At 41.5% G+C, this 72089-nt stretch overlaps 1 protein-coding gene across 1 annotated transcript; it reads right to left on the minus strand.

The window, feature by feature from the left end:
• Positions 1-23980: 23980 nt before the first annotated feature.
• LOC131225589 (large ribosomal subunit protein uL29m-like) lies at positions 23981-40911 on the minus strand. The gene is made up of 3 exons (XM_058221140.1): positions 40760-40911; positions 26054-26236; positions 23981-24303 (listed from the first exon to the last, which is right to left on the minus strand). The coding sequence occupies exons 2-3, from the start codon at positions 26217-26219 to the stop codon at positions 23996-23998; spliced, it is 474 nt and encodes a 157-aa protein (XP_058077123.1). The 5' UTR covers positions 26220-26236; positions 40760-40911; the 3' UTR covers positions 23981-23995.
• Positions 40912-72089: the final 31178 nt, after the last annotated feature.

Genomic DNA, 72089 nt, shown 5'->3' on the forward strand with positions numbered 1-72089 from the left:
CTGCGTGATCCACTTGAGCCTTGGATCTATCTCATTTTTGGGCTCATAACTAAAAATGATCTGGCAAAATGGATAGATGGATAGACAATGTGGATGAAACTCATACATCACGATGGGCCCCATAGAGCCCCTACCTAGACCAGCAATCCCCTTCCAACAAAGAGTATTAAATGAAGAGAGAGAGAGAGAGAGAGAGAGATGATGATGATGATGATGATGATGATGATGCTTGCTTGAAAGGAGAGTTAAACAAAGAAAAGTTGTACACGTTTGATATATTTCTACAATACACCACGTGTGTAAGAAATTCAGTCCGTTAACCAGTAAGATACCTTGTAGGCATGTAAAGGATATAAAAATACGATTTTTCTCTAATTAATAGTAAAATATTTTTTTACATGAAAAGTGGGTTGTTAGAAACAAATTCTAACCGTCTAGATTCAACTTATATGTGTAGCTCCAGTGATGATGACCATTTTGACAGGGACATCATACACACGCCACCCACCCTACGCACATATTCAAGGAGGAGGAGGGTTCCACTTTCGATCTGGATCAACGACAACACCTTTGGAGGGCCTCATAGTTAGGGGTTATGCTATGGTGTCACGCCCTGAACTCAGAAACCGGGCTCACAAAATTCTCGATCGCCAAATCCGGCGCCGACAGCCTCCGTAGAACCCCATTCTCGGCTCCTAGCACCTATTTACCAGGTGCCGATCCTGGGATCGTATAAGGAGGATTTCTAATATCAATTTAATTCATAACGAGCATAACCACAAGCATAACCCACGAACAATAACCACAAGAATACCATCACAAAATTCACTATGATTAAAAACTTTTGAGTACAATGCGTGAAAGGAAAATACATAAATCGAAAATCGAGCTCCAAAAGGCCGCTGCACGCTCCAAGCTCAACACTGCTGCAACCTATCATCATCTGTACGCATCTATCGTACATAAGCTTATAGAAAGTTTAGAGGGTGGTGTAAGTGTGTGCACAAGGTAAGTGTCAGGTAATCAATACAATGCCATGGTCATACAATACAGAAAATACTGGTAATCTATAAATCGTACAATGTCGGAATAAGCAGAAATACTAACAAGATCAGGAATTATCAGAGTAAACAGAAATACTGACAAGATCACAAATCATAAGATAACAGAGTAAGCGAAAATACTGACAAGTCCATGAGTCATTCAACATTAGAATACGCAATACAAATCAACTATGTAAATGAGGAGTCCAAGAGAGCCAAATATCAAATGCAGATGATGCAATGGAATATACATTCCTGATGAGTAACACAAATAGCATCAGACGTACCTAGACCATATAAATGCAGAGACATAATAACCCAAGATGTCATATGCCACGAATGTCATGTGATATGTGGTGCGAATGGAATGACCATACTGGGGTGTGAAGTCGGGATGATAGTACGTAGTATTGCAGGCTATGGGATCCATCACAAGGGACTTCTATCCAAACCAGTCCCATACCTAAATTTGGATAGTCAGACTCAATGTGGTAAACTCCTGATCTCAGGTTAGTCGCGCGCCTCAACCGAAATCCTGGCCATTGTAAAGGCACACGTAATAACTAGTTGCGCACCACCAACCCGAGTGGATAGTGAATGAATGAATGTATAAATGGGTATGCAACTCCTGCTCACTAAATCCACATATCAGTACAGTTAATCTCTGGGATCATCATCGGGGTTTAGTACACTCCAAATGGCACTGCCACTCTCCTAGCCGCACAGTTCAAGTGAGCGTAAGAAACCTCACTATCCGCCTGACCAATAGTCTGTCAATACCTATCCGGCACATCGATAGCAGACCCATTCACGAGCTGGTCAAACTCAGCCTAGTATTGCCCCCTACCCTCGGGCGGGTAAGGCCACACCCCCTCCCAACCGACCACGACATAGTGGGAGATGCGGCCTCCTGGTACTCGGCACTAGGGCGCTCATGTATCCACTCGGTCTCGACGTTGGGGCGTTTGTTGGATATGGAGGTTTAGGAATTTTCACTCAGGGACATCTATAGCCCCCGTATGCTAGAACCAAACATTTTCGGTGTCCCATTGGCCATCCACGATATGCCTGTGGAGGCTACGGCCCTGATGTCGCTAGGGCGTACAGTAATCATAATGCGAGATGCATGAGTCATACAATCCAGTCATGCATCAATCCTGTGCATACCGCGCGCTTATATGAGATAACCTCCGCCTATCAAGGAGTCTCATAACAACACGCTCAATGACATATGTAATGATCAGCCACATCTCATAATAAACATGCAGATGATGCGTATGGGCATGTATCATGGTGCTATGCTGTCACATAATCCTTATTGGTATCGAATGATATACTCGTAATCAGTATCGATAACCGGCACCAATAATCGACCTTGACAATGTGGACATTTAACCAACATTGCCCCCAAGGAATGACCCACATAGATCCAAACATATAATAGGCCCACGGCCTCACACAAGGGCCTAATATTTAATACAGTGGACCTTACTCATAGGCCACATATACACAATAGGTGGGCCCTACTCATGGGCCTCAAATACATGACATGTGGGCCCCACACATGGGTTTTGAATACATTAAATGGGTCATGCATCATGGGCCTAATACATATCCCAATGGGCCTTGTCTATAGGCCACAAATACATCACAGTGGGCCTTACCCATGGGCCTTGAATACATCATGATAGGCCTTGCCCATGGGCCTCAAATACATCATAATGGGCCTCGACAAATTGGAATCGGCCTCGATACTCGGCCTCGACAATCGGAATCAGTAAGAATGGGCCTAACAAGGCCTAATGGAAGGTCACAATGTGGACATCCAACCATCATTGCCCATCAATGTGGACATTAAACCATCATTGCTCCCAAGGCATGACCCGCCATGATAATCATTACATACATTATGGAGTAATCACACATCGCAATGGACCTCATATATATATCACATTTGGCCCTATACAAAGGCCCCACATACGTCTCATTGGGCCTCAATCGTGGCCCTTATATACATCACATTAGGCCTCAACCCATGGGCCATCAAATACATCAAGTGGATCGCATCCACGGGCTGCACCAATGGGCCTCATATATATCGGGTCGGTCATAGCACATGGGCCGCACCAGTGGGCCTCATATACATCAAGTGGACCGCGTTCATGGGCCGCACCAATGGACTTCATATATATCGATTGGGCTGCATCGATGGGCCACACTAATGGGCCTAATACATATCACAATGGGCCCATAGGCCTCATATTCAAGCAAGTGGGCTCTACACATGGGCCTTATCATATCAAGTTGGTCCGTGTTAATGGGCCGCACCAATGGGCCTCATGTACAACAAGTGGGCCGCATCATTGGGTCGTACTAATGAGTCTCATAAATATATCAAGGTAGGTATCACAGATGGGTCACAAGTATATCAAGGTGGGCACTTTGAATGGACCACAAAATACATCAGAGTGGGCTTGACGGATGGGCCACAAAGTACATCAAAGTGGGCCCGACAAATGGGCCACAAAATACATCAAGGTGGGCACGACAAATGGGCCACAAAATACATCAAGGTGGGCACGACAAATGGGCCACAAAATACATCAAAGTGGGCCTATTCACATGGGCCATATGTACATCAAATGAGCTACAACAATGGGTTAAATCAACTGGGCCAAGTCGAATGGGCCGAATCAAATGGGTTAACTCGAATGGGCCGAATCAATTGGTCGATCGAATGGGCCGTGCTAATTATCCACCAATAGAGATCATTACAGAGCATTAAATAAATGAATAAATAAATAAATAAAATGAATCATATCCAAAGATCATCTGGACCATACCACAAATGACAGTGGAGGTAATGCTTTCCACTTGTTTAAACCACACAGAGCCATCACAAGATTTATTTTCCACCCAAATCTGTTCACAAGTCCCTGCTAAAACAAATATCATTTGATCCAGAACTTTTAGGATCCGTTAAAGGGATTTCAATGGTGAACGTTCATTCTCCCCTGATTTCTGTAGTGTGGTCCACCTGCATCTTTAGTCTTAAACCTTGAGGTGGGATGGCCAAAAGGATAGATGGCTGGTCAAATGGATGGACGGCTGGATGTAGCACATCTATCAGCGGTGGGTCCCACGTACATGGCCCACCATAATAATGTATATTAAATAATATTAATGTATTATATATATTATGCACTTAGATATAATATAATATATTTTATATACTCCAGATTCACTGTCCAGTTACATGTGGATGGGACAAAATACATTATTAAAGGTGGGTCACAAGTAAGAGTGGCCCACCATTAACATTTATTAATATAATATTTTGTGTGTGTGTATATATATATATATATATATATATATATATATATATATATATATATATATATAAGTGTGTGTGTGTGTGTGTGTGTGTGTGTGAATCATCAAAATCAATACCTACGTCCGGGCGGGGGTAGGACGCAATCCGCGTCGATTCCCACGTGGGGCCCACCATAATGTTCATATGCCATCCAACCCGTTGATAAGGTCATGCTGACCTGGATGAAAGAAAAAAAACAAATTACATAGGTGATCCAAAACTTTTAAATGCTCAAAGGGGCTTCAATAGCTGACGTTCAACCTTGCTGTTTCCTATGATGTGGGCCACCTGAGTTACTTATATGGATGATTTTCAAGGTGGCCCACTGCCCGAGGCCTACAAAATGGACGGTGTGGATATCTAACACACATCACAGTGGGGCCCACGAGTGGGACCCTGTCCCGCTCGTCCTCCAATAGCGCAAGACGCCTGCGCGTCCTCTCTGACAGCAGCAGCAGCAGGCGGTTGCTGCTTATAAGTTTTATTTAAAAAAAAAAAAAAACCGTTTTCTTACGGTTTTTCATATGTGCGGCCCGCATCAGGTAGATCCACACCACCCATTATATTTCATGGCCCAAGACGAAGCAAACAAGTCCAATATTCACTATATTTTTGGTGCATCAAAACAACAGGGTGGATTTCAATGGTAGACACACTGTTTGCTATGTAGGGCCCGTCTGAGAGTCAGATTAACCTCATTTTTCGGCTCAACACTTAAAATGATCTAAGAGATAGGATGGACGGCGTAGATTAAACTTATACATTGAGGCAGGGCTTGTATGAGTTTTCCTTCCAAAGTTTTTTTTTTAAACAGACATTTTTTTTGTCTTGATTGCTTGTCAGTACACAACACTCTCACTACACTCTTCACTTCTCACCCACGTCCAGCGTCCCTGGACGCTGGACGGTTTGCATACAACACATGTATAAGGTGGGTCCCACATGTGGGGACCATGGCAATGGCTGGTGGGTCACACATGGACGTGGCCCACTTAATTTGGACCAACTTGATATTTATGTTTTCCCATCTCCCTAAGGTAGGGCCCAAATGGTTTGAATGGTTGGATAAGACATACATCAAGTGGGGTACATCCGGGTGGGCCACACCGCCAAATCGTCACACACAACAAAAGTGAAAGAGAAAAACGGAAAGAGAGAGAAGAATAGAGACACCCACCTTTGATCTTCTCTTCCTTCTTCCGCCTATAATCTCTAGAGCCCCAAGGAAACGATTCCGACGATTGAGATGGATTTTGAATGATGGAGATGGGAGGTAGGAAGGTGGGCCACACTAGCTCTCTCATGGGGAGCTTGGACGTGAGTTGCTTAGGATGAAAAATGAGAGAGAGAATGAAAGAGAGAGAAATGATGGGAGAGAGAGATGGTGGAGTGACATGAGAGGTAAGGTACTTGTTGACTTTATGGTACTTGTGTAAGAGAGAGGTAAGCTAAGGTATGGGTTGCTTGTACTTGACTTTGATTGATGGATTGATGGGACATTTGATGTAATTGATGGGACTTTCTCTTGGGATTTGCAACGCACGACATTTTCCTCGAACTGAACGCGAGCCTACATCTCCTGGCTCGAGTATCGCCTCGGCGCGTAATACGTGGCGTTGGAACCGCGGCGACGGCACAGTCGCAATGGTACAAGTTTCGAGTCGAACCGACTCTGATATACAAGACACGATTCAGGATTGTGCGTAAATGCCGGTAACAGATCGCGGGTCGTCGGAATTCGACCGGGAGGGCCGCGGAAGCCTAAGGAACGGTACGATCTAAGATACGAGCCTTACATATGGAGTATTGGAGTGAACTCGATCATCATATAGATTCTATCATCGGATCTCATGATTGTTGCCCACTACCCTAGATGATCTAGGATTTTGAGTTTTGACTATTCTCGTTATTAGAAACATCATGAACGGCTTTGATTGCGTAGATTAGTTATTATTTTATTTACTTCAGCTTTAAGTATTAGTGTGCGCACATGGCGCAATGGTAAAGTTGTCTTTTGGGGTTTACGATTTTCTTGTAAATACGTAACCCCATGTAGGTATTTTTCAATGAGTTTATGAATAAAAATTCTGCGTTTTTCTTCTTCTCTATTTCTTTAGGTTGAAGAATCGAATTGGGTAAGAAACACTCCCTTCCTCGAAGGGCTAACTACCGTGGTGTGAAGCCACAACCATCCCAAATCATCCCCACTTCTTTACACATCACATCCATCATCTTCTACATTCCTCTCATATTCAGATTCACCCTTTCTCGTACCCAAGCTCTCTTCTACAACTGATTTTCAAATTCTGGCCTGTCAGAGGGGCTAAAACTTCGGCGGAGCACCACACACAAATCGTGCATCGGATCAACACGAAATTTGGCATGGAGGTAGTCCTACCTTGGTCGATCCTAGCCTAGGAGTTTCTTTTCGACTTTGTGGGACCCACACATGTACCGACGAGTAGACATGCACATGGCTCATCTCAGGTTCTATCTTTCCTCTATTTTCCTCCTCTTTAGCCTTAAATCTAGGTCTTTAACCTTAGAAAATCTCAAATCCCAATTATCCTCAAATTTGAGCTCTAGATTTTTTTCCCGAATTGAAACATGGTGAATCTCTTGAATTGGGGAACAATCATTTACAATAATGGATGAATCTTACACTCCTTTGGGCATGTTTGGTTTATAATTTTATTTGATCTAGCCCTAAACTTGTGTAGGCTTAGACCTCCATTGATTCCCCTTTTTGAGTATTTGATCGCATGTAGGATGTGGAATTTTGTGATTGTTTAAAATTGGTATAATATAAAGCTTGAACTCTTGCATGTCATATTTAATTTCATGTCCTGCATCAAATTTACTATTTTTTGGAAGATAACATCTAATTTATAGGCCTATTTGATACACGACCTTCTACATGAGTTGCTGTTATACCTATATGTACTTGACGTTCCAAAGTCTATAATGAGGACGTATTACATGTGCACATGGAGTCGAACTGTAACACCCCGTACTTTTCAGTACTCAGGTGTTCCCATGTGACTTAGTATAAATACCAACCTAACCTACTTAGACATTCACATCCATCTCGGTCTAAATCCGACCGTCAAAAGTAATCCCTATCCACATATCAACCTATCCATTTGATTGATTCTCAAAATGACCCATCACAACTTCAGAGTCACCTACTTTAAGACTTTAATCACTTGGATAGAGCAATCAAACCGTCCATTTTAATAGCAGAACTTGTGTCATCTGATCTATTGTCCATCATGCCCATAACATCCCGTAAAGTGATCCACCACTTGATCTCAGTAATCAGACAATCTAAGTGTTAAATCAAGCATCAAATCTCACTTAGATGGCTCTCAGGGCTACTAGGACCATTGACAAGCGGTTTTGAATCAACCCACCCATTGGATTATAAAACAAATATTGCAGTAGGCTACAAAGATGCGTGTTTGCTCAAAATAACCTAATTGAATAGTTGGATGGAGATATTTGTGGACTGAGCAACTTAAGAATCATGTAGGGTCATGCAGATTAACACCTGACGCCAATCTAACTGTTAAATTGTTAAGTAAACGTTAGTAAAACCCCTAAAAACAAGTTGTGGGGCCCACCTGAAATTTAGATCTACCTGATCTTTAATCAGAGGCTCTGGTTGGGACCTCCAAAGAGAATGGATGGGGTAGATTTTGTCCGGCATCAATGTGGACCCCACATTACACAGGGCGTGTACGACAGTGAATGTGCACTCACGGTGCACTAGATAGTGTAGCTCGGTCAAACCTGCTTGACCCAAAAAATCTCAAAATAGAGAGATTTCTCTCTTTCTCCCACTCAGTTTTGGTTCGAACGTACAATGTCCATATGCGACAATCGTGGCCCACCATCATGTCCCACCAAGATGATTTGAACCGTCCATCTGGTGCGGACGTGAGTTCTAACCAAACCCCTGCAACTTCCGTTCGTATCTGCCCATTCTCTTGTGCACGAACTCGAGTGAAAGGGGAGTTGTGTGCGGTCGAGAATTTCTGAAAATGGAAATCTTGTTCTGCTTGCTGCTAGCTGTTGCGATCCATGTGCTCGCCCCCTTTTCCATCTTAGCCATCCACCCTGGTGCTATCACAGTCCTCCTTCTGATGCAAGCAGTTTAGGTTTTTCTTCCGTAGCAAAACAAAACTAGCGGCCGGTTTCGCTCTAACGACTGCATACAGAAGTTGTTACGAGCAATCCTGGTCCTACGTTCTTCATCTAACAGATCAAGTGGGAGCTAGGGTTCATTATAAGCTCGTGAGAATGGAGCAATAGGGCTCATTCTCCATTTTCGGCAGCCACCTTCCTTCTCAAAATCCACCACTCAAACCTCCGTGGAACTTTAAACTTCCCATTTCAGAAGCTCCTCTAAGACCATCCAAATCATTTGACACCTTCAGATCGCAGGGAGAAGCAACCGAAGAGATTCCGCCATTAATGGCCACCTCCTTGGGTTCAAGTTCAAGTCAAGTCGGGTTGAACCGAGCCGTCCAGATTCTGTCATTAATGGCCACATCCCCAAATAATCTAACCAAAATAAAACAGCTTACGATTGTGATCAAAGATGAGGACAGGATGGTAACCAATCGGCCGGATATGAAGGAAACCTCTCCATCTCTCCCTGCACTTCAAAAAAAAAAAAAACAACATGCCTAAGCAAGAAGGGCGAGTTGAAAACCCAAAAGGGCGGCTCGACTAAAAACAGCGGGCATGTAATGGACTTGGTAAAAACCTGAAAAGGCGTTAAGGATTTAAAAAAAAAAAAAAAAAGCACAGCTGCCCAGGGGCAGGCAGGAACAAAAACCCGAGACGTAGTGAAAATTCGAAAGGACGCTACAGGCAAAAATGACTGGAAAGCCAGTCGTAGTGAAAACTTGAAAAGGCGCTATGAGCAAAAAGGGCAAGAAATAAAACAAAAAAAATAAATAAAAGTGTAGGTACAACAGAAACTGAGGCAATGAGCGAAACAAAGAAATACAAGGAAAGGAACAACTCCGGATCAACATTCTGTCAGACTTTGCCCAAGTCCAAGGGGCACAATCCCGAGTGCGCACTCTCAGAGAATTAAGATCTCTAGTACACAGCTCAGATTACTAAACACAACATAGGCTGAGCCTAATATTCTAATCTCAATCATCTAAAGCACAAATCCAAACATGAGCAAACACTGACAAGCTTGGCACAAACAAAAACATTTCATTCCTTTCAAAACATTTTTTTACATGTATAATGTTCTTCTTTCTTTACAAAAAGAAACAAAAAATACACGCACAGGATAAGCAGCTAGCAAGTCAGGGATCACCAGGTAAGCCTCCATCCTATCCCTCATACACCGACAGCCTTTGCCTAAGTCTCTCCACCTCTATGCGTAGGTAGAAAACCTCATCCCTCTCCAGACAATGCGATGTAATCATACTCTCATCATATCGCCGCCCCATCGCCAGACGATGGGCCATATCCTCATAAGCATGATTAAGGATGACAAGCTTGAAGATAAGATGGCCATTAGTAGCAAGCAAGAACGACGGGTCAATAAAGGGTCTCTCCTCGAATGGCTCAAAGGAGTCATCAACAACTGAAGAAGATGAAGCAGAATCCCCGAAGATGTCCCTATCAGCCTCATTCCTACCGTGGCAAGGCATACTGCATGGCCAAATATTCACAAGTAAGTATCGCTCTCACTTCCATAAAATAACTTAAAACATTATAGAAGAGGGATACACATCGTGAATGGGTCACTGAAGGCCCACATTTCAAGGCTACATCTCGAGAGCCCAAAAGCCCATGGATCAAAGTCCACTCCAAGGCCCACATTTCAAAAGTCCAAAAGCCCACATCCCAAGGCCCACATTTCAAGGCCTACGTCTCAAGAGCCCAAAAGCCCACAAATTAGAGGCCCACTTCAAAATCCATATTTCAAGGCCCATTGTTCAAGGCCCATGTCCCCAAGCCCAAAAGTCTATATTTCAAGGCCCATGTCTCCAAGTCCAAAGTCCACATTTCAAGGCCCACTGTCCAAGGCCCATATATCCAAGACAAAGGCCCATGTTTCTAGGTCCATGATCCAAGGCCCACTTAAAAAATCCAATCCATACAAGGAGCCAAAAATCAAGCCAAAGAGTTTGATCCACTCGACAAATGATGGCCCATCATCACGATCCATGCTATTTGGAAGATCCAAGTGGACCTTGAATCATCCATCCTGGTCCACCATTTTACGATATGGATCATCTTCTTCTAAAAAAAAAACCTCAAAAATATCTCCATTAAAAACTGTTAGCCTCGCTGGCTCATCAGTGGAGGCAACGCAACTGCTTACTTAACTTGCAGAATAAAAACCGAACGACAACGCCCACCCACAAGATCGAACAGACATCTTTCAAAAAAATCAAAAAAATATTTTCAATAAAATCCCTGAGGAATTTAGTTCCGAAGATGATAGTTTTCAAACAAAACAAAAATATTCAAAAACGCACGCAGCGCGTAGTACACTGAGGAAATTTCTATATTCTCCAGTTGCGATCAGTGCAAACAGCAAAATAAGATTCGATCCCTTCTGGTCTCCCCGGAGGATGATCGAACCCGTAAATGATATAAGTACGATTGGACTGATCTCTATATCTGGACAGTCGTACGAGTCGAATATAAGAGAAAGTGATTTGATCTATCTCTGGTAAGAATAATCAAAATCAAAATGGAAAAAATCTGTTGTAACCAACGTATCATAATCAGCAGACTGCATGGCAAAAGACTACTCACACATACCTAGTCTGAGATATTCGAAAAGTTTGATCGAGTCTAAGTCGGTGTAGTGAGTTCCTCGTAAGGGCGCATCGACGTACAAGGCAGCTAACCACTTTGACGATCAAACAAAACGAATACTCCTAGGGTGATTACATAGCAAAGGAAACAACAGATCCAAATAGTACAGGAATCCTCATAAAGCCGCATCGACGTGCAAGGGCCCTACTTTTCAGACTCACTCTCCAATGCTATCAATAATCTAACGTGAAAGGGTTGTGTTCGAGGCCCGTAATGCCGCAGAACGCACAAGTACAATCACAACGTTTTCCTCAACATTCATAATATGTGCAAGTCATCTCTTTCCCAAACAGTCGACTGACAACGATACAGTGACAGATAACATATTCGAATCACTACCTTTTTTGACCAGAGGGGTGGGACGTCGACTCGCTTGGCGCTCAGTTATTGCAACCTCGGCCAAAGAGGGGCATCTGTAGACACCCCACTCAGGCTATCATCTTGAGAAGACTAAGACAATCCGAGAATCATGATCCTAATCCAAACCCTAACCTTAATCCGAACCTTGAGCCTAATCCGAACCATAACCCTAACCCTAAACCTAAAGCATGAACCCTAACCCTAATCCCAAGCCTGTTCCCTAAAGAGCATTCAATACTTTTAAGCCAAAAAAAAAACAAAAAACAAAACGAAAAGGGACTTTGGACCGAGCCAAAACTTCAAACCAAGCCCACCGGACAAAAACCGGGGCAAACCCTGCCCGGGAGGTAGTCGGACTACCACGGGCGGTATTCAGAGTGTTGCCCCAGATTCGACAGGTGTCTCCTCTAAGCACACAGCTGTCCCTCGTCCCAAAGTCAACTTTCATATGGAATTACCCCCGAAGTTCACCCTATTTACCCTTTTACCTACCCCGAGAGCCCATAAGAGCATGCCACATGGTATTTCTCTCTCCTCAACAAATCCCAAGTTGTCATGTTAGCTTTTGCCATTCACAAACCCAGCAATTACCATAATGCTATCCCAAAAGGCTATAAATAGCCCTCTCCTCTTCACATTTCAAGATACCTAAGAAAACAATACGTCTCATTCCAAAAATTCCAAGTGAGAGAGAGGGAGAGAGAGGAAGAGAGTGAGGGTGAGAAGGAGCTCCAAGCCTCCAAGATCTGATTTTTAGCTACCCTCTTAGCCTCCTCCCAGCCATATCTACCCCACAGTCTAGCCCAGATTGATCATGGTGTAGTCCATGTTCTAGCCAACTCAAGATCAAGCCAAAGATCATTTCATTTTCTATTCAAGCATTCATCATAACATCTCCACTCTTCTCAACCTCCCTGCTTCTCTAGATCGCTAGCGAACGAATGTTCTGTGACTTGTCGTACATCCTGTCACATCAAAAACTCCTAGTGATCTAGTCCACTTTTTCTTTACTTTTACATAAGCATAATCACATTCGCCTTCTAGACACATCCCCGGATGTATGCTCTGTGGCTTATCGGAATCCCAAATCTTGCCGCATCAGAAATCCGTGTGTGCCTAGTCTTACTCCGATCATATCATTCATCCCTTGAGATTTCTTACCACACCAAGTAGAGACCGTACATTTGTACGGGCAAAGAGGGTACCTAACACCTTCCCTCTTTGTAATCGAGGTCCCTTACTCAGAATTCCAGATCGAAGACCAGGAGTCAATTTAAGGCAAGAGGATCTTCAGATTTCTCTAGCCTTACATATTCCGCGGGTTTTAGCCGACTGCGGGATTTTGAGATTAAGTGGCTAGTGGCGACTCCAAACTTACAATCAAAGTCATACCCCCTACACCAACACACAAAAAAGCCAAAAGCAGATCGCCTAAAGCGTGGGCGCTGATCTCCTAGCGTTCACAAGAATATAAGATTGCATGATATTCTCTAGGAGTCTAGAATAATCGGGATCACGGGTAGATGAAACCATATTCAAGTGAAGTTGCGTTGTTTGGTCCAAATTTCATATCCTAACAAACTCTAATGGTCTCAATGCCCAGATCAGGCAGATGATCGAGATTTACCAGGATTAGGAATTGGTACATTAAGACCTCTGTTATGCACAGTCAAAGGACCCATGTATCGGGCCCAAACCTACTCCAATCATCTATTTGTGACGAATCGAACACAAGAAACCAGAAAATGTATTGAGACTTTAATCGTAGTGCCCCAGAGGTGGTGGATGGCCCATACGGCCATACCTACATGTCAATCCAGACCACCCCAATAAGAACCCTAGCTCAAGTACAAATATGTCCTCTGCCTAAATGGCATAGCTATATGTCAATCCAGACCACCCAAATCACTGGCCTGTTCATCGGAGCATAACCCAGCAGATGGAAATGAACATCTGATTTCACCCACGTAATTGGACCACTTGCTACGTTACTTTGAACCAACCATTCCATGGCCGCAAATCAGACGGTCAGAATTTCTCAATAGCTGAGGATTTCAAGATCCACTCCATCGCAAGTCCGCCACACAATTCGGATGGTCCGGATACCCGTACATACGTGCCACGTGTAAGGACGATGGCCCAATGTTAGTCCCACACCGGAAGAGAAGAAAGTCACAAATACATCTATATGTTGGCATCTGACTCAATTCGTCGCCGAGCTTGGTTGTGTGAGCTTGTAACCTAAGCGGGGGCAATGGGTGGTGATGGACGGCTGACAATGCTTGGTAGAGTCGGGTCCATAGGCTGTGAAGCTGGCCCGCCCGTTCCGAGTTGGGTTTATAGCTGAATCGTGTGGGCCAGGCGTGAGGCTGGTTTCACAGAGCAGCGACAACTTCCCGCACTCAACAGTGGAAGGAAAACGGGCCGGTGCAGCCTTAGGCCCAACATGCTCTCTGGGCTTTGCCCATCCGGACCACCACTTTTGTTTTTTTTCATTGGCATTGATAAATGGTCATGATTAAACCCTTATTGATAAATGGTCAAAGATTGTACCACTTAAAAAGCAGTGGGCCACTGATCCAACATGCTCCCTTGGCTGAACCCAACCGAACATTCCACGGTGTTAAGGGTAGATGGATCTCAGTCTAGGTGGGGGTAGAGCTGGGCACGTGACGAGTCGACCGCACTGATTCGGACTCGATCCGAACCTAATGGGTGAGTCAGTTTGAACCAAGTAGGCTTTGTCCAATCCAAACTCAAACTGAGTCAAGTCCGAGTTAATCAGTAACTCCATCCGTTAGACCTGGCTGGATCCTAAACCATATATATATATATATATATATATATATATATATATATATATATATATATATATATATGAGAGAATGATCGGCTGTGCACCAGTTTGCATGGAACTCGTGTGAACTTTTTTGAGAACTCATCATATGTGATGTGATTCCAAAATCTGAACGTTCCACATGAAGCAGCACCTCATGAAACCTCACGAGCCCAATTTTTACTTTGATCCAAAACTTTGGCGGGCCATGAAAAATGAAAATAGTTTTTTCCCTTGATTTACATTTCTCTCTGCTATGGCCCATCAGAATTTTAAATTAGGGTAAAAATTTGTCCCTTGGGATTTCATAGGATTCCGCATCACATGGACCATTTAGATTAGACACCCATGACATGTGTGCAAAGGTGCACACCTGAGCATGCCTATATATAGACACCCATGACATGTGTGCAAAGGTGTGCACCGGAGCATGCCTACACACACACACACACACACACGTGTTAAACATCATCAACACCGTGCATTTGATGGGTTCCCTTTAGATTATGGGAGATCCCAAAAATCAGCCATAGAGTAAGATTTGGTACTGGAGAGTGAAAAAAAATTATTTTTTGAAATTTAAATTTAATAAGTAAAATGTTTAATTTCAGGGAAAAGGGGCTTTCCATTGGGTTTAAAATTTTCGGGGCCCCTTTTAGGGAAAAAAGGGCCGTCACAAACCCCTTTGAAAAAACACATTTTGTTGGGTTTTTGTTAAAATTGAAAATTAAAAAGAAAATTTTTTTTCCTTTTGGCCCAATTTTTAAAAAAATGGGTATTTGTTTCATGTTTTTGTGACTTGGGTCTTTAAAAAAAAATCAATTTAATTAAAAAAATTTATATTAAATTTTTTTTGGCATCCCTCACAATTATATCCCTTTTGATTTTAAAAGGGTTCAACAAATTTAAACTTTAATGATTAAACCATATAATTTTTGTCCCCTTTAAAAAATGGATTTAAATAATAATTTAAAATTTTAAAATTTTGAAAAAGTAATTTTTATTTTTTATTTTTGAAAGGAATTGCACTTATTTTGCAAGTTATTACCACTTTAAAAATTGATCCCTTGAAAGTCAATATCATTTAGGTTATGAGCCAAAATAGAATTATGAAAAGAGAATGAAAAATAGGATGTCCTTCAAGAAAGCCTTAACTTGAAAGATTGGAGTAGATGTTCGATTTCAACTATAGTAGATCACACACACCATGGGCCATAACCCACATTAGTCCCATACCTGATATGTGAAATGATTCCAAAATGATAGATTCTTGATCCTGCACCCCATAATGGGCCCTAGAGTTTAAAACATCCCTTCCAACAAATTTATCTATATTAAATAAAGACATATGAGGAATGGGGAAAGGAGAAAGGGAGAGTCCCTTGTTTAAGGAATTGAACAAGGTCAACCTTTGAAAATATTTGATCATCCCAAACAAACATGGCAAGTCGGTTAAAGAAATCCTCGAATGTATTAAAGCCATATAAAAATAGATTTTATCCATAATTTAATTTTTCATGAAAAGTTGGGTTTTAGAAATCTCCAACCTAAATCAATATCCTTCCAAAATTTGCGTTCAATGAAATAACATCTAAATAGGCCTTTTTATAAAAACCTTAGATGAAAGTTTTCTTGTATACCTTGGCTTATCTCATTTTAATAGGAGAAAAATTGCAATGGATCGAACTATTTAAATATGGGGAAAGAGTTTCCAAAAATTGTAAAATATTTGTTGGTGGTTCTCCATTGACAACCACATGTTAATGATTAATCATTGTTCTCCATTTAAAATAATTTTATTTATCCAAAATGCCGAATTTGTTAAGGCAACAAAAAATGGCTATAATACACCTTAAATCAAGTCCACATCTCATGGTTTTAAGATAAGAACTTAGAGGAGAAAAAAAATATTGGGATATTTCGGTTCAATTTAAGGAATTCTCATGAACCATCCTAGGCTACCTATTGCAAACCAAAATTACCATCTAATGGAACTGGGAAAAACTCATCCTCCAATTTAGCCCATGACCTACCAGATTCAATTCCCCATTGGGCAGGAATTAATAAATTTCAATTAAGAATGAAGGGTAACCCACACTTTTTGAGGGCCAAATTTAAGTTCTATTTTTCTAGTTGATAGAATTAGGAATTCATTAATGTTAATAAATGTTTAAAAAAAAATTTTTATAAAAAATGGTTTTAAGTAAATTCTAACCATAAGGTGAAAATTTTAACTTAAAGAAAAGCTAACAATTTATGCCATAACAAAGATCCGTTGAGTGGTTGATTATCTAATAAAAGTTCAATTTATTCATATTTTGGAACCAACAAAAGTCACTTTGAAAGTGGACCAAGATTTGTTGGTCCCATTAATTATGGTATATTACCATCATATATGGTATAGAAAGAATTTATGATGGTAATTTTAAGTTTAGCATATCCAACATCCATTGCTTAATCAGCTTTAGGAATAATCCTAATATGAAATATTTAGGATAGGTGGAAAAGCAGAGAGAAAGATGGCCAAATGTTTAAAAAGAGAATTATTAGATAATTAGGATAAATTTAAAATGTGAGATTGAAGGAAAATTTTTCAATTAGCAATCAAACACAAATGTTATCTTTAAATTTAATCCATATTAAGTTCCGTAAAATATTTAAAGTGAAATAACAAATAATTCTCTAAGTAAATTAAATTATTTTTAATCCGTTTAAAAATTCAACTTGTTGATTTCATTCCATTGAATTCGTATCTAATAAAATAACCTGATTTTAGCCTAAATTTGAGCTACACTACGCCTAGATGTTAAAGTTCTTATCTATGAAGTTCTTTGAAGAATTACATCCGGACGACTATTTAAAATTATTTTCCATTAAAATTATCTTTTTTCTATTGAAAAACTTCAATAGAGGCAAATGATTAAAATTCAAAGAAACCCTCATCTAAATTACCTTCTTTGTATCACCCATTAGAATTAACATAGGCTTCATTCAAAATTCAATTTGAAAGCAAAAAAGATTTGATTTGGCACTTTCTTGTGGTTATAATAATTGGTTTGAATTAGGCAAACCAATTCCCTTGCACCTGTACTTCAATTATAACAATTCCAAATATTGAGTTCAAAAATTGAAAATTCTGAATTTTAAATAATTTTAAAAGGAAAAAATATTTAAAATAAGTTTTATTAAAAGAAGGCGCCAAGATGGAGCACCAACCACAACACAAACTTACAACCCAAGGAGAAAAGAAAAATCACAAGGCTCCGTCGCCTTCATTTTGTTTGTTTTTTTTTTTAGTAGAAGAAATTTACTCTTTTTCTGAACTATGGTGTAACCAGCCTGTGATCCCTACACTACCTTTTCCCTCTCCGTCTTAACTTAAGTTGGGGCATATTTGGGTGCATGGAACCCAAGAAAAAAGAAAAGAAAAGACACTTTTAAAGAAAAATAATAATGGTTTAAGATAGTCATAATTCAAAGGTCAAATTTTACAATTCAGATTTGTATAACTTAGCTTGTGTTAATGGGGTATCACATAAAGGGTTCATCCCATTGTAAATTTGGAAAAATAAAAATTAAATAAATTTTGTATTAAAACCGAGATGGAGAATTTTGATTTGAATACATAAAGAATTATTGTTATTTCTATTAAAGTTGCGAAGTACAAGGAATAAAAGCGCTAAAAGCCAATGTTGAGTAGTGCCAACCGATGGAAGATAAGACTAGGTGCTATAAATAAAAGAGGATTGATTTTGTCTTTCCTATTAAAATCAAGCAAGGCAAATTAGTTTATCAAGATCTTAATTGAGGTCAATTCGACCCATGTTCATCTACAATCAAGTGAGGTTCAACCTGTCAAATTTACTCGTAAACTTGTTGTTTGACAACTCATTGTTCTTTATAAATCAAATTATGATCTAGGTCAAACATACTACTCATAAAGCAGTTTGCCTTACATCATGGGTTAGTTCTGATATCACATAAGAATTCATTCATTTTATCAATTCCGAATCAAAAGTCTTGTGGAAGAAAGGTTCATTGGAGATCCAGTAAACCGATGTTTAATTGGAGATGTTAATGGGTGCCATTGAACGGCATAGAAGAGATCGTTTAGGGAACCATTATTTGGTGGCCACAAAGCAGGAAATACCCGATGACCAATAAATCAGATGCCAAGGAATTACAACTAGGTAGATAAATTAAGGAAATTGTAAAACTAACGCCCAAATTTTTTCAATTATCAGCTTTAAGGCAATAAACCTGTGATAGTCATTGCACAAGTAAGGATTTAACGAATTGTCTTAATTTGACTTTAGAGCAATTGTTGTTCATTCAATCAATCCTTAAAACAAAATTTCTTAAATTGGTTTAGGATTATCTTTAAGAAAGTAACCAATTAAAAATTCAATTTTAGTGAGTTTAAGCTGAAAATTTTTGTACAAAAAAGAACCAACAAGACAATCGAAAAAAAATTCAATATTATTAATGCTTGGCATTTTAAAGGGTCATTCTTCGATATGGTAAGGCACACCTATTCTTATATAAATTGTTGAATCCATTAATTCCGGCACCAACCCAATTATATAAGGAACGGAATATTTTCCTAGGTAATATAAATGGGGTTAAGTAGACAAAGTTTTGTATTAACCTGAATCGAAAAAGATTGACATTCTTTAATGGTATTGACAATATTTATAAGATATAGCCCCCTCACAAGTAAGACAATACCAGTGTAGTTAATTCCCAGTGTTCTAAGTCAACTGAAGAACACCTACTTAGGTAACTTAGAGATACCACTTAATCTAGGGAATGACTTAGGTCCAACTTAAAACATTCAATTTCTTAGCCGTGTTAATTTGGTTGGTCCCAACCATTAAGGATAACTTTTAAAGAACTAGTACATGCTTGTTACAAGGTATCATTGGATTTCGCACTGTATCATTGATTTTGGGGCATTGATGGGGATGTGAAGCGAAATTTTATGGAGCCCGAGGGGCGGCCAACCCATGGATTAGGTAGGATTACAAAAAATTGGGAATAACTCATTTTGGAACTTAACTTGATAAAAGTTTCGGAGCTTTCTTAAACTTTAAAATAGTAGCATTTATAATAAAGGATTAATTGTCATGTTTAAGAGTTTTAGAGCGTGTAGTATCTGACAATCCCTTACATTCGGATATTAATGGACCGTTTATATAATAAGTTCAAAATAATATTTATGGTGACCATTGTTTTTACAAAATCCACTGAAAAGTTAATAAGAGCATTGCTTTAAAAATACCAATCCATGATCTCCAACCATATATACATGACATTTTCCACGCCGAGGGTGGCTTTGGATCAGGCACATTGGGTTCCCATGTAATGGTATTGAAGTGGGGCCATGAGGGGGTTTTTGCAGACTTAACCCAGGAATGGGAAAAAGGAATTTGCAGCTCTATTAAACAAGGTGGTTATTCCTCTTTTTATTTTTTTCGTGGTACATGTAGCATAAAAGGAATTGCTGTTTTAATGATTTTAGGCAAGTGGGTAAAGTCCGCAAAGCATCCTTCCCAACCTTCAAACCGGTGACTTAATAAAGAGATAGCCGCCAATTAATCATGTCCCAACACGAAAGTCATTCTTTGGTCCAAACCACCATGCCACTAACAGCCTGATATATTTTATAGGTCCATCCATTTATTTTGCACCCCCAACTAAATTTTAAGAAATTTTATGGTATAAAATGGAGTGGTTCCATCAAACTTAAGGGTCGGAAGGTGCATTCTAGAGGTGAATTGATTTAGCCCCATTTGATCAGTTTCTTATAAAAAAGACAACTATCAATGGTTAAGGATGCATGAGAAATTATTGCTGCATTAATGCACATAACCAATGCGGATCTGAACCAAAAGATTTAATTGGTTGTTTCTAATATTGGCTGTAAAAAGGTAGCTCATTCGTATGTTTAAACACCAATTGCATGCTTAATCTTATGACATGCCCAGCTATTTAGGATAGCCTTGAATTTTAACCAAAGGGAATTTAAGTCATGAGAGGGTTTTACTTAGCTTTAATCCAATCCAACAGGTAACCCAACCAAATCGATTTCCTTCCCCTGCCTTTTTCTTTTATGTGTGGGTATGGCATTTATGACAAATTGCATTCAATGAAAGGATGATTTAAAGTAATCATTTAAATAAAACCTTTTCAAATTTAAAAATATTGGAATAGGCGTGTAAGTTTCCGTTGTTAAAACCAACTGTTAATAATATGGACCAAACCCAGGTGGATAGCCTCAAAAATCTGTAACCCATTTATTTTGAATTTTCCCTTAGAATTCAAGAGAAGATAACAAAGTCAACAACTGAAATGGTCCCCCTTTTTTGGTTCAATTCATTGGAATAATTTCAATGGAATTTATTGGGACAACCAAATCATTCTTCCCTTTGACTTCAAAGTTTGCGATTAGTGGGAAATTGAGGAACCAGTTTACCATTTTGTTTTGGCAGAAGATTGGATAGAAATGATTCGATTTTTAGGGATTCATTTCATTTTTTAAAATCCCAAAGGGAATTCAAAGATGAAAACAACAATCCATTATACTGAAGGCTCCACAAGGGTGACAATCTATATTCCAGACAAACCCTTGGATTCATCAAGGCTTTCCACCAAATTACACCAGTTTAGAAACGAAGCCCATCCTTTTCCTTTTAAGGTTTTGCAGCATGAAACAATAGAACGATGTTTTAACATTGTGGATGCAAATTCATCAGCTGAAGCCATAAAAATCAATAAAAGATTGGGATTAACCCCAGCGGAATAGTGTGATGGGCAATGAGGATTTAACCATTTCATTGATCAGGATTCTACATGTTGATCCAACATAAATTAAGGAAAGGAATCATGTTTAAACAATACCCTCCGATTTGTGGTCTCTTTGAATTTAGGGAATTGATAAAACAATCAGCAATTTTTGAAATTGGCCATTGACAAAAAAATCGTGGATTTCATTTTTCAAAGGATCAAAATTAAAGGCCCACATTCATATTGTCTAATTCGCCACCATATTTAAAATTAATAAAATTGGTTTTAAGGAAACATCACCCAGTCCAATAGGAGTCTGCCCCAACAAGAATACTGGAAAAGGGGAAGAACCAATGAGTGAGCATTCTTGAGTTGGCGAATGAATGTTTTTAGACACATTAGCCCAGGCCCCACATCTCACGGGTTTAGGACCTTTGTGCCGAATCTCATGCCCCAAAATCAAAACATGGGTGAAAGGTTACCTTCCGAAGTGCCCCACATCAAAGGTGCTAGGAATTTTTCCTTCGTTACCAATAATAACCGCGGCCATGTGAAATGGCGCATTTATCTTCAATTTCCCTATGTGTTGGCAGAAACTCACCTCAATGGTCCAAACTGCGTTGGAATAACCCTTGAAATGTACCTCCCATTTAACACTTCTTGCAGCCCTTGAAATGACAAATTACCATTGGAGTGTAAAAGCTCAAAATTAAAGAGGATTGCAAAAAATCACCCTCATACCTTTCCCTTTATTCCATTTAGGAAACAATTAACCCCAAATTGGCTCTAAAATTGAATTTAAAGTCAATGTAAAGAAAATCCTTTCTACTTTAAGTTCCCACAATTGAACAATGTTGTGACTGGGACATTATTCGCTCCCAATTATCTTATTTCTGCCAATAGTGTGTAAACATTCCCAGGTACCCATCAGGGTTTGAAATATGCATTACTCACCCCTGGTAAGGAGTCTCGAACACGAGACCTCTCCCGTGGGCCCCAAATCGCATGGGTCACCCACCCCAAGTGTGTCCCTGCATCCAACAGGCGACCCCACTCGAGCCCAGTGTGAAAAAGCCCCTGCATTACATGTTTTCAGAGTTTTTGGTAGACTAGCAATGAGAAAAGGCTGAGTAGCATCACTGCTGCAACAGTGATATACCAATGTGATGAAGAAATGGATTGGTAGAATTTCATCATACTTCATACTCGGAGATCAAGGTTTTACAACCGTCTAGCTGTTCCAAAATAAAAAGACTTGATTCCAAAAAGAACTTGAAGATAATAAAAATGAGAGCACTTCCATATCCTGAAAAAGAAAATCAGCAGATATGACACATCACGCCCTCATTATGTTATGTGGGTTCATCGATGAGCACATCTCTGAATGATGTCATGTTTCCAACAAGCACATCTGCAAGCTACACATCTGATTCCTTCAAGTTCTCGTGTTTTAGACACAAAACCTTCGTCAACCATAATTCTTTTGAAACACCTTCCCAATGTGGGCCCTCATTAGACAGTTACAGATACAATTGGTGAACACAATAGAAGGTCATAAAGTGCACATTTTGGAACAAGATAGACAGTTTCTGGAAGTTCCTCAATCAATTTTTAAAAAATGCCAGCATATAACTGAAATTTCATTACAAGTTATCTAATGACTTCACAATTGGTGACTCTCTGACTGTATATCATGGAAAACTGGATAAATTAGGAAGAAGCTATTATTGAGAACTACGAAGGAGATTAATGCAAAGAGGGTTTTTGTGGAACATATGTACAGGATCACAGTGCAGTCATCAGGTAGGGCACACCAGGAACACCCAGCCCAAGAAATCAAGTTGGTCTACTCATCAAGAAGCCACGCATGTATGAGAAAATGGACTGTTAGAAAAGGGAGGAGGGGGGGAGGACCAACGATCTACATTCACCATTGATATGTCTCCCACCAGATCAGAGGGGCAGAATGAGTTTTTGGGACAAAGCATGTTCACGCTGCCCAACCTGATGAATGACATGGATCTTGCACACATGCCACAGGGGCAGGGGCAGGGGCAGCGGCAGGTGTGCTACAAGGATCCACTTCAACCATCTCTTGCAAACCTCCTTAGCAGGGTTCACCTAGAATATGCGAGTACGGCCTCAAAGCTTCGCAATATAGAAGCTTTCAGTCAAAATAAAATCAAATCCACATGTACATTGATCTGTTCTCAGTTACCTCTTTCAAGCAATTCATGACAAGCACATTTCAATTCTAAGCTTACAACACATTTTTTTTTTTTTTAAAGTTACTTCAATTTTGTAAGCTTACAACACAATTGGTAAATTAAGGTGTTGAAATTGAATTTTGAATGCTTCGATTTGTTCTTTGGGGCTGTATGGAAATATTATCATTCAGACTAAAGTATTGAGGCATGCTAACCCTGCAATCATGCATAGGCATCCTCTCTGTATGCCAGCCCATATGACGATGTGGCAGAAAGGTGCAATGTCCTAGCTGTCCAACAGATGGGTACCATGTTGTTGATGTTCTCACCCAAAAAATCACACTCCATTCATCATGTGGGCCATGACATACAAAGAAATGGACAGATAAAAAGGGTTGGCCAACATCCATTTGCTGCTAACATCATGCCCAACCTTATGAGGGGACCAGCCAACTTTTTGGATCGGGCCATCTCCATGGTGACACCACCAGATGGACGGCTTAGGTCTTGCACACTTGCATAACATTAGCTAATAGGTAGCATGCTGTAGGGGCTGCCTGTACAGATCTGTGGGATTAGCGACCTCTAAAAGTAAGAACATGGCATGATGGCAGTCCCAACAACAAAGAAGTTGGGTACAGACAGGATACCTTTCCAACCAAACGAAGGTAGGATGTACCTTGGGGATACGCTCTGGATTAGGAAATCGTAAGTTCTGCGCATTAAGCATTTGGCGCTGAGTCATAAGCATGTTTTTCTCCTTCAAAAGAACATACCACAGCTTTTGAAGATCATCCCAAGATTTAAGACGCAACTCAGAAGCCTTCCAACTTCGACCTGAAAAATAAAGCCATGTAAATGAGAATTTCGGAGGAACCTCCATAAAGACATGTTTTGAAGGAAAAGGATCCACTGCTAAATATTTCTTAGTTATCAACTGCTAAAAACCAGTAGATATGGAGAACATCTACAAGATCCATACAGTTCATCTTTTGGGCCCTAACGTGGATGGGCCATGTGCAAAAAGAAAGAAAGAAAAAATCGTAATGGTTAGGTTATCCTACCCGCCGACTTTGGCAAATGACTCTTTTATGACCACCTGATTGATCACCATCATCATCCAAGCCTTATCCCAGCTAAGTTGGCTAGGATCACCTAACCAGTGTACTTTTAGGGTACAGTGTGCCACAAGAAATGAACGGTTCAGGTCTTATACACCTGTGCTCCATTGTACATTATGGAGGTTGCTAGCTAACTTAGATATTAGAGTTGAGTGCTAGATATTTTCTCAAATTTGAAATAGCTCAGACCCCCCATGTATGTGTACCATGCACATGTAAAAACTATAAAAGCACATGCATATAGCTAGCACTTTATCTAGCTATTCAGAATAAACTAGGAAATGCATTATTTTCTGGAACTTTGCTGAACTTATGTGCACCTCTACGTGCAATCAGACATGCAAGCCCAGCCTAGGTCTGGTCCCATGGCTCAGTGGTATACAGACTCTGTTTCAACACTGAGAATAGGGATCGAGTGACCATGTGGTGGGGTGGGTGGGCATGAGTGTGTGTAAAATTTAAAATTTTTATTTATTTATTTATTTATTTATTTATTTATTTATTTTAAAAAAAGGCATGAAAGCCTGGAACATATGTGGAACATCTTGTGCATCAGGTGGCCCGCTGTGTAGATGAATTGGCCCAAAAACCACGCTCACTGACTCATCAGACAGGACACATTATGCCTGTTGAATGTCGACTGCCAGCAATTGTTTCAAAACTGCCCATTTTTTTTGGGCCAGGTCAACCATGTGGTGTGTCCCACGTGATGTATGGCTTAGATGTCCATGTCACCAAATGCGATGGTCTATGTAGGCTTAGAAAAGCTCCAAGTTTGGATCCCTTTGGTAAACTTTTTAATCCACTTATACCTGTATAATCACATGAAAGGTACACTTGCCTAATTACTATAAGCAAGCAAAATTACATAACAGGCCAATTTTTTCTCAACACGGGTTGTTTGGCACTGTGGAATTGGATTTTAACTTAAGAATTCAAATCCAGGATTTTGAATCCCTAAGATTTTCATTCTATCAGTTGTGTTTAGCAGTCTGGGTTTTCAATCTTGGATCCATAAACTGTATTTGGCAATCTGGATTTTCGAAAAGGCCACTTGATAGAGAGGAGCAGATGTGAAAGTTGGAGAGTACTGAAAATCTCTGGATTTTACAACCCACCTTTTAGAGAAGAATAAAAAAAGGCCCCTTTTGACGATTTTCAATCCTAGGTGGATTTGAAATACACCAAACACCAGGGTGCAAAAAACGACTTAGCTTCAAAATCAAGGAGTGAAAATCTTAACTGCTCAAAATACATGGCGCCAAATGACCCTTAAAAATAAAAAGTCAACATTCAAGTTGTTTGGTCTAACAAAATGAATACAATCAACACATACGATGGTAACAAGACGGGTTTATGTCCAGAATAATATAAACCACATAATGCATCCAATATATCAAGCTTGAATATTCTGCATTCATGTACAAAAAATGGTTTACAAGATGAAGAAGAGACAGGGTCTATACCATAGACAACAGGTTTGTCCTCATCTGCACTTCTATCTGCCTCAAAGAACTCCTCAAGAGGGTTGTAGGTTGTCCTAGCAGAAGCAGCGGCAGCGGCCGCAGAAGCAGATGCCTCCGATTTGGCTGCAGCAAAGAGTGTCCTCCCAAGAATCCTTGACATAAACATAGTGATCGACAAGATTTCTACACAAAAAATTTCATGACACATACATAAATGTTATGAATACTAACAAAGAGACAAAACATGCAATAAGCATTTCGACTACTGTAAACTTTTGGATCAGTAGATGAGACTCAAAAGGCATCGATCCATGTTGATCATTAATCTGATCAGAATGGGCTTTCTATAACATAGCAAAATTTCCATAGATCTGAATCAGAAAGCATTGATCCATGTTGACGATAATCTGATCAGCGAGGGGCCAGTACCTCTGCAAGTGTTGGTCGTGGGCCCAACGGGGTGTACACATGGCATCCAACCCATTCATTATGTGACCCCCATCATGAAAGTTATACACCCAAGAAAAGGGTTAATCCAACAGTCATGAATTTGGAGATTTTTGGGTGGTTAGGCCTAAGTATACTAGTATATTAAACTAGGCTAACCGGAACAAGGAATTTGGCTAATTAAGAAATGAACTAAATAAGCTTACCCCAATGAACCAATTAATCTCGATAAGTAATGAACTGTGAACTACAAATTCAAACTCAAATTGGTCGAATTGCGATTCAGGTAACTATGATCCAATAAAGGGATTTTGATGAGGACATCCGAGCCCACAGAGTATACTAGAGGAGGAGAGGCCCAGCAACTTTGTTGTGGCTAGGTGATTTTCATGTGGGACCCACAAGCGGGCCTGGATCGAGTTTATAGCCATCGTAAAAAGCCCCCACATGCATGTATGTGCATCTTCGAAGGCCCCACACTGGGAAGATGCATGTGGGTTGCTTAGTTGGGAGATTTGGATTGTTGGATCGTGATGACATGATGATCGGACTGTTGGATCGCGTGGACAGCTTGATCAGACCGTTGATCGTGGGCCATCATCGTCATCGGACATCATCGAATATTACATAATTTAGGATTTCATTTTTCAGCTTAGATTAGGCATTATTTCAGTTTATTTCATATTTGGTACACTTAACTTTATGTTTTGAGAGGTGCATATATGAAACGAAAAAAGAACTGAGATGGCAAAATTGTAATTTGGCAGCCCAAAAGCCTATTCAGGCTTGAACATCCAGCCCTTAGGGGTTTTTAAGATATACTTTGTGAAAAAAGAAAAGAGTTTTTCTCTCTTTCCCATGTGTAATTCATATAAAATCGTGATTAGAGATCTCTTGGTGTGATTCCAAGGTGGTGTGAAGCCATGAGCTATCATTTTGTCTATTTTTCTTCAACAACAAGGTATTTAACCTCTTCTCGTTACTTCTCTTAGCTTCTTCTTCTTCTTCTTATCTCACCCAACCCATCAACACCAACCCTAACCCATCTCACAAACCTAACTCTCTCCAACCCAACCCACCTTAGGCTTGATCGTAAAATCAACCCAGATCATATGGACCAGTCCATACGGCCGTACGGTCATCCTTCCTCTTCCCTTTTGTGATTCTTCCTTTCCATTCTCCCCTCATCTAATCCTTCTTGTGGAAACCCTAATTCCCTAACTTAGAACCCTAATTCCAAAACCCTCAACCCTAATTCCAATTTTTTCCCAAATTTATAAATAAAAAAAAAAAAAAAAAACGTCAAGTTCCCTAATTGAGCCCTAAGTCCCAAATTGATCAAATCCACATTCAATTGGTGCTAATACCTTATGCTAGATGGTAGTTCTAACTACCATAGGTCCTAGTTGAGCTCTATTTTATAGTTTTGGACTGTGGGATTGTCCCTGGGCTCAAAATTTGAGCATAGTTACTGTTTGGGATTATTTCAATTTGTGATTGAACTGCTTTTATTTTATAATTTAATTTATTATATAATTACTTGGCTAACTTCAGAAACTCATCATAGTAGATCTCATGTCCCGCATCAGATTTTCAAAAAAAAAAAAAAAAAGGACGGTTAAACGAAAATTGAAGGACCAGTCCACATCCAATGAACATAGGTCCTCTACGTTGTTAGTGTTAGCCCGTTCAATGTTGAGACCCACGAGACAAGTGGATGAACAATCTGAATCTGATCTGTGTGTAACATGCACATAATAGTCTATTAATGAATGTAATATGGGCCTACACAGGCCCACTTAGATGTCTTATACTGTTTATCGTGGTCCAGGACATGGTGAGGATTTTTGCTTTTGTTACATAGGGGTACCTAAGGTTTCTCTTTTGTTTCCTTTGTGTGATGGGCATTTTGTAATGGTCTATGCATGTGTGGGTGAATGAAGACGATAGCTTCTTGAATGATATCACCCCACGTCTGATTATTGCAAACGAGTGGGCTGTTTGCTCATGTTGGATGTCGTGTTAGTGATCATACTTGTTCGTAGCCAGTTGGAAGTAGTGGACATATGGAATGATTTCTCGGTGTAGGGTGACGTGTGGCTTGTGCGCAGCATACAAAAGTATGGTGTTCATAGATTGTGTTAGGTCAGCTCGTGTTAGTGCTAATGAGGTGCTCTCTCTTTATTTGTTAAGGAGATAAGAAGTTATCCAAAATCCGGATTTATAAACCCATCTAACTTTTTATGGATCCACATCAACTCACAGTAGGTATGAGCTATTGCTTTATAATCAGCTTTGACACCTGATCGGGCTACCACACTTTGTTTCTTGCTCTTCTACATGATTGGATTTCCTCCCATAAATGTACGAAACCCAATTGTCGATCATCTATCTACTAAGGAATGTGCCCAGTTTGCATCTGAATATCCCATGACCCAAAGATGACCATTTTGTTTATACGAAATTCCTTAAGTTTGTGTTCCTTTGAGGTAATGCAGAATTCAAATGATTGCTTCCATGTGACGTACTATTGGAGAACTCATGAATTGGCTTATCATGCTCACTGCATAGGATATGTTTGGTTGAGTAATAAATATGTAAATAAGTTTCCCAACCATATGTTTGTACTTCCCTTCTCGGGATCTTCCATTGCGTCTCCTTGATCACTAGCAAGCTTGTGGTTAGGTTTTATTGGAGTTTCAACTAGCTTGGTCTCAAGAAGACTCATCTTCATAAGTAATGCAGAACATATTTATATTGAGATAAATTAACTCATTTTTTGGAAACGACTACTTCTATACCAAAGACTATCGAAAATGACCCAGATCTTTTGAAAGAAAATGGTGCTGAAGATACTTCTTTAGACCCTCACTCCTCTTGTTGTTGCTTCTAATGTTATCAGAATGTCGAATCGTATGATTCGTACCGTATCGTATGGGTGTACAATTCTATCGAAATGTACAAATCGTAAGATACTTGTAGGCTACGTAAATGGGCCCAAAAATACTTAAAAATCAATTTTATAATTTTTATTCATTTTTTTCTTTTTCTTTGTACTTATCTGCTCATAAAATATGAAAAAGGCTCTCCTTCATTAAAAATATTCTCAAATTTTCCTTGAGAGAGAGAGAGAGAGAGAGAGAGAGAGAGAGAGAGAGAGAGGAGGAATGAGGAGATTTGGGGATTTTGATATTCAAAAACCCAAAACCAAGAAATCAAGATATCTTTTCATTTATAATGGAATCAAATGCTATTTTTTTCTAACATAAATCTACACTCAAGAAAGGTACACAAGAACAAAATTTTTAAAGGACTCTTGTATGTTTTTTAAAGTAAATTTTTTGAAAGACAACAAAAGAAAATAGAGGAAAATGACAAGAATCCTTTACTATCATGATATATATGCCATACATACTTTCTCCATTAATAATATCATGATATGTTTTACTTTTTTGGTAAATGTTGATGGTAAATGCATAATATCAAAAATCTCATGTCGCCATGACCACCTCTTCACCAGTGGCGAAATCTCTCTCTCTCTCTCTCTCTCTCTCTCTCTCTCTCTAAAGAAAAAATGAGAACATTTTTAAAGGAGAACCTTTTTCATATTTTATGAGCAAAAGGGTACAAAGGAAAAGAAAAAAAAAATGAATAAAATTTTATTTAAAGTATTTTTAGCCCATTTATGCACTTTACAATTATCTTACGATTTATACAATTCAATACGATCAGTACGATAATTGTATGATTATTTAAGATTTACGATTTGAGTATACAATTCAAATCGTACACCCATAAGATACGATATGAATCGTATAATTCATATCATGAGATATGAATCATACGATTCTGATAACATTGGAAGCAACAACAAGAGGATTGAAGGTCTTAAAGAAATATCTTCAACGGCATTTTCTTCCAAAAGATTTAGGTCATCTTTGATACTTCTTTGGTATAGAAATAGTCATATCCAAAAGATGAGTCAATCTCAATAGAAATATGTTCTACATTACTCACAGAGATGGGTCTTCTTAAGACCAAGCCAGTTGACACTCTAATAAAACCTAACCACAAGCTTCTAAGTGATCAAGGATAAGCAGTGAAAGAACTTACGAAGCACAAACATTTGGTTAGAAAACTTGTTTACATAACTATTACTCGACCAAACATATCCTATGCAGTGAGCATGGTAAGCCATTTCATGAGTTCTCCAAGAGTACCTCACAGGAAAGCAATTATTCGAATTATGCATTACCTCAAAGAAGCACCAACTTAACGAATTTCAAATAAACATAATGGTCATCTTCGGGTCATGGGATATTCAGATGCAAACGACAGATTCCTTAGCAGATAGATGATTGACAACTGGGTATCGTACATTTATCAGAGAAAATACAATCACGTGTAATAGCAAGAAACAAAGTGTGGTGACCCAATCAAGTGTCAAAGCAGAGTACAGAACAATGGGTTATACCTACTGTGAGTTGATGTGGATCAAGAAATTGCTACAAGAAATGAGATTTATAGTGCAACTACCAATACCGTTGTTTTATGACAATCGGGCGACTTCACACATTGTGAACAATCCGCTTTATCACGAAAGAACTAAACATATCCAAGTCAATTGTCACTTCATACATGAGAAAGTTTCCAGTGGTGAAATCTTTACTCCATAATTCCATCTCAGGATTAACTTGCCGATGTGTTCACCAAGGCTCTTCACTCTAGTCAGGCCACACACACACACACACACACACACATATATTCCAAACTTGGCATCGATAACATCTATGCTCCATCTTGAGGGGAAGTTAATGAATGTGATATGGGTATTACTTAAGGGTATTTCTAAAACGGGGGTGAAGGTGTGTTAACCCCCTAATAGAGACACCTCTCTCTCTCTCTCTCTCTCTCTCTCTCTCTCTCTCTCTCTCTCTCTCTCTGTTAATGAATGTGATATGGGTATTACTTAAGTGTATTTCTAAAACGGGGGTGAAGGTGCATTAACCCCCTAATAGAGACATCTCTCTCTCTCTCTCTCTCTCTCTCTCTCTCTCTCTCTCTCTCTCTCTCTCTACTCTACTCTACTACTCTTTTATAGAGTTGCTGAAGAATAAAAGAAACTGTTTAGCAGATTGAGCAAAACATTTACCTTGGACCTCCCAAGTGTAGTTATTAAGCATGTGAACGTGTGATTGGCTCTATAGTTCATGTAGTTCATACCACATTTTGAAAAATGGCCCAATATGACTTGGTATTATCCACGTCAAATCTATTTCAGCCCAAAACAAAATGACTCACCACACCAATATGGGACCAAATCAGGACAAGTCAGACCAAGTTGGACCAAGTCAGGCCGAGGGACATCAATTTCTGGCCCTAGACAAGTTCCAACCCAAAATCACTACTTAAATCCATCATACTATGCCATTCTCCATGCAGAAGTTTAGCTACCTGATGAAACCAGACCCTACCTCCTACTATCAGACAAGTACTTTCTTTGACCAATATCATAAAAAACTAACCTTTACAAAAGAAGAAAGCTGGCAAAACATTCATGGCCAATGGATTGGACAGGCCCACCACAATCTAGCCTTGGGTTTAATTTTAAGCCCGTGGACCATGCTCAAGCTTGATTTTTAGGCCCAAAAAATAAGTAGATTAAGCCCACACTTAAATTCTAGAACATTTTCTATTTGTGCCTGGCCCGACCCAGACTTGGGCCAACCTTAGCCTGCCTAAATCTGCCATGAAACAGGCTTGGGCTTAACTTTCAAGCCGTGGGCTATACCGGGCCTAAATTTCAGGCTTGAATTTTAAATGGTTGGACTCATGCTCACTGACATCCCTAAATTGGCCATCTACGTCTCCGACCCTACCCTTCTTAGAGGCCTATCTTGTAAAGACCCAAACGCTACATTTGGATGCACTATCATATGGAATTGCAATTAGTGGTCGAGTAAAGTCGAAATAACCAAATCACAATTCATCCTCTATTGGTCGTATCAAACTCAAATGTTTACAATTCAAATTCACTTGTGCATCCAGATTGATGCAATCGCGCCACATCCCACATGTGCGCAAAAGAAAAGGCCCACTTTCCTTTTTTAGCCTATCACTAATTTCCTTTTCTTTCAATTTTCTTACTTAGTGCTTTCTTATTTTAGAGATCCTATGTCAAAAAATAAGCATTATTTTCCCTATTTTTAAAATCTTGGTGATGCAGGACATGAAATTCAGATATGATGTGCAAGATTTCAGGCTTAAGATCATGTTAGTTCATAAACAATTACACAAATTCCACATCCCACATGAAAGTCCAAACCATTCAATTAAGGGGAATCTATGTGGGTCCAGGCCTACACACGTTAGGGCTGGATCAATAAAAATTACGAACCAAACAATACTTAAAGGGAAATAGAAATCATCCACACATGCATAAAAATTAGTCCCTAATCCAAGGAATTCCCCAATTTCAATTCAAGGAACCCTAGGGTGATGAGAACGGCAAACAAAATAGGGAAAACAGTTGTGAAGAAAATATGTATAAGGAGGCAAAGAGGAATAAAATCTGAACCAAAGACGATTCCCGCGTGTGGATAGCGGGCCTGGGGTGCTCGTACGTGCACAGGTACCTGACCGCACGTGCGAGGGGGGCGTCGGTTTTGAAAAAGCCTTCCTTGGCCCTGGTCGGCTGGGGGTAGGCTCCAAAACCCCAAAGTTTCGGGTCGATCCGAGCTGCGGCTTGTGCGTAATACTCCGTCGAATTTTCTGACCTCCTGCAGGGCCGAAATCTAGAAATCTGTTGTAATGAAGAAAACTGATGCAACAAAGGAAGAATTCAAGGCACAGATGGTGGTAGAAGATGGAAAAAAAGAGATGATGGAAGATAGGGTGAATCGGAATTGATGTGGTTTCGCACCACGGTAGTTAGCCCTTCGAAAAGGAAGGGCTTTGCACCTACTTTTGAATTCTTCCACAACTCACGAAGAGAACAGAAAAATAAAGTAAGAATTTTTATTAAACTTGAATGAATCAAAAAAACTACAAGGGGTGCCTATTTATAGAGAAAATCATATACCCCTAAACTCGCACCATGTGCATAACCTCTTACTTGGCGATGAAGTAAGCTAAAATAAAAACCAAACAAAAAAATCCAAAGCGTTCATGATGTTCTAAATAATAACAATAAACAAAACCTAAAATGTGAAATCAATCCAACTAGTGGGCCACGATCATGAGATCCCATGATGGGCGTTTCTTGACTATCGGGCCCACTCTTTTGAATAAAAACTTCGTCTTCTAACTAGGAGGCCCTCTCTGGACGTCGTCATCGAGCTAGATCGATGGTGGGGCCTTCCTTTTCCTTGCGTACGTGCGTAGGGGGGGCAACGTGCGTGCGCGTGTGCGCGTGATGTCCCCATCACTTGGCTAGCTAGGAATCCTATTTTTAGATTACATAGATTATGTTGAAGATAATAAACACTCATTATAAATAAGGCTTAGGCCTATGGAATAAGACGTAGTTGAACAGTGTTCTCTTTGAGCAAATTCTCTTGTTTCTCCACAATAGTTGTTGAAGATGGGAAGTGATCTCCAGTATGAGACTAGAGGATTGATGAGCTTGTTCATAAACATTGCATTCTTTTCACTTTGTGATTCAAACTTCAATATGTTACGTTAAATCTTATTGCAATTAGTTTCTTCCTTGATCTAGCTGCATTACATTGGTACCAGTCTACCAGAGCAAGTTTTGCTCTTGGGATTTTCTCATTCACTTTTCTCTTCTTCCCCATCTTCTTTTCACAACTTTTGCCCAAATATTCTTCCCAGACCTACCCTCGATTCCCTAAAATAGCCTATTGATTCAACCCTTCCACCATAGACTACATATAATCTCCATCTCACCTAAACCATCATCTTATCGTTATCCCAAATTCCACTAGTAAATAGTTGATGCAGGACAACTAACCGCTTGCTCTAAAAGCTCGAACTGATAGAGCATGGCGAATTAATCCCTTTATCTCATAACCCAGGCCCCACATCCATGGGTTAGGTCTTCGGTCGAACCCTCACACGGGCCGCCCACCCTGAGTGTGCCCCCGCATCCCACAGGTCACCCTACTCGAGCCCGGTGTGAAAATGCCCCTGCATCAATAGCTCATACCATATCATGCACCAAACCTTCCCAAAGCCTTTTACCATTCCCTATATTTTATAATTAAAAAAGCCCTTCTCACATACTTTGCGAAAATGTACTGTCATATGCGCACCAGAAGAAACGACTTACAATTGTGGGATGGCTACGAAACCTCAGCACGAGATTGTATCAACATTGCAACAAGTGGTCAATTCAATTATGAAATGATTGGATGATATGGAGACTCGTTTCACAGCTAGAATGGTATTTTAGAAGGACGCGTTACCATTGAAGCAATAAAGGGAATCAATCCAAACCGCCAAACATATATAGATGGCAATGAAGGAGATTTGGAATTCGGGAATGTGGACTCAAGGCATCTTGGTCAAAATGGTGATTTCCATTAAGAAGAATATAAGCCCGGCCACAGGATCCAAGAATATCGCTATGCGCAACCAAGAGCAAGAGGAATGAACAACCTCCAAAGAGACTATCCATATTATTCCTAAGGAGGGAGGAATGTCCACGTTGTGGATCCCGGCAAGCATGTCAATATTGAAAATTCGGGTTACAATAGTAATTTAGATCCCAAGGTGTTCAATGACTGGCTAAAGTCAATGGAGCAATATTTTCGCTAGTAAGAAATGGAAGAAGCCTTCAAGTTACGTTTTATTGTCCTAAAACTTGAGAGCACGGCTTAAGACTAGTGGTACACTATCAAAGAAGACTTGCAGTGATGTGGCTTTCCTCCCGTAAGCAATGAAATGGAGGCAAGATTGAAGCAAAGGTTTCTGCCTTTGAATTATGAGACTTCTTTCCAGAAGCTCATTATCCTTCGACAAGACACTCTAACTGTGGAAGAATACACACAACCTTACTATGATTTAGTTATTCGTTGCCGTCTAACTGAGACTGGAAGGCAGCAACAAGTTGTGCGTTATTGCAATGGACAACGGTTCGATATTCAAAGAGAATCAGTGATCGTTTAGCTCAAAAGTGTATCAGATGGCCCAAAAAGTGCAAGAGCAGAAATTGATAAGACATGGTAGCCCTCAAGTCGAGGTTATGCATCCACTTGTCCCATTGTTAGTGGCTCCACAACGCGTCTATAACAAATTGCATTCCACTATAACTTTCGTTAGGATTGCAAAATTAGTCAACTCTGAAATAGTGACACGATGAGAAAGTTTGTTGTGGCAACTTAGAGGAGGTCAACCAATGCTTGCTTCAAGTGTGTTGGTCATGGACATTAACGCAACAAAGTGTCCCCTTGCAATCTCCAGTTTTGCAAGGGATGAGCGTGAATGGTACAAAGAAAATTTCATTGTAGACCAAGTGGAAGGTGAACATAAAAGTGATCCAGAAGATGACGATCAGGAACATGAAGAAGGCCTAGACGACCTTAGTGAAAATAAACTATAATTGTTGGTTAGGAGGATTCTGACTGCACCAAAAGAGGAGGCACGAGAAGACATGTTTAAGAACCAATATCTTCTATACATGAGTATTGTGTGGTCAAAAGGTTGTCAATGTCATTATTTACAAAGGCAGCAGTATGGATGTAACCTCGCAAAACGTAGTGGACAAGTTGAAGTTGAGATCTCACAAACAACCCAAGACGTACAAGATTGCAAGGATAAATGACACGTTCATTCCTGTGGCCAAGCGATGCTTACTAAACTTCTCCCAGGGTCATTATGAAGAATCACTTTAGTGTGACATCATTCCAATGAATGTCACACATATATTACTTGAGCACCCGTGGATATACAACAAGGATGTGAGTCATGAAGATCGTAAGAATGCGTACAACTTTATGTATAAAGGAAAGCCCATTACTCTCAACCCTATGAAGGACAACAAACCTGAGGAGGCAAAATCGACTTCCACAATATTGAACATCACCCTATTCGTGGAGGGAAGTCAAGAATGGGGAATCATGTACACTCTAGTAGGATGCAAGACGAATCTAACTAGTGATGTTGTTGTCCAACCACTTGAGATCAAGACATTTTATCCCAATTTCAAGATTTGGTCCTTGATGAACTACCAAGTGAGCTTACACCCATGCACGTAATTTAGCACGTGATTGATTTGGTACATAGAGCGTCATTACCAAATCGTCCAATATACCGAATGAGCTCAACAAAGTATGCAGAGCTTCGTCGGCGGGTGGAGAAATAGCTAGCCAAGGATTTCATTTGTAATAGCCTCAAACCATATGCAATGCCGGCATTGTTGACACCAAAGAAATATAGCAGTTGGCATATGTGTGTTGACAACCACGCCATCAACAAGATATTGGTACAGTACTGTTTTTCCATTCCACACGTAAATGACATGTTGGACATGATGGCTAATGCTACAATCTTTTCGAAGATCGATTTGTGAAGTGAGTATCATCCGATAAGAATTCATTCTGAAGATGAATGGAAAACCACTTTTAAGACAAGATGGAGTGTATGAGTAGCTAGTCATGCCTTTCAGCTTGACAAACACACTTATTATATACATGCGAGTGATAATACAAATTTTACGGCCATTCATAGGCAAGTTTGTCGCTGTGTACTTCGACGACATCCTCATCTATAGTCGCTCATGAGAAGATCATTCGATCCATCTAATGCAGGGGGATTTTCACACCGGGCTTGAGTGGGGTAGCCTGTGGGATGCGGGGACACACTCAGGGTAGACGGGCCCCACCCGTGTGGGGCGAGTGGCTAGTGTGAGGCAGTACCCATGAGATTTGGGGCTCACAAGGGGGATTCAGCCGAGGTCATAACCCATAAGATGTGGGGCCTAGGCTATGAGATAAAGGGATTGATTCGTCATACTCTATTAGTTCAAGCTTTTAGAGCAAGTGGTTAATTGTCCTGCATCAAATTAGTGCCAGAGCGAGAGGTCTCGTGTTCAAGGCTCCTCACCAAGGATGATTAATGCAGGGGCATTTTCACATCGGGCTCGAGTGGGGTAGTCTATGGGATGCGGGGACACACTCGGGGTGGGCGGCCCGTGTAAGGCCGGTGGCTCGTGTGAGACGGGCCCCACCCGTGTGAGACAAGTGGCTCGTGTGAGGCAGTACCCATGTGATTTGGGGCCCACGAAGGGGGTTCAGCCAAGGTCCTAACCCATGAGATGTGGGGCCTGGGCTATGAGATAAAGGGATTGATTCGCCATGCTCTATCAATTTGAGCTTTTAGAGCAAGTGGTTAATTGTTCTGCATCACCATCTTTGCCCAATAATGAAAGTATCATGCCACAAGAAACTCTATATCAATTTGAAGAAGTGTACCTTCATGAGTTCCAGTATGGTCTTTCCGAGGTTCGTTGTTTTAGCAGAAGGCTGTGAGGGCTGATTTTGAAAAGATAAGGACTATTGTCGACTGGCTTACTCCCACAAACATTCATAAGGCCAGTCCATTTGAGTGAACCAAAGCAACAACAAAGGCATTTCAAGAAATCAAGAAAAAATTAGCAGAAGCTCCAATTCTTAAGCTTCCTAATTTTGAAAAGGTGTTTGAACCTGCCTATGATACATCTACAAAAGCAAAGGAGGTGTCCTCAACCAAGAAGGACATCCAATAGCCTTCTTCAGCAAAAAACTCAATGAGGCACGGAAGAAGTATTTTGCATATGACGAGGAGTTTTATGTTATTGTACAAGCTGTAAAACATTGGCATCATTACCTCGATCGTCAGGAATTTATGCTCTATTTTAATCATGAGGCGTTCCATTATTTGAATTCTCAAAAGAGGCTGAGTACAAGGCACGCTAAGTGCAGTGCTTATATTCAAGGGTTCACATTCAGCTTAATGCATTAGGCAGATATCGAAAATAAAGTAACACACACCTTTAGCCAAAAATCACATCTATTGTCTACCTTATCAGTCTCTGTTGTCGGGTTCAAGGAACTTAAAAGAGGCTATGCAACTTTGGGAAGGTATTTTTAACACTCACTACCAGCTTAGGAACTGAGTACCCACGATTCAACCTGCACAATGGATACTTATTTTATGATATGAGGTCGTGTCTTTCTAAAAATTCCTTGCAAGAGCTTGTTATACGAAAACTTCATTCAGGCGGCCTCGATGGTCACTTTGGTGTCAACAAAAGAACAATCCTGGTTGAATACCATTTATATTGGCCGGGTTTAAAGAAGGATGTCCAAATAATTGTTCGTAAAAGTTGAGTGTGCCAACTAGGGAAAGGTAGCAAGCATAATATTGGTCTTTATACACCATTGCCTATCCAAATGCTCTATGGGAAGACATTGGCATGGATTTCATACTAGGATTGCCTAAGAGTCAACGTGGTTATGACTCTATTTATGTTGTGGTTAACAAGTTCTCGAAGATGACCCATTTCATTCCTTATAAGAAGACAACAGACACCCTACACATCGCCAATGCTTCTTCAAAGAGGCGGTTTGTCCACATGGTGTTCCTAAAACAATTGGATCGGTTTATGAGCTATTTTTGGTGCACCTTGTGGTCTAAGATGGGAACTAAATTAAAGTTCTTAAGAAGTAATTAAACGGGCAGACTGAAGTTGTCATCCGTAGTCTTGGGAATATACTTCGATGTCTGGTTGATGATCATATCAACTCATGGGACATCGTGTTACCACAAGCTAACTTTGCTTATAACAGTTCTATGAACCGAACTACAAGACTCTCTCCTTTCAAAATTGCGAGTTTGCGACCTCAACAACCTATCAATTTGATCCCACTTCCTATTGCAACTCAATCATGCAAGACGTTAAAACTCTTACACAACAGATTAAGGAAATACACAAGGAAGATAGGCAAAAGATCACCCTTAGCGATCAAAATTACAAGGGGCATGCAGATGTTCGACGACGTTTTGCACAATTTTAAGGACATGGAGTCATGGTGCGGCTCAAGCCTGAGAGGTTTCCAATAGGCTCTTATACAAAGCTTCATTCCAAAAAGGCAGGTCCTTATCGTATTTTGAAGCTAGGTGATAATACATACATAATCGAGCTTCCACCCGAAATGAAGATTAGCCTTATTTTTAATGTGGAAGAGCTTACAGTTTATCTTGAACATCATGAACATGAGAGCACGGAAGAACAGGCTATCCAAATACCAGGGTGCCGCGCCAACTCAAAGCAATCATTGAAGATGTGTTGGATGATCAAATGGTTTTCATACGACAATGAGGGTACCGGAAGTTTCTTGTCGAATGGAAGAGCCGACTGAGATCCGACAACATGTGGATCTCAACAGATGATTTCAAACGCATCAACCTAGAGCTCTATGAGGAGTACATTGCCATTAACTCGATGGAGCACGCTCCATTCATGTGCACAAGAAAATGCCGACTTTTCTTTTTTTAGCCTATCCCTAATTTTTGTTTCTATCACTATATTAGGAAATGGGTAATCTTAAATTGTTCTTACTTAAGTGTTTTCTTGTTTTAGAGATTCTATGTCAAGAAATAAGCATTATTTTTCCTATGTTGGAATTCTTGGCTAGCTAGAATCCTATTTTTAGATTCCATAGATTATATTGAAGATTGTAAGCACTCATTTTAAATGAGGCTGAAGCCTATGGAATAAGACACGGCCGAACGGTATTCTCTCTGAGCAAATCCTCTGGTTTCTCTACAGTGATTGTTGAAGGGGGAAGTGATCTCTAGGATAAGAATAGAGGACTGATGAGCTTGCTCACAGTCATTGCATTCTTTTCTCTTTGTCATTCAAACTTCAATCCGGTTCATTGAATCTTATTGCAAGTAGTTTCTTCCTTGATCTAGTTTCATTACAATCGCAGCCTAAAAAACATTCTATCTTTCTGAGTTGGAGGGCAGTTCACCAAAAGATCACAGCCGTGCGGAGGCTTGTGTGAGAGATCCAGACCGTGTTCCTGCCTTGAATATGCACCCTCACCCGAAAATGAGGCCAGCCAGCTCATCATGTGTACCAAACACGTTACACGAACTTCCACAGTAGGTTAATATTTTTCAACCGTCTGTTTATTCTATACGTGTGTGGCCCACCTAATGTGCGGACGAACCTGATTTTTGGACCGGAAATTAAAAATAAAAATAAAAAAGATGATACGGTTTATAATGTAAAAGATAGGGGAAATGAATTACCAGCAAGAGATTGAAGAAAAGCTGAGGTGATGATGTTTCCTTTTCCTTATTTCTCTTATTACAGAGAGGGGGAGAGAGAGAGAGAGAGAAGGGTTGCAGCGCCCGAGCAATGGAAGCGGATTGGCTGGTGTACCACACACCAGCTCTATAGCTGATGTATTGACGTCAGCAAGTTCTGTGGGTCCCATCATGGGGTCTGTGTTATATCCAAACCGTCCATCCATTTTGTGAGTTCGTCTTAATGCTTGAGAAAAAAATAAAACAGATCTATCGATCAAGTGGACTACACTGAAAAAAGCAGTAGGGGATTGAACGTCTTCCATTGAAACCCTTTTGGGGTTCACAGAAGTTTTGGATCAATATGAAATTTGTTTTTCCTCTTCATCCAGATCTTTTTGACGTTATAAACAGATTGGATGGAAAATAAACGTTATGGTGGACCCTACGAAAATTTTAACGGTGAAAATCATTATCTCGGCTGCTATTTGTGGTGTGGTCCAGTTGATCTTTGGATATGAATCATTTTTTGGTTTGTATTCTAAAATGATATCGAAAAATGTATGAACGGTGGGGATATAATAAATACTTCATTGTGGGGCATGTAACTTTGATCTCCTTTGAACCGTTCGTACAACTGGGAGCTCGAGGAGCGTGCAGATATTAAGTTTTGCATCCGTCGCGAATCAGGATCACTGTGTGTCGCCGCCCACTGGGCCCACAAGCTGAGTGGCTGATGATCGGAACCGTCATGTTGTGAGCTTTATGCGATGGGGCAACTTTAAGAAACTTATGCTGAACGGATGATGATTTTGACCATCCTCAAACCATTCCACATGGTTCCATCATGTGGGCCCATTTAGGGGTTAAAATGGGTCAGATCGGGTCGATGGGGCAGACCCGGCCCATTAAGAATGGTGTAGGAATTTTAGACCCGGACTCATTGGTTTAAAATCCCAAAGTATCTAGGTAAAAAAATAACCGATCCATTAATGTAATAATGGGTCCAGACCCGTCTAGTTTGTCACATGGGTCCGGTTTCGATGGGGTTTCGATGGGGTCCGGGAAAGCATGAGTCATGTAAGGAAATTAATTTTCGGCCTAGATACAACCGTCTGAAATTCAATTGGGACTGGATGAAAAATAGCTGACCCATTAAATCAATGGGTCCAGTCCTTGCTCATCGGCCGCATCGATCGGTTTGGATCAGGTCCAAGCACGTATGGATTAAGTTAAAAATTAAAATTGCATTCCGCCTAAATAATATTTAAAATCATCCAATTAATGTGGCTATTAATATTAACACTGAGGCCCGTTTGTTAAATCTGAAGTCTAAAGCCTGAATCTGGAATCTCAAGCCTAAATCTGAATATGAAGTCAAAAAATTTGTTTGGTAATTGTGGCTGAAGTCTGAAAATTAAGTACCGAATTTGAAACAATCTATTTGTTAACAAATATATGAAATGTCTGAAATATGTTAATTTGACACATTTGCCCCTATCTCCTATTTGGAAATATTTACATTATAAAGAAATTATTTTTAAAAAAATATTACCAGGAGAGGGTAGGGCCATACACAAGTCAAGCTAGCTCGAAAAGCTCGCTCATCTCAGCTCGACTCAGCTTGAATTGACTTGGCTTAAAAGGCCGACTCAAGGCGAGTCAAGCTTGTTTACTAAAGCTCGAGTTGAGTTCAAGCAAGTTCGACCATGGTGTATTTCAACTCGACTCGACTCGAAGCTCGAGCTCGAGCTCGACTCGGCTCGAGTAATATATTTTAATAATATATATTATATATATTATATTAATATTAAATATAATATATATATATATATATGTGTGTGTGTGTGTGTGTGTGTGTGTGTGTGTTTAAAAAAAGAAGTTAAAACTTAAAAGTTTTTACTAAAAAACTCTATCCAAATCTACCCGTCCTCATTCCCTCTTTTTCTTTCCCTTACCCTACTGAGGTAAACTTGACTCGACTCAAGATAAACTCGACTCAACTCGAACCACTAGCTCGACTCTAACTCAACTTGAAAGCTTTGGCAAACAAGCCAAGCTTCAATGTTGCTCGAGCTCAAGCTCGAACTCGAGTATAGCATGGACGAGTCAAGCTGAGCTTTGCCCACCTCGACTCGACTCGGCTCGACATACAGCACTAGGAGGGGGCAATGGAAATTTCTTTGTTGGATCAAGCACAACATCCATAAGGACCCTTGAATCATGTGTCACCCATTCCCATCCAGTTATGACATATGTAAAAATCATATCAAAGTCATAGATGGCTATAACGTTCTGAGCACATTCACCTCTTCCTCTCCCTCTATAAGGTATTTGTTTATCTATTGGGATACATGCAAGAAATAGTATTAAATGAGCTTTGTCCATTGAAAACTTTTTGGGGGCCATAAAAGTTTTGGATCAAGCTGATTTTTGTTTTTTCACTTCATCTGGGCATGTATGACCTAATCAACATATTAGATGTCAAATAAACAGTACAGTGGCCCATAGGAGGCTTTTAATGGTGGATATCCAATCACTATTGTTTTCCTATGGTGTGGTCCACTTGAGATTTATATCCATCTTATTTTTGGGATAGAGAAATAAAATGATATGTAAAAATGGATAAACGGAATAGATGAAACACATCCATCATGGGGCCACACAGCACCGACCATCACCCACCAGGCTGGTGGTCAAAGTTACATGGGCCCTACAATAATGTATTAATGTATTTGTTATATTCACACCGTTCATAAAATTTATGAGATTATTTTAGAGCATTTTTCAAAAAACTAATCGTATCCAAAACTCAAATGGACCACACCAAAAATAGCAGCGGGATAATGATTTTCACCGTTAAAAATTTCGCAGGGTCCACTATAACATTTATTTTCCATCTAATCTATTCATAAGATCAAAAATATCTGGAAAAAGAAGAAAAACAAATTTCATATTGATCCTAAACTTTCGTGACCCCAAAAGGGTTTCAATGGTAGACGTTCAAGACCCTACTGCTTTTTGCAGTGCGATCCAGTTTATCTAGATCTATTTTGTTTTTCAACTCAAGTCTTACGAGGAGCTCGCAAAATGGATGGACGGTTTGGATATAACAAATACATATTGATGTGACCCACAGAACTTGTTGACCTCAATGCACCAGCCAATCCGTTTCCAATCCCGTCCCTAACTCGGAGACGGATTGGCTACTCCCCCTCACACCAGCCGGCTGGTGGTCGATGCTCTGTGGGCCCGACTATGATGTACGTGTTTCATCCATTCCGCTCATCCATTTTTACATATCATTTTAGTGCTTGGTACAAAAAATGATAGGGATATAAATCTTAGGTGGGCTGCTGTATTGTTTATTTGACATCCAATCTGTTGCTTATTTCATAAAGACCTAGATGAAAGGAAACAATAAATATCAACCTTATCCAAAACTTTTATGGCCCCTAAAACATTTTTAATGGTCAATGTTCATTCAACACTGTTTCTTGTAATGTGGTCCACTTGAGATTGATATATAGTTCATTTTTTCCTACTTACCATAAAATGATATATAAATATAGATGGATGGCATGGATGAAACACATACATCATGGTGGGGCCCATAGAGCACCGACCACCAGCCAATGGTTGGTGGCTGGGGAGTAGCCAGTCCGTTTCCCCCTCAATCCCAGCCCATCCACTTTGAACGCAGATTGTGTCCTACCCTCTATGGGGCCCACTGTGATGTAAGTGTTTTATTTAAGCCTTTAATTGTTTTTCTCATATTAATTTAATATATGATCCTAAAGATGAAGCAAGTCCATAGCTCCAGTGAACCACACCAAAGGTTGCTGCAGTGATAATGGCATCCACCGTTGAAACCTTTTTAAGGGCCATTGTGATGTTTTTTTTTACCATCCAACAAATTCATTAGGTCATGTAGACGTGGATGAAGTGAAAACACAAATATCGGCTTGATCTGAAACTTCTCCAGCTCCCAAGAAGTTTTTAATGGTGGACATTCAATCCCCACCTTGTGGTCCAATTAATCCTTGGACCTGCATCTTTTTTTGGCTCACACCTTAAATGATCTGAAAAAGTTAATGGACAATGTAGATCAAACACATAAATCATAGTGGGGCATATAGAAGTTTTACATGTTAAAAGTTAGTTTTGTATTGCCCAAACAATTTGAAGAGAAGATTTTTTTTTTTTTTTTAAATTAAAAAACTTATGGAGCGCAATCTGTGTTCACCATTAAGCCAGACTCCTATCACGAAAAGAATTCACTGAAAAACCACTTAGCACTTTCCTTCTTCCGCGTTAACAATGCATTAATAAACACCACTCAACACGGAATATTTTCCCAATTCCGCATTAAGTGTAATAATTCAGCGTTAACAAATAGGCCCTAACAGTCCAAATTCAAAATGTAAAATTGGGACCTTAGGATAAAATTCACTTTGTACGGTTTTTAGCATATTATCCGTACAATTCGCACACTCTAGATTAACATTTTTTTAGAAAATAATAATAACTACATGTTTCTAGTTGTGCCTTAGTCAAGTCCATTTCAGTATGACTTAAATAGAAGCCATTTAAAATTTGGAACTTGAGTTGATTTTGGAAGGACTTAGACCTGACCCATTTAACAATTCAGTTAAGCTCATGGATCTAAAATTTGGACCCAAACCCATTAGTGAGGGAATGGGTCGGTTCTAATGACCCATTAAATCTAGGGGTGTACACCGAGTCAAACCGAGTTGAGTTGGCCTCAGCCTGACTTGACTCGGCCATTAGCTAACCCCAGCTCGAACTCGGCTCGTCTCAGCTCGATCCTCGAGCCTGACTGGCCAGCTCGGCTCGGTTCAGTCAGCAGCTAGGGCTAATTCGAGCTGAGTTCGAGCTAAAATCGAGCCTCTGCGGCATTTTCACAAACACATGCTATGCACTTTCAATTTCTCACTGTATGTAAAACAGTAGCAGCTGTTAATAAGTATTTCATCAAACACCTTGTAGGCAACATCAAAATCAAGAAAAATGGTATTTATTTCATATACATACCTTCCTTGCCACTAGCCGACACTTCGTTGAGTCATTTCATCAAACACTTGGTGAGCAACATCAACATCAAAGTAACCGAGTCACCGAACTAGTTCGATCTAAGTTCGATTCGAGTTGGGGTTCAATTCCGAGTTGAGCTCGTGCAAGCTCGAACTTGGTTTGAAATTTTTTCGAGCTCAAAAAATCAACTCAACTCGGCTCGAACTCAGCTTCGAACCGAGTCGAATCGAGCTTTTTCGAGTCGAGTCAAGCAAGCTAACCGAGCTAACTCAGTTCGTGTACACCCCTAATTAAATTTATCAACTCAACCCATTTGCCCCTAATCATGAGGAATCACCAAAAACATGCGCTTGAGCTGAGTTAATTTTGGGAGGACTTAGACATGACCCATTTAACAATTCGGTTTGGCTCATCGATCTAAAATTTGGACTCAAACTCATTAGTCATCAGATGGGGTTCGGTCTAATGACCTATCAGATCAACTCAACCCCATTTGCCCCTAATCATGAGGAATCACTAAAAACTAGGCATGAGTTGAGTTGATTTTGGGAGGACTTATACCTAACCTATTCAACAATTCATGTCACTCATGGATTTAAATTTTGGACCCAAACCTATTAGTGGTCGGATGGATTTAGGTCTAATGACCCATCAGATCAACTCAACCCATTTGCCCCTAATCATAAGGAATCACCAAAACCAGGGCCTGAGTTGAGTTGATTTTGGGAGGACTTAGACCTAACTCATTTAACAATTTAGGTTGCTCATGAATCCAAAATTTTGGACCCAAGTCCATTAGTCATCGTTTAAGGTAGGGTCTAATGACCCATTAGATCAACTCGACTCATTTTGCCCCTAATCACGAGGATTGCCAAAAATAGGAGCTTGAGTTGAGTTGATTTCGAGAGGACTTAGACCTAACTCATTTAAATTTTGGACCCAAACCCATTAGTCAATGGATGGGGTTGGGTATAATGACCCATCAAATTAACTCCACCCATTTGACCCTAATCATGAGGAATCGCATGGTTTTTGGTATGAAGAGATAAACAGTGTACCTGACTTGGACATGTGGGCCTGTAATTTAGCATTATAGACGGTGTACTCGATTTAGACATATGGGCATGTTGTGGGTAAAAATGGAATGGCTAAAGAGAAGAGATTAGCTCGAACATCTCTATAGGACACGAGGTTGGCCAGCGCCAATCATAACTAATGAGCTCCTCAATGGCTAAGGAAGAGAGGTCAGTCACCTACCACATACGAAGGCAAGTCGGTAGGTCCCCATCTGCCTAATGATAAGGGAAGGCTCAAAGCTCATTTGAGTATCCAGGTAGGTCAAGACCACCTCAGACTCTTCAGCTCGACCCCCCCCCCCCCCAAACAAATGTCATCTGAATTCTACTAAAGAAATGAGCTCGGCCTCACTGCCCTAACACGAAGTATGAGGGCAGGTCAGCAAGTCGGCAATCTACACGGCATTAAGAGAAGGGTTAAGGCTCATTAGAAAATTCAAGTCGTCATACTAACCCCAGGTCAGGTCGGCTAAGACCACCACGGCCTCAGCCTCCTACTGCACATCTCCGCTAATTTTGAATAATCAGATCTTATCTAAAAGAGATCTACCTGAGATCTTCTCCAATGATCTCGGATGACATCCACGACATGCTGGGATCCTGAGATCTTCGTCAAGGATCTCGGGAGATTTTCGCGTTCGGGATCCTCTACAGTACGTCCCTACTAAATAGGGAGATCTCTTATACGTCACCGCCTCTCCTTAACTATAAATAGAAGCATCTCTAATGGTGAAAGGTATGCAGAATCTCTAACCTAAAACCCCTCAATACTACCAGACCCATATTCCTTGCCTGACTTAGGCATCGGAGGGTCCCCTGCTCTAGCTAGGGTCTCCTTTATTTTCTTCATGTGCAGGTACTTGAAGGTCTAAAATGGGTGGACTAGATTTTTGCATTAATAGTTTGGCGCCGTCTGTAGGAAATGATATTAAAGTCGTTCCTGCTTTACCAGAAAACCAAAATGGCGAAAGAAAAGAAGAAATCTCTATCTGCCATTACTGCAGCCATACCAGCTCTTCCTGAATCATCTGTTGCAGTCATCCCACCTCTTCCTAAATCATCAGTCGAGTAGGGTGCCCAGCCCTACCAACAGCAGACTTACTCTACTCCCGCAGCGCCCGCTCCTCGATCTCACACCCTTAAATAAAAACATGGATCGACTCATGAAACTCCTAAAGAGACAAAATTCACACCTCGGTCGCAATGCAGAGGAGGGTGCTACCACTACACCACCTCAAGCATTGGTCAATTCGCAGAGAAATAAGCAACCTCCCGAGCTGCCAGCATAGGCTCTTTCACATGCTTTGGGAGTATCCACACTTGTAGACTCCGACTTGCTCCTCGCGCTAGAGAGGAAGAGCTGTAAAAAAGCCCCCGAAGCAGTGGCCGAGAACAAGGGCCCTTGGGAGGCAGAGCTTAAGAAAAATTGAAGGCAGATCAGCGACATCAGACAAGCCTACTGTGCCCAAGTGTCAACCTTAGTAGAGGCCATGTTAGGAGAAACTGAACAGCCATTCATCAATGATATCATGGCATCTCTGCTTCTGCCCAGGTTCTGGATGCCGCAGATGACCCCTTACTCTAGAACCGTCGATCCAGTCGAGCACCTCCAGTCCTTTAATGCTTGGATGGAGCTTCATGGCACCTCGGGCCCCGTAATATGTCGAGCATTCTCCATGACCTTATTAAGAGTTACTCGACAGTGGTTCAGGCAGCTGAAGCCGAGGTCCATCAGTTCCTACTCGCAGCTCAGCAAAGCCTTCCTCACACAGTTCATCGATGGGAGAGACAAAAGAAAGCCATCAGCTCATCTTCTCACAATCAAGTAGAGGGAGGATGAGCTGTTAAGAGACTAGCTCATCCGTTTCAACGCTGAAGCTGTCCAGGTCGACGATTATTCCAACTAGATAGCTCTAACCGCCCTAGTAGACGACCTCAAATAAGGAAAGTTCCTCTTCTCTATTGGTAACAACCCCCCGACTACCCTCGCCAACCTACTTATCTGAGCTCAAAAATATTTCAATGCCAAGTAGCTCTTCAGTTCACGAGTTACTCGAAGAGGAAATAACTCGACTGAGGATAGGAAGCAAAGGGAAAATGGGAACATTCCGCCGTTAATGCCAAAAGAAAGAAAGAGACGGCCAAGACCGAGACCAACATACCAGCCGACATCCAGAAAGTTGCTTCCATTGGTACACTCTATTGAACACCAAGGCAGAGCAGGTACGGAAAGAAGCTGAGCTGAGTAAGGAAACCTGACGACTGAGCTGAACCAATTAACCAAGCTCAGTAATAAGGTTCATCAGCCAATTCCGATCTCAATATCAAATACCGAGGAACATATCGACTATAAGACATGGGGGGCTCTTACCTCGCCCATGGAATGTTGACCACTTGAAGATCTACTACTCATGAGGACTCATAAAATCCTTCGACCAGAAGCACGTCAACTGACCTACTCGACAAGGATGACCTCTTATTTCTAAAAGGAAAAAAGGTGCTTGTAACACTACAACCGTGCTTTTTACTTTTTGACAATTTCTACAATAAAAGAACTTCCCTAGGTTAAGAGAAGAATTTTTTTTTCCAAATTTCTATAATCCGAGCTACACGAACTACTGAGGACTTCCCTTAGTGTAAGGGAAAAAAAGTCATCACCAATCGTTCGACCCTTAGAGAAGAGGTCGGACCACTAATTAGTAACGTCACTTAGATCGCGTGATCTACAATGAGGATCTCTCAATGCAAGGGAAAGTAATCCTCCTAAGTAAACTGCTCGGCCCCTCATGAATAGGTTATTGCGGCTAACCCTTCTGTTCAATAAAAGCATAATTCCCCTAATAAAAGGAAAAGCTTAAGAGCTCACCCCAATGTTCCTACTCGACTAAAATGTCCAACCTCACCAAAACCAACTCATTTCCCAAGTCGGTTATAAGACCTCGAAAGTAGGGGGCTTACTGTAATGGGTAAAAATGGGCTGGCTAAAGAGAAGAGGTCAGCTCAGACATCTTTGCGGGACACGAGGTCGGCCAGCGCCGGTCATGACCAATGAGCTCCTCAATGACCAAAGAAGAGAGGTCGGTCACCTACTACATACGAAGGTAGGTCAGCAGGTCCACCATCTGCCCAATGATAAGGGGAGGCTCAAAGCTCATCTAAGTATCCAGGTCAACTAAGACCACCTCGGACTGTTGAGCTCGACCACCCCCCCTCCCCGATAACATATGTCATCCGAATTCTACTAAGAAAAATGAGCTCAACCTCACTGCCCTAACATGAAGTATGAGGGCAGGTCAGTAGGTCAACAATCTACATAGCACTGAGAGAAGGGTTAGGGCTTGCCAGAGAATCTAGGTCGGCATATTACCCCCAGGTCAGGTTGGCCAAGATACCCTAGCCTCGGCCTCCTACTACATATATCTGTTGATTCAGAATAATCAAATCTTATTTAAGAGAGATCCACTAGAGATCTTCTCTAAAGATCTCAAAGGACATCCATGACACGCTCAGGATCCCGAGATCTTCACCAAGGATCTCGGGAGATTCCCCCACGCGTTCGGGATCCAAATCCCTCTATAGTAGGTCCCTACTAAATATGGAAATCTCCTCTACGTCACCGTCTCTCCTCAACTATAAATAAGAGCACCTTCAATGGTGAAAGGTATGCAAAATCTCTCACCTAAAACCCCTCGATACTACTAGACCCTGATTCCCTACATAACTTGGGCATCGGAGGGTCCCCTGCTCTAGCCAGGGTATCCTTTGTCTTCTTCTTATGTAGGTACTTGAAGGTCTAAAAAGGGTGGACCAGATTTTTACATCAACATACTAGAAGGTCTAAAAAGGGTGGACCAGATTTTTGCATTAACAGGGCCCATGATTTAGTATTCAAACCATTGGTAAGTTGGATACGTGCTAAATGGATCATCCACCAAATTTATTTTTGCAGGAAAATCCTAACCTGCTCTTCTGTAGCCATTGCGAAGTAAGGTTGTCAACAAGTGAAGTTCAATCCTTACCTCCTCATGTTTGTCAAGCTAAGGAAAGCTTTTAGGCATGGTCCATCCATCACAGGTCATTACAGATTGATGGTTTGGATGACCAAACCATGCACCCCACTTTCTACAAACTAAAACAATGATATAAGAGTACATTTGGCCTTATATGTTCATTTGGTTGAGGATATCCACGTCGGGCACTTGAGTTTGTACAAGTGGGCCATGTATCTCAATACTATAGACCATTGATATAATGGGCCACAAAATGGATGAACTTGCTTGGGAAAATAGTACTCAACCTTCAACTCATTCTGTCTAGATGGAAGGGAAAGTACGCTAGATCATGGACGTGTCTGATCATCCAATCATATCACCATCCTCGTTAATACCGGATTACTACCGATCAATGGACCCCACTTGTGCAAATTACAAAATTTCTAGACGGGCCCGTCGCTGACCTACCTTTATGCCCTACTTGGAGAATGGCCTATATCTCGCACACGTCTGACACCATCGCACATGTGACATCAAAGAGAGTTAAATCCTCATGGGGGTGTCAATGGCCAGGCTCGGGCCTGCCAAAATCGAAATTTTGAATAGGACTAGCCAATGGCCTAACCCCAAACAGTTCAAAACCTAGACTAAGACTAACCCCAAGTCTGACTGTTGACATCCTTTATTTTTAAGGGTTGTGTAGGAGTGAATTGCAATGATTTAGTGTACATTGGAAAAAAAGGTTATTCGATTGGTGTTAAATAAAATAAGCCATAAATGAAAAGTTGTTTTATATTTATATTTAAAGATAAATATTGTTGTGGGTAAAAATGGTTCGACCACCCATGGGGTCAGCTTGGACTCACGAGCGCATACTCCTAGATTAAAGGGCTCCTGAACAACCATCTCAGATCATTCTGAAGAAGGGTAGACTTTACACCCCTGAGCCTAGTCCTTGGCACTGTATATTTCTGAGACTTCGACCACGCTTATCTGTCCGAGCTTCGACCAAGCTTATCTATACATCTTCAAGAGATGTCCGAATATATATGACCAGAAGACTAATCAACTCAATGAGAACAAGGGGACGATCCATCAAGAGCGGTAAGTATCGCTGAGGAGATGGGATCCACTCCCTTTGTTCGGAGCACAGATAGATCAAGGTACATGAAGAACTGACCAGTGATGGATAGTGTAGAAACTCACCCCAAGTCGACCATTGAGATCAGCCCAATTGATCGATGGCTCGGCATAGCTTGGCCTCATCCTAATTAATTGAGGGCTTGGCTCATGTCAACATCAACAATTATCTGTTCAAGGGAACGGCTTGAGTTAGCCTCAACCATCCATTGTATGATGCTAGGGTCGACCACATCAACACTTATCACCTATGCAAATCCCGTGTAACGATTAAGAAACTTACACAAAGATTACACCCAAGATCGAGAATTGTCTCTAGCGCACCTACATTACAAATAAGGGGGCCATCTACATGAAAATGTACGCAGAATCTCTCACCCAAAACCCCTCAATACTACCAAACCCAGATTCCTAGCCTAACTTTGACATCTGAGGGTCCCCTGCTCTAGCCAGGGTCTCTTTTGTCTTCTTCCTGTGCAGGTGTTTAAGGTCCAACAGTTCAGCGGGGGTGGATGGAACTCCAATTAGCATCTAGCCCGATTATGTGCCATGCTTTTGCCCTAACCTTAATAGGTAGGGGCTACGTGGAGCTAGTATAGGCAGCTGAAGCCGAAGTCAGTTAGTTCTTTTTCCGATCTCAACAAGGCATTCCTGACCCAGTTCATTGTTGAGAAAGAACAGAGGAAACCGTCCACCCACCTACTCACTATCAAGCAAAAAGAAGGTGAAACACTTAAGGATTACATTGTGCGGTTCAATGAAGAGGCAATGCAGGTGGATGACTACTCAGATAAAATAGCCTTGATTGCCATGATAGCCGGACTCAGGTAATGAAGGTTCCTCTTTTCAATAGGTAAAAATCCTTCAGCAACTTTAGGCGAGCTCATGAATCGAGCCCAAAAATACTCCAACGCTGATGAGCTTTTCAGTTCTCGAAAAGCTACTTGAGACGCTAGGAGCTCAGCTAAGGACAAGAAGCAGAAAGAGGAAGCCCCATTCCAAGCACCCGCTGGCAAGAGGAGGAGGGATGGGGACCAGGTAAGAGGTCAATGACCTAGCAGGCAACCTGAGAGTAGATTCAGCTTATGTACCCCTCTGAACACCACGCCCGAGCAAGTCCTTTTGGAAGTTCGGGATAAACGATTACTGAAATGGCTGAATCAGATGAAAACCGACGTTGACAAGCGGGACAGGTGAAAGTATTGCCGCTTCCACCGCGACCATGGCCATTCCACCAGTGACTATTTTGATCTCAAAGAAGAAATCGAAGCTCTTATTCACAGTGGGCACTTGCAAGAATTCGTCAAAGAAGAACGACCAGGTAGAAAGGATGAGCAGCCCAGCAGAACGATCGACAACAACCCCATCAGCGAGATCCGTACTATCTTTGGCGAACCTGCAGGGGTGGTGATTCAAACCGGGCTTAAAAGGCCCATGCTCGGAGTACTAGCCTGAGCCATTATGTCCATCTCACCAACAGATCGCACAAGGAGCAGTGGATGTGCCCTTGCGATCTGAGGTTCACTGAGGAGGACGCCCGCGGTATTCAACACCCACATGATGACACCCTGGTCATAGCCATGACCATAGCCAACCGTAAGGTGTATCGCTTTCTTATGGACACGGGCAACTCGACAGACATACTCTTTACCGAGGAATTCAATAAGATGAGAATAGCTAGTTCACGTCTCGGACCCGCCAAGACTCCACTGCTCGGGTTCACAGGTGATAAGGTCATTCCTAAGGGTTTCATCCAACTCCCAATCACTGCTAGAGAGGGACAGAACCAAACCGCCATAATGATCGACTTTTTGGTGGTAGATTGTCCCTTCGCTTACAATGTCATCCTCGGACAACCTTTCCTCAACTTCATGAGAGTCGTAGTGTCTACTTATCACCTCTTGATGAAGTTTCCTACCGATCATGAGGTCGGCCACGTCTAAGGAGCCAGCGCGAAGCTCGACTTTAAGGTCCGTATTATAGACTGTACCATTTCGTAGACTTTCACGATCATTCCCGTCGAATTCCGGTGACCCGCGACCTGTAACCGACAATTATGCGTGAACCTAAGTCATGTCTTATATATCAAAGTCAGCTCAACTTGAAACTTGTACCTTAGTGACCGCACCGTCGCCGTGGTTCCGACGCCACGTCTTGCGTGCTGATGCGAAACTCGGGCCAGGAGATGTGGGCCCACGTCTATATCAAATAAACACCGCGCATTTGCAATTCTGAGAGAATTTTTACCACACATCACATCAATCTATCAATCAATCAAGTCAAGTACAACCCATACCCTACCCATCCCTCGCTCACCTAAAGTAAACCAAACCCATACCCATCTTTTATACACCCATCATGCACCCATCACCCATTCCATTTCATCCCATCACCCATCACTCTCCCTCTCTCTCATTTCTCTCTTCACTCTCAAGCAACCAAAGGGGTGGAAACATCCATGCTCCCCAAGAGAGAGCTAAGAGTGTGGTCCACCTTCCTACCCCCTCATCTCCCATCCTACCCATCCAACTTTCATCATATTCCATTAAAGAAGGAGCTTAGGAGCCGAGGAGTCCAAGGAACTAAAGTAGAAGGCCAATCGGTGAGTGATCCACCGTTGATTTTCAATTTAATGGCGCACTTGTGATGGGACCAAATTTGATGTATGTGTTGTAATCATATGAGGGGCCCAAAGTGGCGGGGTCCTTCCACTACACGTCTCTCTCTATCTCTCTTTCCCATCTTATGGCCCGCCAATGATGTATGTATTTTATCCACGCCGTCCACCTAAGTGGGACCCACGATGTTGGCATTGTATCTAACGTCCAACCTCGTCTAATGGTCCCACCTTGCTGTCCATTTGGACGGACCTGGACGGAGGTGAATCACAAATATCAGCTTTATTTCAATCCATGATGGGCCACACATGTGGAGCCACCAGATGTATGAGTTTCATCCCTGTCATGCACACCATCCACGTGGGATGTGGGAAGCAGATTAGATGGTGTATCTCACAGCAGCTACATAGCTGATGTGATTGACGTCAGCAAGTTATGGGGGTCTGATCCTGACCATCCAGGTCATGGGTCCCCACCATGATGTCGTGTGGCATCCACACTGTCCAGCAACTGAGGATGGTGGGACCCACTAGACATGCGTTTCATCAACACTGTCCACCTATGTGTGGCACACCTCAATGTATATATTATATATATAATATATATTAATATAATAAAATATTATGGTGGGACCCACCACCATTGTGGTGGATTGGTTGGTCTACCGCACACTAGCTATATAGTGGCTGTGTGCAACGTGCTTTAATCCACACCGCCTATCTGTGCGGCCCACCTTAATGATGTATTGTATATCCTCACCGTCCAATCACTGGACGGTGGGAAGAGGATCGGTTCGTGTACCTCACTTCAGCTATATAGCTGCTGTATGATCAGTGAGATTGATCATGTGGCACGTGTTATATCCACACCGTGCATCCGTGGGCCACACATGATATATATGTGTTTTATCCATGCTACAGAGCAGCCGTGAAACCCACGCACGTGTGGATTCCACATGATGCATTTGAGGCCCAGGTATAAGGCCCATTATAATGTATTTGAGGCCCATGGATGTGGCCATTGTGATGTATATGAGGCCCATGTGATGCAGCCCACTTAATGTATATGAGACCCATTGTTATGGCCCATTGCGATGTATATGAGGCCCGTGAGATGTGACCCATTGTGATGTATATTCAGCCCATGTAATGAGGTCCATTGTGATGTATATTGGGCCCATGAGTGAGGCCTAATGTGATGTATATGAGGTCCATGTGAGCTGTCTATTATGATGTATATTATGACCCATGTGCCAAGGCCGATTGTGATGTACATACGGCCCATGAGTAAGGTTGGATGTGTTGTATATGAGGTCTACACGATGAAGCCCGATGTGTTGTATATGAAGCCCATGAGATGTGGCCCATTGTGATATGTGAGGCCCATTGTGATATGTGAGGCCCTTATGTGAGGCCATGTGCCCTACTATATATTTGGCCCTATGTGGGCCACTCATTGGTAGCAATATTGGTTAAATGTCCCCATTAATGGACAATGATGATTAAATGTCCACATTGTGACCTTCCCTTGGACCATTTATTAGGCCGATTATCGAGGTCGATTATTGAGGCCAATTGTCGAGGCCGATTATTGAGGACGGATATCGAGGCCGATTGTCGAGGTCGATCGTTGAGGCAGATTATCGAAGACAGATATCGAGGCCGATTATCGAGACTGATTGTTGAGGCCGATTGTCGAGGCTGGATATCGAGGCCAATTATCGAGGCTGATTGTTGAGACCGATTATGAGTATGTGATAGCTTAACATCATGATACATAACCATACGCATCATCTGTATGTTTGTTATGAGTAGTGCAAGTGGTTTATGGGACTCCCTGATAGGTGGAGTTATCCCACATGAGTGCACGATATGTGTAGGATTGATGCATGATTAGACTGCATGACTCCTGCATCTTGCATTGTGTGATTGTAATTACTGTACGCCCTAGCGGCATCATGACTATGACCTCCACAGGCATGTCGTGGATGGCCAGATAGGACACCGAAAATGTTTAGTTTGAGCATCTGGGCACTTTGGATGTCATTGGGTGAAAGTCCCTGAACCTCTGTGACCAGGAGACGCCGCAACATCTAGACCGAGTGGATACATAAGCACCCGAGTGCCGAATACTAGTAGGCCGCATCTCCCACTAAGTCATGGTCGGTTAGGAGGGGGTGTGGCCTTATCCGCCCGAGTGGGGGGGCTGTAAGCTAGGCTGAGTTTGATCAGCTCTCAAATGAGTCCGTTATCGACGAACCGGGTAGGTATTCGTATACTGCTAGCAAGTGGGTAGTGAGGTCTTTTCCACTTACTGGGCTACGCGGCCGGCTGGGGCGGTAGCTAATTTAGAGTATACTAGACCCTGGTGATAATTGCAAAAATGTACAGTACTAATTTGTGGAGCAGGCGTTGCATACTTAATATTTTACTTATTCATTCATTCATTCATTGTCCACTCGGGCTAGTGGTGCATAATCAAGTCATCGTGTATACCTTCGCAGTGGCCACTATTTCGGTTAGGGCGCGTGACCAACCTGAGATCAAGAGTTTACCATATTGAGTCTATCTATCCAAATTTAAGTATGGGACTGGTTTGGATAGAAGTCCCTTGTGATGGACCCCATAGCCTGCGATACTACTTACTATCATCTTGACTTCACACTCCAACCTGCGAGATCAAGAGTTTACCAGATTGAGTCTATCTATCCAAATTTAGGTATGACATTTTGGGTTGTTATGTTTTGCATTTATATGACCTAGATGAAGCTGATGGTATTCGTAGCTCTTCAGAATTGCATATTGTATTGTATCCTCAGTATCTGATCTTTGACTCATTATGTTTCCACATTACTTTCTCAGTATATGACATTGGCTTGTTATGTTTTTACATCACATATCCTGGATGAGGTTAATGACATTTCTATAGACTTACTAGTATTTTTGCTTACTCTAATATTTGCATGCTTGGCACTTATCTTATGAACACACTTACACCATCCTCCCAGATTTCTATAAGCTTATCCACGATAGATGTGTGCAGGTGACGTCTGGACGCAGTCGTAGCTGAATAGGAGGAGTATGCGGCCGAGCTTTGTGGAGATTTTATTATATGCATATATTTCCCTTTTAGCATTGTATTCAAATGTTTATATTAGTGGATATGTGGTGATGATGTTGTTCTTGTGATTTGGGTATACATGTGGTTATGCTTCTTATGAGATAAATTCATGTTGAAAATTCTCCTTGTAGGATCCCAGGATCGGAATCTAGCGTATGAGCGCTGAGAACCGAGAATGGGGTACTACGGAGGCTGTCGACACCAAATTCAACGATCGAGAATCCAAGGAGCCTAGTTTCTGAGTTTGGGGCGTGACATCGACAGTGCTACTCGACTGCTTTGAAAGCAAGAACTCTAGTCTATACCCTGGCAGTCAATTTCATTGACCCCAGAGAAGATTTACTCGAATGAGGATCTCCAATAGAAGATCTTCTGACTGTTCCCCTTGACGAGTTCGACCCGACCCGAACAGTTCGGGTCTATTCGTCGATGACTCCTGACCTCCAAAGCCTAATAATGGATCTCCTTTAACGTCACGCCGACGTGTTTGCCTAGTCCCATCAAGACATCTTAGCATTAGTCCCGAGATGATGGTCCACAAATTGAATGTGGACCCTGTTCATAGACCAGTCAAACAGAAAAGGCGAGCTTTCGAGCCAGAGCGGTACACCATTATTGCAAAAGAGGTCGAAAAACTTTTGGATGTGGGGTTCATCGAAGAGATCTATTACCCTGATTGGATAGGTAACATCGTCCTGGTAAAGAAGTCTAATGGAAAATGGTGGGTTTGTGTTGATTATACCGACCGAAACAAAGCCTACCCTAAGGACAACTTTCCTTTTCCTAAGATTGACCAGCTGGTCGACAGTACAGCAGGGCATGAACTCCTTAGCTTTATGGATGCATACGCATGCTATAATAGATAGCCATGCACCAGCATGACAAGCAGAAGACGACCTTCATCACTGACAAAGGACCCTACAACTATAAGGTTATGCCCTTCGGACTGAAGAATGTTGGAGCCATATATTAGTGACTTATGAACAAGATGTTCACTCGATAGATTGGACATTTTATGGAGGTCTACATTGACGACATGCTTGTAAAAAGTGTCAAAGCTGTTAACCACATCATTTACCTTGAAGAAATGTTCTCGATTCTGTGACAATACCGGATGAAGCTAAACCCGACCAAATACACATTTGGGGTCAGCTCAGGAATATTCCTTGGGTTCCTAGTTGGCCAGAGAGGAATCGAGGCGAATTCCGACAAGATTAAAGCCCTGCTGGATATGAACTCACCTCAGACTGTCAAAGAAATCCAATGCCTCACTAGAAGGATCGTAGCCCTTAATCGCTTCGTGTCCAGAGCAACTGACAAGTGCTTCCCTTTTTTCAATAGTTAAAGGGTAATAAGAAGGTAGAATATACCAAGGACTTCGAATAAGTATTCCAACGGCTGAAGCAATACCTGGGATCACCTCCGCTGCTCTTGAATCTTGATCATGGAGAACCCTTGCTACTATACTTGGCGGTCTCAGTAGCAGTAATCAGCTCGGCCCTTATCAGGGAGTCTGGGGGAAAACAACTTCATGTGTATTACATAGTAAAGCCCTAGTCCCCGCCAAGACCAGGTATCCAGACGTAGAGAAGCTCGCCCTAGCCTTGGTGATCTCATCTAGATGTATTCGTCCATACTTCCAAGCCCACACAATAGTGGTCCCGACCAACCAACCCCTCCACCAAGTGTTTAAGAGGCCTAAGGTATCGGGAAGACTTAAGAAATGGGCAATCGAGCTCAGCGAATTCATCAGACATCGGCCGAAGAGTGCCATCAAGGGTCAGGCGGTGGCTGACTTCATTGTTGAGCTTATTGAATATAAAAACCAAGTCGTGTTAGATGAGACAGACAGGAATGACGACCCCACAATTGATCTGATGACCGAACCTGGTCAGCTCATCAATGTGGGCTCATTGAGGGACCCAGAGTTCAACCAGCCAGTGGATGACCCTTGAATATTTGAAGCCGACCTCCACACCTGGACATTGTATGTCAACGGATCTTCCAACTTCAAGCGCAGCGGGGTAGGTATCGTCCTCATTAGCCCCGACCTGACGATTGTCCAGTATGCCTTATGGTTCGAATTCCGTGCGTCTAACAATGTCGCGGAGTACGAGGCATTACTAGCAGGGCTCAGGTTAGCAGCATTCATGGGGGCTCAGGTCCTAGAGGTCTGCTATGACTCTCAACTCATCATTAATCAGATTGCCAATGAATATCAAGATAAGGAGAAGCGAATTATCGCATATTTGCAAAGAGCTCAACAACTGATAACCAAATTCCGGAAGTGCAACATCAGTCTGATTATGAGGTCAGAAAATTTGAAGGCAGATGTATTGGCTAAATTAGCATTTGTGGCTAAGGAAGATGTCCCGAGGTCAATCTCAATCGAGTTCTTAGCCGAACCAACTATCCAAAAGCTCGACTAAGAGATTGCCCTACCCATACACTCAAATCCAAGTTGGATGGATCCAATTATCAAATACCTTTGAGAAGGTAAGCTTCTTGACGACCGACTAGAAGCGCCCAAGCTCAGATACAGGTTGGCTTGATATACGATGATAGGGAATATCTTGTATAAGAAAGGATACTCTTTACCCTATCTCAGATGTCTCCGGCCTGAGGAAGCCAATTACGTTCTGAAGGAAATTCATGAGGGAATATGTGGCAATCACTCTAGGAGACAAGCCCTCGCCCATAAGGTCATCTGACAAGAATAATCCTGGCCGACCATTCAGAAGGACGCTAAGCAGTACACCCAAAAGTGCGATAAGTGTATCTCCCCTATCTTAGATGTCTCCTACCGGAGGAGGAAGAGTACGTCATAAGGGAAACCCACGAGGGGATATGTGGACACCACTATGGAGGCTGAGCTTTAGCTCATAAGGTCATCTGACAAGGATAATCCTGGCCGACCATTCAGAAGGACGCTAAGCAGTACACCCAAAAGTGCGATAAGTGTCATAGATTTTCAACCATTCCTCACCAGCCCACTGAGGAACTAAATCTGATGACTGAGCCCTGGCCATTCACCTAATGGGGGATCGACATCATCAACCCACTACCCATGGGAAAGAGTCAGACCCGGGACGCGGTCATAGTGGTTGACTATTTCACCAAATGGACCGAGGCCGAGCCTTTGGGCAAAATTACCAAGCAAAGGATCACTGACTTTGTTTGGAAAAACATCACCTGCCGGTTCGAAATTTCACATACCATCATCTCAGATAATGAGAGACAGTTCAATAATGACAAATTCCGCAGTATGTGCTGGGAACTCGATATCCATAATACCTACTCGTCTCCTACCATCATCTCAGATAATGAGAGACAATTCAATAATGACAAATTCCGCAGTATGTGCTGGGAACTCGATATCCATAATACCTACTCGTCTCCTCGGCACCCCCAAGCTAATAGACAAGTGGAAGTGATCAATAAAATAATTAAAAACTACCTCAAGACTAGGCTCAAGAAGGCAAAAGGTGCTTGGGCCGAGGAACTCCCTTATGTGCTCTGGGCCTATAGGACCACTTCCAGAACATCAACTGGGGAGACCCCATTCTCTCTAACATTTGGAGCAGAGGCTATCTTCCTAGTCGAGGTGGGACTCCCTGCAGCACGTGTGCGATCCCCTAATGAAACCCAAAACGTGGAGTTGATATCCATGAGTCTCAACCTTCTAAAAGAGACAAGGGAGATAGCCAGTCTTAAGACCCCGACAGCAGTAAGTCGTTCGGTTCTACAATTCCAAAATAAAAGTTTAAAGATTCAGACTAGGAGATTTGGTCCTTCGCAAAGCATTCCAGAACACTAAGGAGCCCAAATCAGGGGCTCTAGGACCAAACTGGGGAGGGCCATATCGAGTGACAAGTACAGCTCGTTCGGATACCAATCGACTGGAGGATCTAAAAGGGCAGCCTTTGTTGTACCCTTGGAATGCTGAGCACCTAAAAATTTATTATCCGTAAGGCATCCGAACTAGGAAACCAGGGCAACGGGCCCATTAAAGAATGATGGAATTGCATATAAATCTACTTAAATTTTACAATAAAACTTGCTTAGCACAAAAAGTTTTGTAAGAATTCTACTATTCTCTAGCTGCTCGGGCTACAGAGGACCTTCAATGCAAGGAGAAACGTTCCTCTAATAGTCTAACCCTTAAAGAAGAGGTCGGATTATTAATTATGACAATAGATGAATTGATCTGTAGTGTACAGGTCAAAATAACATCCGTTCTCTCAACTTATCATGGCTAAAACTAGCCTACTACTATATATGAACAGGCAGCCCTAAGGATTTACCATTCAAACACACAAAGAACGAGCAGGCTAAAAGAAAAAGTTTATTTTCATTTCAAACAAAAAAAATAGAAAAAGTTTATATTCAATCTGCTCTAAAGGGAGGTAACTTGGATGAAGGAGCTGCTCGACTTTAGGTTGCGAGGGCCCCTCCGAGGGTTTGTCACTGAAGAGGGCGTCTAAATTCAACACGGGGTAAAGCCGACTGACGTCTTCAACACAACAGTCGTAGCCGCAGTCGTAGATTATGTCCACCTCGTTTGCTTTATCCTTTAAGGCTCTGTATTCTTCTACGATTGTGGCCTTGATCACTAGGATGGCCGCCTTAGACTCAGACAGCTGGGCAGCCAAAGTCTTCTCGACCTCAACCAACTTAGCCACCAAGCTTGCTTTCACTCTCTCCAGCTCCGCCTTCAACCCTACAGCGTCGGCTTCGACGGATGAGAGGTTCGCCTTCATCCTCTTCAATCAGCCTAAAAAGAGCCAAGGTGGGACTTCATCTCTTCGAGCTCGACCATGACTAAGCTCTCCTTATGCAGGGCCTCATCTAGGTGGATCTTCAAAGCATCTCGCTCCTCCCCAGCACACTTCAGAGCCCCCCTTAGGGACTCGGCCTCTGTCGCCCCCCCCTGAAGACCCATGCTAAGGGTCTCAACCTCAGTAGTCTTCTCCTTGAGTACCACTTCAGCTCACTCGCAGTCATCAGCTACCTGCCTCACCTTCTGACGGGTAGTTAACAGCGTTGGGACGAGTTGGACATAAAGGAAATACGTTAGCAAAGTGAAACAAAGAATGGAAATGACGTCAATAAAGAGGCATACCTTGTAGCAGAGGGCGACGACATCGGTGAGGAAGGCCTCTAGATGAGAACCTATCAAGTCGGCAATTTCTTCCTCTGGGACATGCCTCGTCGCCTAGTTGATCAAACGGGACATAGGATGACCTGGCGAGTACGTCCTCGCTTCCTCAGGCCGGGGGCTTGAAGCCTCTCCCCTCTCCGCACTAGCTGATGTCCCTAAGGAGTTAGTCTCCTCAGCCGTCGAAGGCCTGACTCCCTTTGCAGCTTGGGAAAATTTGCCCTCGGTTACGACTTTAACTTCATTCGCCACATGGATGGCCTCACCATCATCAACCGCATGGACCTCGGGAGCAACGAGCACCTCCTTTAAATCCAATTCTACCACCTCCACAACACTCGGCCATGGAGGGGCAATGGGGGCAGGAGCGTCGCACTCGCCTACCTCGACCAGAACCGGCTAGGTCACCAAGGGATGCTCAACGATGACCCCTACATCACCTCCGTTGTGGAAGTGAGTATTTGTGTGATAGAGGGGATAACTACCTTCTTTCGGGCAACGGTCTTCTTTTTCATCATCTCCTCCATGGGAGGTGGACACTTCCTCTTTCCTGACTTTTGGACCTCGGCCATGCTTGTATAAAAAACTTTTCAAGTTAGCCAAATGCTAATGCCGAGTTGTAATTGACAAATTGACGACTTATTGCTTACCAGAAGAAGCAGAGGCAGAATTGTGGAAGGAGATCAACTATTGAGAAGGAGCCAATCGATAGAGCCCAGACCTGTAAAGCAGATCTGGGGCAATCAGAGTATTCCAACAGTGAAACTCGTCCTTCCAAACTATCACCTTATCCACTTGTTTACAAAGGGGGTTAGACAGCTTGGGCTAGCCCTTCGGGAAGACTGCAAAAATAGACAGGCGGTAAGATAATCAGAAAACTAGAAGACATGGACAAGAAAATCTAAGTATTGTACCGCAGCAGTACCTGACCTAGAGTGACAAACTTAGTGGGAACCCTAACTCGCTTCCCACTCTCTCGACGCCTAAAACCATTTATTTTTCCAATCCTTGTTGGAAGTCGGGAGATTGACAATGAGGCTCCAACCTCTATTCGTCTATGCTGAAAAGTAGTACCAGCACGACTGCACGGGATTTTGCTTGGTCTGGTACATATATATGAATTCCTTACGCATCAACTCATTGTTTCTAAGCTAAAACCAGAGGATGTAGGTTCTCAAAAACGCCCTCCACACGTTTGGGATAAGCTGACTCGGGGCCAACCTCAGACAAGCTGTCATGGCCCTCACGAACGGGTGGAGCAGAAGTCGAAGTCTGCACTAGAGAGCGACTGTGAAGATGGCTACTTCCCCTTCTGTCGGATCCTCGATGACTTCATAAGGGGCTGAAATTTGGATATGAATGGAGTCTAGAATCTAGTATTCCAAACGGATCTCGGCCAAGGCCACCTCCTTCAAGATTGTCCCCTAGAGCCGATGCCTGGTGGTTGCTTAGCTGAGGACTGAGCAGCCATCCTCCAAGCAAGGGCAGGAGCTTCTTCTTGCGTGAATTCCAATGAGACTGGAGAAGCTGGTTCCGATGAGACCCGAGACTAGGAGTTGATGCTTTCCCAGTCTGAATCACCTTTAAAGGCGTAGATCTCTCTTTCTTCTCCTGATAAATCCGACATATCAGGCTAAGAAGAGGGAAAAACAATAAAATGGAGGAAGGAAGCAAAGGAAACACTTGCCAGAGGAGAGGGAGAACTCACCCGAAATCGCCTACTTTGGGAACTCTGAAGCGGTAAAAGGAATGATGAAAAGAAAATAGCTGAGCTGCCAGTGGGATCCTCCACTTTTATAGGCCTCCTCGGCTTCGGGCTTTAATGGCCAGCATTAAATGCTGCAGATGAAGAGACATCTTAGCCCCCACCACTTTACACATGACAGCTCCCTATTCACTCCACTAATCCAACTCCCTGAGAAGTACCACGCGTCTGCACCTCACAGGCCAGAATTTGAAAAAGCTGCTGCAATAGAGTACGACACCTTGATCGTGCGAAACCATCATTGCGAATCTCCCTCGATCTTCTTGCCTTTCTGACCACTGGTAATGAATGTAAAGCGACTCGTCCGCCCGACCTCATTCCACCGACTTACTTCCTAAGCTCAGATCATGACCTCAAGAAGTAGGGGGCTTCTGTTGTGGGTACTTAAAAATGGTTCGACCACCCATGGGGTCAGCTCGGACTCAAGAGCACATACTTTTGGACTAAAGGGCTCTTGAATAACTGTCTCAGATCATTTTGGAGAAGGGTAGACTTTACGCTCCCTAGCCTAGTCCTCGGCACCGTATATTTTCGAGACTTTGACCAAGCTTATCTGTCCGAGCTTCGACCAAGCTTATTTATACATCTCCAAGAGATGTTCGAATGTATAAGACCAGAAGACTAGTCGGGTCGGCGAGATCAAGGGGATAGTCTATCAAGAGCGGTAAGTATCACTGAGGAGATGGGCTCCACTCCCTATGTTCGGAGCACAGACAGATCAAGGTACATGAAGAACTGACCAGTGGTGGCCAGTGTAGAAACTCACCCCAAGCCGACCATGGAGCTTAGCCCAATTGATTGATGGCTCGGCATAGCTCGGCCTCATCCTAATTGATTGAGGGCTTGGCTCGGGTCAACATCAACACTTATCTATTCGAGGGCACGGCTAGGGTTAGCCTCGACCATCCATTGCATGATTATAGGGTCGACCATGTTAACACTTATCACCTACACAAATCCTGCGTAACAGTTGAGAAACTTACGCAAAGATTATGCCCAAGATCGAGAACCGTCTTTAGCCCACCTACACTACAGATAAGGGGCTCATCTACACGAAAAGGTACGCAAAATCTCTCACCCAAAACCCCCAATACTACTAGACCCAGATTCCTAGCCTGACTTTGGTATCGGATGGTCCCCTGCTCTAGCCAGGGTCTCCCTTTTCTTCTTACTGTGCAGGTGTTTGAAGGTCCGGCAGTTCAACGGGGGTGAACTAGATTTTTGCATCAACCAGTATAAAGCTGGCTTCCTTTTTAAAGACAAAAGAGTTGTACGAGTAATAAAATTGCCACTAGGCTACTAATCTGACACACATGTAGCATATTGATCACACCCCAAACATTTTAATTATTAGTTGCCTCACCAAAATTACATTAATAAAATGATATAGATGTTAGCCATATGATGGACGGTTAAAAGCATTGGCGATTCAGGTTATCCATATCCTTACATTTTTGGTGCCACTTATAAGGTTTGGAATTTTTTTCAAATTTTACCAAAATATATATTTCATAGGCTTATTATAATTATTATGTCAAATGCTACATATGTACACTAATTTAAGGCATTGAAGCTAATCTACTTAATCAAATTTAGATTCATGTGAGTATAATATAGAATTGTGAGTGTAATATAGAATTTCAATGTGTTCATATTGTAGACCGGCAAATACAATTTTTCCTATACATGTAATGCACTCATGTGATTGCATATATATATATATATATATCTATATATATATATATAAATATATATATATATATATATATATATATATATATATATATATATATATATATTTATGGAAAAGGTTCTATACGGTCGGGCTCATGGGAACTCCCCTAGAGGTTAAGCTATGTGGGCCCCACCATGATGTATGTCGAACATCTACCCCATTAGTCAGATGCACCATTGCATAGTGGGCCTAGGGCTTATAAATCAAGTCAATCCGTGACTTGTGTGGGCCACACCACATACAAAAGTTGAGAGGGGTTACCCTCCATTAAAACATTCATAATAATTTTTTGGGCCCATCGAGATGTGGTTCACAAATCCAGCCCATCCATTATGCGTGTCCCACTTGGATGAGGGGTCAAACCAAGTTTCAGACGCATCCAAATTTTAGGTGGGCCCCACCAAGTGATTTTATATGTTTTAGGCATGTCTTCACGTGATTTTAGATGGTATAGCCCACCTGAGTTCTGTATACGGCTGATTTTTGGGATATCCCATAATTTAAAGGGGACACATCAAATGCACGGTATTGATGTTTGACATATATCATATTAGGGCCCACACAGCTCAACCTCATGGGGAGTTCCCGTGAGCTCGACGGTATAGAACCTTTTCTTATATATATGTGTGTGTGTGTGTGTGTGTGTGTGTGTGTGTGTGTGTGTAACTTGCCTAATATGTATTACATCAACACCATTTATTCATTTTGTAATATCATCTTAGGTCATAACCCTAAATATTAGCTTAATCCAACAATTAAGTGGGCTATAAGAAGTTTTTAATGACAAGCATTAATTTCAACAACTTTTTGTGGTATGTTTAATTTTTCTACATGTGCCTCTTTTTTTTTTTTCTCTTCCATGAAATGATATCGCAAGATGAATGGACAGTGTGGATATAACACATACATCATGTTGGGGCCCTAAACTATACCACCTCAATGCACATTTGCTTGTCCAAGTCAGTGGTAAGTTTGACGAATTACTATGATTTGATAGCTTGGTTTATTCAATCTGCTGTTAGGAATAATGATGTAAGTTTTGACTTATATCACATTACAGTAGAATCCAACCATTTAAACACATATAAAAGATTTCAATTTACGTGGATTCCATGATAATTGTAATTTAAAATCCATTTTACACCAATTCACACTTACTAAACTGAGCATTTGGCAATATGAAGTCGTGAGCAATGAATAGGAGTGTCAACCGGCTAGGATGGAGCTATGCTAGGCAATGTCATATTGTTTAAGCACAACCTAAATTGTTCAACATAAGCCTGAGCTCAGCCCAGGTACATGACTAGATAAAATAATATGGCCCGGACGTTTTGACATGCTTGAGCTCAAGCTCGACCTAGAACCTAAGGGTTGACCTGGTTGGAGCACAGAGAGAGTTTGGAGAATGGCTTAAGGCATTACCGGAGAATGGCTTGGGGCAATACCGCGAGTATATAAGGATTTTTATCTATAAAATTGTAGAGAGTGGTACATATTGTTATGGGGAAATATGGTCCGACCGCCTCAAGGTCAGCTCAGGCCGATGAGCATACACTCCTGCGCCACCTCATCCAGAGAAGCTAGACTTCGTATCCTCAAGCGTAGTCCTCGGCAGTGTAAGTTCCCAAGCTTCTACCTATGTACCTCACAAAAATTGTCCTGAAGTCCCAGGTTAGAACAGGCCCAAGGGATTGATCAGCTTGATGAAGTCAAGGAAGAGCTCGTCGAGAATAGATGGGGCTGACGAGAAGATAGGTCCAACCCTCTACTCAAAAAAAACAATAGCTCAGACGACCAATGTAGAACTTTCCAGCTCCTCATAGTAACCCCAACAAAATCAAAGCTTTGTTGGATATGACGTCACTTCGAACGGTGAAAGAAATCCAGTGCCTCATTGGTAGAATTGCCGCCCTCAATTGCTTTGTGTTCAAAGCAACAGACAAATGCCTTCCCTCCTTACAGCAACTGAAGGGTAATAAGAAGGCAAAATGGACCTTATATTGTGAGCTAGCATTCCAACAGCTGAAACAGTACTTGGGATCACCCCCGCTGCTATCAAAGCTAGAGCATGGAGAATCCCTGTTACTGTACTTAACAGTCTCTGCGACTGCGGTTAGCTCAACTCTCATCCGAGAATCAGAAGGAAGGCAACATCCGGTGTATTATGTTAGCAAAGCCTTGTGTAATACCCCATACCTCCGGTACTCGGGTGTTACCCCTAAGGACCCCGATTATAAGGATTAAAGTAGAATTAAACAAAACAGTTTAAACTTGGCACGTGTAGGTTGGGACCCTGTTCAAGGATAAAGCCGACCACTAAGAACTGAAAAAGCTAAGTCGAACCCAACACCAGCTGAAAGGTAAAAACTCAGCAAACCCTTGGATTAAAACACGCTATAAACAAATCAACTAAGTCACATTGACGCAATACACCTATTAACAACCTTGGGAGAATAAATTATGTCCAGAAAGGTACTTAAAACCACTTGAATCCCGATTCAACCGTCAAACCAAAACCTCGGACCTATCAGACCTTTGGATCACGATATATGGGCTTACTTTGTACGATAAAAGCGTACCTGAGTAACTTAGTAAATAATCTGATTTCTGCGGATTAGTTATGACAAGTTGAGGAGCGAGACACGCTGGTGAAGTGATGTTACTGTAGGCCCCACCATGGTGTATATTTTGTATCCATACCTTCCATCCATTTGGAGAGATCATTTTAGTGCAATATCCAAAGAATGAGTTAAATCCAAAGCTCCAATGGACCCCAGCACAGGAAAGAGTGGGGACATTGACGCCCACCATTAAAAACTTCTAAAGGCCACGAAAGTTTTAGATCAAGCTGATATTTGTGTTTTCTCTTATTTTATGTCGTCTTTAGCTTTTGAACAGGTTGGATTTCAAATAAACATTATGGTGGCCTTGGGATAGTTTCAACGGTGGGAATCACTCTCCCCACTATTTTCTGTAGTGGGGTCCACTACAGATTTTTAACTTCCTCATTCTTTGTCTCATGCCCTAAAGTTATATCTTAAAATGGATGGGCGGTGTGGATATAACACATACATCATAGTGGGGCCACGGAACTTGGTGACGTAACTTGATGGCAGACGTTGCAACAACCATGTACGGTTGCGTCCTACCCCGCCTCTCTAAGGGCGATGCGGGCCCTGGGTTATCCGTTCATCTGAGCCGTTTAACCTTTTCTAATATCATTCTAACGCATTAACACAAAAATGAGGCAGATCCAACGCTCAAATGGACCCCACCACCACATAAAACTCTTGCATTTAATGCAACTAGCCTTTAATGTTCTGTGCATTTAATGCAACCAAGCTTATTATTTGGTGTGGTCCATTTGAGCATTGGATCTGCCTCATTTTTGTGTTAATGCGTTAATATAATTTCAGAAAAGGTATGAATGGCTTGGATAAACAGATACATCAGGTGGGCCCGCCTATAGAGATGCTTGTTCGTAGCTAGAGACGAGCGGGGGTAGGACGCAATCCGCGTCCACCTCTTAGTATCTACTCTGCCTACATTCACTTCCTACTCCGTTCGGGCCGGGCTATGTGGGGCCCAACGTGATGTAAATGTTTTATCTACTACATTCAAAGATTTTCTTAGATCATTATAATATATGAACTAAAAATGAAGCAAGTCCAAGGCTTAAGTGGACTACAAGGTGGGGATTGAACGTCCATCATTAAAAACTTCTTATGAGCTAGAGAAGTTTCGGATCAAGTTGATATTTGTGTTTTCAATTCATCCACGTCTACATGACCTTATGAATAGGTTGGATGGTAAAACAACATAATGCTGGCACTTAGAAAGGTTTCAACGGTCAATGTCATTATCAGTACAACCTCCTTTATTATGGTCCACTGGAGATATTGACCTGCCTCATTTTTAGGATAATAAATTAAAATGATATGAGAAAATCTTTTAATGGCATGGATAAAATACTTACATCACGGTAGGCCCCACAGAGCCTTGCCCATTTGGATGAGGCAATATGCGTCTTGTTAAAAGTTGCAATGGACTCCAACGCTAGCTTGACACAAATTAGCTACGAGGTTACATCACTAGACCCACCATGATGTATGTGTTATATCCATACTGTCTATTCACTCGGAGATATCAATTTAAGGCATGCGACAAAGAATGAGTCAGATCCAAAGCTTGAATGTACCCACCACAGAAAATAGTGGATAAAGTGATGCCCACCATTAAAAATTTCTAAGGGCAAAAAAGTTTTCAATCAAGCTAAAATTAGTGTTTTTCATTCTTTCATGCATGTCTTAACTTATGAATAAGTTGGTTCTCAGATAAACATCATAGTGGGTCTTAGGAAGGTTTCAACGGTGGGTGCAAGGCTTTCGCAGAAAATACACGTGAGAGAGGTGGATGGATATTTTAATAACATTTTTAACCGGTTTTGTTTCTCCAATTTTCCTATAAAATCTCCTCATTTGTTTAAAAATTTTCACCATCCGAACTAATAACATGCCGCCAACACTCGACCTTATGGAATGTATAATACGGTCGAGCGTGTATATATATATGCTCAGTTGTGCACTAGTTCGCATGGGACTGGTGCGAACTTTTTTGAGAACACATCATAAGTGATATGACTCGAACATCTACCCCATCAGTAAGATGCACCATTCCATGGTAGGCCTCGGGCTTAAAAATCAAGTCAATTCGTGACTTGTGTGGGTCACACCACATGCAAAAGTTGAGAGGGGTTACCCTTCATTAAAACATTCATAATCATTTTTTGGGCCCACTGAGATGTGGTTCACAAATCCAGCCCATCCATTATGTGTGTCCTACTTGGATGAGGGGTCAGACCAAGTTTGTGATGCATCCAAATTTCAGGTGGGCCCCACCAAGTGCTTTTATATGTTTTATGATTCACATGATTTTAGATGCTAAGCCCACCTAAGTTCCTTATAAAGTTAATTTTTGGGATATTCCATAATTTAAAGGGGACCCATCAAATGCATGGTGTTGATGTTCGACATATATCATGGTGGGGCCCACACAGCTTTCTCATGGACAGTTTCCATGAGCTCGACCACATGGAACCTTTTCATATATATATATATATATATATATATATATATATATATATATATATATATATATATATATATATATATATATAACTTGCCTAATATGTATTATATCAACACCGTTCATTCATTTTGTAATATCATCTTAGGTCATAACCCTAAATATTAGCTTAATCCAACAATTAAGTGGGCTGTAAGAAGTTTTTAATGACAAGCATTAATTTCAACAACTTTTTGTGGTATGTTTAATTTTTCTACATGTGCCTCTTTTTTTTTTTTCTCTTCCATGAAATGATATCGCAAGATGAATGGACAGTGTGGATATAACACATACATCATGTTGGGGCCCTAAACTATACCACCTCAATGCACATTTGCTTGTCCAAGTCAGTGGTAAGTTTGACGAATTACTATGATTTGATAGCTTGGTTTATTCAATCTGCTGTTAGGAATAATGATGTAAGTTTTGACTTATATCACATTACAGTAGAATCCAACCATTTAAACACATATAAAAGATTTCAATTTACGTGGATTCCATGATAATTGTAATTTAAAATCCATTTTACACCAATTCACACTTACTAAAC

This window comes from Magnolia sinica, chromosome 14 (assembly GCF_029962835.1).
Source record: "Magnolia sinica isolate HGM2019 chromosome 14, MsV1, whole genome shotgun sequence".
Classification (NCBI taxonomy): domain Eukaryota; kingdom Viridiplantae; phylum Streptophyta; class Magnoliopsida; order Magnoliales; family Magnoliaceae; genus Magnolia; species Magnolia sinica.

Excerpts from the sequence above, each read along its gene's own strand:
- LOC131225589 (XM_058221140.1), bottom strand. The coding sequence starts at position 26,219 with ATGTTTATGTCAAGGATTCTTGGGAGGACACTCTTTGCTGCAGCCAAA. Across the intron at positions 24,304-26,053 it reads GGACAAACCTGTTGTCTATG|GTCGAAGTTGGAAGGCTTCT; the intron begins GTATAGACCCTG and ends TTTATTTTTCAG.